Source organism: Phaseolus vulgaris, chromosome 9 (assembly GCF_000499845.2).
Source record: "Phaseolus vulgaris cultivar G19833 chromosome 9, P. vulgaris v2.0, whole genome shotgun sequence".
In the NCBI taxonomy this organism is placed as follows: domain Eukaryota; kingdom Viridiplantae; phylum Streptophyta; class Magnoliopsida; order Fabales; family Fabaceae; genus Phaseolus; species Phaseolus vulgaris.
The window spans coordinates 15,740,749-15,804,341 of NC_023751.2; the positions used below are offsets into that span (position 1 = coordinate 15,740,749).

The 63,593-nt window shown below is 27.8% G+C and overlaps 5 protein-coding genes, 1 non-coding gene and 1 pseudogene across 7 annotated transcripts; 4 read left to right on the forward strand and 3 right to left on the reverse strand.

Annotated features, from left to right (window-relative positions):
• Positions 1-7,725: 7,725 nt before the first annotated feature.
• Positions 7,726-22,793, reverse strand: LOC137822254 (uncharacterized protein At2g24330-like; annotated as a pseudogene).
• A 10,330-nt stretch (positions 22,794-33,123) lies between these two features.
• LOC137822256 (uncharacterized) lies at positions 33,124-33,525 on the forward strand. The gene has a single exon (XM_068627147.1). The coding sequence runs from the start codon at positions 33,124-33,126 to the stop codon at positions 33,523-33,525; it is 402 nt and encodes a 133-aa protein (XP_068483248.1).
• Positions 33,526-34,213: 688 nt separating this feature from the next.
• On the forward strand, positions 34,214-34,297 carry TRNAL-CAA (transfer RNA leucine (anticodon CAA)). The gene has a single exon. It is a non-coding gene; the product is annotated as a tRNA-Leu (tRNA).
• A 2,568-nt stretch (positions 34,298-36,865) lies between these two features.
• On the reverse strand, positions 36,866-40,778 carry LOC137820285 (uncharacterized protein At2g24330-like). Its single transcript, XM_068624271.1, has 6 exons — positions 40,330-40,778; positions 39,934-40,197; positions 39,382-39,526; positions 38,509-38,618; positions 37,643-38,066; positions 36,866-37,554 (listed from the first exon to the last, which is right to left on the reverse strand). The coding sequence occupies exons 2-6, from the start codon at positions 40,192-40,194 to the stop codon at positions 37,280-37,282; spliced, it is 1,215 nt and encodes a 404-aa protein (XP_068480372.1). The 5' UTR covers positions 40,195-40,197; positions 40,330-40,778; the 3' UTR covers positions 36,866-37,279.
• Positions 40,779-46,142: 5,364 nt separating this feature from the next.
• Positions 46,143-50,246, reverse strand: LOC137821988 (cryptochrome DASH, chloroplastic/mitochondrial). The gene is made up of 13 exons (XM_068626828.1): positions 49,689-50,246; positions 49,203-49,342; positions 48,893-49,114; positions 48,697-48,822; positions 48,522-48,596; positions 48,257-48,373; positions 48,117-48,163; positions 47,773-47,849; positions 47,501-47,576; positions 47,233-47,302; positions 46,981-47,104; positions 46,744-46,793; positions 46,143-46,543 (listed from the first exon to the last, which is right to left on the reverse strand). The coding sequence occupies exons 1-13, from the start codon at positions 50,122-50,124 to the stop codon at positions 46,328-46,330; spliced, it is 1,776 nt and encodes a 591-aa protein (XP_068482929.1). The 5' UTR covers positions 50,125-50,246; the 3' UTR covers positions 46,143-46,327.
• A 1,121-nt stretch (positions 50,247-51,367) lies between these two features.
• Positions 51,368-53,258, forward strand: LOC137822932 (uncharacterized). Of its 2 annotated transcripts, none has more exons than XM_068627959.1 (2): positions 51,368-51,712; positions 52,861-53,258. In XM_068627959.1, the coding sequence occupies exons 1-2, from the start codon at positions 51,580-51,582 to the stop codon at positions 53,085-53,087; spliced, it is 360 nt and encodes a 119-aa protein (XP_068484060.1). In that variant the 5' UTR covers positions 51,368-51,579; the 3' UTR covers positions 53,088-53,258. The 2 variants fall into 2 exon arrangements, with proteins under 2 accessions (XP_068484060.1, XP_068484058.1); XM_068627957.1 differs by having other exon boundaries at positions 51,369-51,712; positions 52,852-53,258.
• A 1,730-nt stretch (positions 53,259-54,988) lies between these two features.
• LOC137822933 (fasciclin-like arabinogalactan protein 3) lies at positions 54,989-56,065 on the forward strand. The gene has a single exon (XM_068627960.1). It carries the CDS (start codon positions 55,199-55,201, stop codon positions 55,889-55,891), a length of 693 nt encoding a protein of 230 aa, XP_068484061.1. The 5' UTR covers positions 54,989-55,198; the 3' UTR covers positions 55,892-56,065.
• Positions 56,066-63,593: the final 7,528 nt, after the last annotated feature.

Sequence of the window (63,593 nt, forward strand, 5' to 3'; positions counted from 1 at the left end):
CTGTTAAGTCAGCGTACTCTATGTTGGATAATCACTAATGCTCAACTGCAAGAGAAGGTGTGTTTAGTCTCCTATGGCAAGCTAAAGCCATGCCCAAGGTACTTACGACAGCCTGGAGAATTCTCATTGATAGAATTCCTAATAGAGTTAATTTGTTGAGAAGAGGTGTGCAGGTGACATCAACTCATTGTGTTCTTTGTAATCTGTCGGAGGAATCCTCTCAACACCTTTTTCTAGAATGCGGTTTTGCTCAACAAGTGTGGTCTCAGTGTTATAGGTGGATTGGTATTCTAGGTGTCCAAAATAAAGATCTCATGAACCACTTTATGAATTTTCATCTAACCCATTTGTCCAGTCAACAGAATCAAGTATGGCTAGGTTTTTGGGCGGCCGTTGTTAGCTGTATTTGGGAGCACAGGAACATAGTGGCGTTTAGACAAGGGGTGCCTGACCCGATGAGATTTTCCAGAACGCTCAGCTGCAGTCCTGGTTGTGGTTAAAGCACAAAACATCAGATTTCTCGTACGCTTTCTCGGACTGGCTTTTGTATCCGAACCAGTGCCTCCTTTTGGTTCGCTGAGTGGTTGAAGCAAGGGCTGGAACAGGTATGGCGTAGTAAGGAAGTGAGGGTGGTTTTTTAGCAGGTTTAAGGTGTTCGCGCCTTTGCTGTTGGCAGTAGCCGGTTTCGGGAGTTTATCCCTGAAAGTGGACTTGGTACTCCCCTGGGACAGGCCTCTGCTGTTCCTGTTATTTCTAGATGGATCTTTTTGCTGTGTTTGTTACTGCGGTAGCGTAAATCTGAGGGATAGATGGGGGTGTAGAAGGAGTGTGTGTTTTATTCTTCTGAATTCTGCAGCCTTTAGTGGGGATCCATAGTTTTCTGGTGCTCCTTGGAAGAAATATGTCAGAAACAGAGCTTGTTTAGTATCAGGGCGGTACAAAATGAGGTAGTCTTATAGCGTTGACAAAATTCCATGTTCAAAAACCACTGAAGGCAAAAACCCCATAATCTTTGGTGGACCATGCTCAAAAACTCCATGGCTTAGTTGGAAATGCAATCACTGAAGTTAATGCATGGCTGAAGTGGGAGAGAGCAGAAGACAAGAATTGCTATGCAGCCTTTGAAGCAGCGGGCACCGATTATGCGTGCGTAGTCGGTGGTCGCCGAAGGTATGCAAAGGTCAACATGATCGCCGGTTGATAAAGCGGCGTTCTCCATAGGTCAACATGATCGCCGATCGATGAAGCGGCGTTCTCCATATGTGTATAGTCGGTGGTCGTCGAAGTTATGCAAAGGTCAACATGATTGCTGGTCGATGAAACGGCGAACTTTATGTGTGCGTAGTCGGTGGTCGCCGAACGTATGCAAAGGTCAACATGATCGCCAGTTGATAAAGCGGCGTTCTCCATAGGTCAACATGATCGCCGGTCGATGAAACGGCGATCTCCATGCGTGCGTAGTCGGTGCTCGTCGAAGTTATGCAAAGGTCAACAAGATCGTCCGTCGAGGAAGCGGCGCTCTCCATCTGTGTGTAGTCAGTGGTCGCCGAAGTTATGCAATGTGCATGGGTAACTCGTCGCGTGGCGAGGTGAATGATGAATGCCAACACCGGGAAGCCGCTTTTGGCCACACTTTTGCAATGGCGAGTCAATACAGATGAATAGCAAAAACAAGAGATTGGCTGGTGGACATTGCTCAAACAACACAAATCTCTGACTTATGCAGATTTGACCTATGTTTTCTGTTGCTAGACTATATAGAATGAGAGGAGGAAGGAGGTGCTGTGGCATGTGGGGATGCCTAATGACGTTGTTGCTTCTGTGTGTTCTTGTTTTCTTAGTGTAATTAGAGGTATGGTGTTGTTTTAATGCTAGCTTTTGCAGCGTTTTATTGCAAACAGTTCAACCTCTTTTTTCTATGAGGGTGTTTTATGTAAAAGGGTTGAGATACCCCTTTGTATCTCCTCTAATTTTAATTCCATTCTTTGCTGATAAAAAAAAAACAACCCCCTTACTTGGATTAACTGTTTGAAGGTCTTTGGAAGGTTCTGTTCTTGTGACCATTAATGATGAATCACCATTATGTCCTTATCTCACAAATTTGCATGCCTAATGACCGTTGAATTTAGGTTTTTTCTGTGCTAAGAAATAAAAAAACCAGATATTTGTGAGTTCCAAAATTCCAAAATTCTATATGAACGATTAGGTCTGGATACATAATCAATTCTGGTTAAGATGGTTAAAATGATTAAGGTGTACACCTACTGATGTGGGTTTTTTTTATATGAGAAAAACAATAATTATGAACAAATTAATTAATATATTATTAAAAAATAAATATGAGAATTTGATAGAATAAATAAATAATTGTAATATTAAATGATATAGTATATTTTTTCTAATTTATTGCAATTAATTTCATAATTTAATTTATGTTGTGGATGGAAAAGAAAGAATGAAGTGTTGAATTCTATCAGATTTTGTTTAGCATGCAATCAAATATTTTATCTTATTTAAAATTCTACATATTTCTTAGATAAGTGAATGGTTATTTTCTGTTTTTTTTACATATTTACAAGTGATAATGGATTTTGGAATTGTTCTTTTAGTGATGTTAAAAAGATTACAAACAATTATTTGACATTCTAATAACATTAAATAAACTTTATTATTTTAGTTTATATATATATATATATATATATTTGTAATTTTCACCTAATATATATGTTCATGTTATATATATATATATATATATATTGTTTGAATTATAGAAGAGCGAATATGATAATTTAAATAATTTATATCTCTTACCCACTTAATGATAGTGAACATTAAAAGAATTTTACTTAACTTTGTTTTGTTTTATGTTTTTAACAACATACATTGAATTTACAATAATTCTTGTAGGAATACACAATCTTATTACAATAATAAAACCATGTACTATTTTGCATAAGATAAAGAACATACAAAAAATAAGAATTCATCTTTTCTTATAATCTTTCTACAAGAGTTTATCGTTCCTTTATGCATAAAAGAATATAAAATAAAAAAAAGTGCATGCATTATTTATTTAGTTTTCATTATTTATATTTTTATATATTTAACTATTTTTTTTAATATTTAAAATATTTTTATTAAGTTTAGCATAAAAAAAACATAATTAAATAAATGATATTTTTATTATTATATGAATTTTTTTTATCTTAAATTATATTAAATTTTTATCTTATTTTAAGAAAAAAAAATAATAATTTAATAATGATTCAAAGGACAACGCAACAAGAAATAAACTATAAATTGTGTTATTAAAGAATATTTAAATAAATAATACTTGCACACGTGTACATCATCATGTGTTTCAACTTACTTATTTATATTTAAAATATTGATTATTAATGGTTACATTTTTATTATAATAAAATAATATAAATTATTAGTTGTAAATAAATAAATTTTATTTTCTATTCATTCATCATTTTCTATTTCAAACAATCTTCATTTTCGCTTATTTTTTTTTTAATTTCTCATAATTCTGTCCAAAGAAAATGAGAGATAATATATTAATTGTATTAAAATATATTGTATAAAAAAATATAATTAGTTAAATAGAAATCATGATATTAAAAAGCTAATGATACTAAACAATTAAATACTTAATTTCTATTTTTTACATATTGACAAAGACGTAAAATATATCTAAAATTAACAAAAATTTTATTTTATTTTCTTTCTTCCAAAACAATTTTTGCTTAAATTTGTGACCACAAAAATTTAAAAGTTTTGATATGTCAAAATTATTTTTTTATCAAATAAAAAATATTATTATTTGCCGATTCTTCTAACAAACACACTACACCAACATGTTAACTATATAGGTAATAAATGAAGGGATACAATATAAATTTTGGATAAACAAAATTATAATAAATATTAAAAAATACATGAAACAATTATTAAAAACTAGTTGTAAATTATTAAAAGTCGCTAAAAAATTAAGAAAGGAAAACAGTTGATCCCATTAATTTAGCACAGTGTAAATATAAATTAACTAAGAATATTAAGCTCTCATTTAATAAAATATAAGGACTCCATTCTCTAGTGTAAATAGAAATGTATACTATAACCTCCATGAGAAAAGTAATTGAAGGAAAAGTGAACTTAAAGTTGTTTTTGATTGAAAAGTGAAAATAAATAAAAAATTGAGAAAGTGAAAATGGGAAAATTTGAAAGAAAAATGTAAAGAAAATGAATGTATTTGGATTGAGATATGTTAAAGTTTGTTTGTGAAACTTTTTTATTGAAATTTATAATTAATGTGATGTGAACAAACCCTACAAATCTTTGCTATGAGAAGTACATCCATAAAGAGAAACAAACTCTACAAATAAAAACAAAGCCTAAAAATAAACACCTTTGTAAGAAAAAAATGATTAGTCAACAAAAATTGTGAAGGTGACGTATCATCTCTCAATAAAACCTTCATCACAGAACTTGTAACTTTTTTTGTCCTTTCATAAATCATGCACACAAGACTACACCCTTTTAAACTATCTTTGACTCATCCGGCCAATAAATTACAGTATCAGGTTGCTGATAGCTTATGGAATGAATAAATGAATGACCATGGTGGGAAGTAGGGGATGGAAAAGAAATTAGGTTCTGGAAGGATAAATGGGTGGACAATGTTTCCTTAAAACATAAATTCCCTAGACTTTTCTCGTTATCTTTGGATACTGGTCGCACCATATCACAAGTTGGGATTTGGAACAATAATAATTGGTTGTGGAAGTTGAGCTGGAGAAAAAATCTTTTTGTGTGGGAATCTAGTCTGACTGATCTTTTATTGCAGGAATTGGAGAACAAGAGGTTAACAAGAGAAGGTGAAAGTACAATTGATAAATGGCTTTGGAGGGATACAGGTTGTATGAAATTTTCTGTGAAGGTTGCCTATAATATTCTCTTGGGGGAGGAGTCTATCCTGGTTGGGGACCCATTTGTGGAGTTTTGGAAGTTAAAGATTTTACCATCATCACAAGTTACGGCTTGGAAGGTGTTATGTAATGTGATAGCTACTGAGGACAATCTCTTGAGACGTGGTATACCTATGGTGTGTGCTCGATGTCCCTTATGTGGTGTGGAGGAAGAGACCGTTAGGCATATATTTTTTGAGTGTAGGGTCTCTTGGAGAATTTGGGGAATGTGTCTCGAGTGGTTGGGGTATTCTTCGGTCCTACATTGTGATGCACAATTGCACTTTAAGATGTTTAAACCTATAGGTGCGAAACATGCTATTGGTAGGTGGGGGGTATTTGGGTAGGCATAGTAAGTGAAATTTGGAACCATACGAATAGGGTTGTTTTTTATAACGGGCGTGTAGATATAGTGGAGGTTTTCTCTTTGACACAAAGGAAGACTTGGTCCTACGTCACGACAAAGGAAAATGTGGTTAATTTTTCCTACTCAGACTGGTGCTTGGAACCTCAATGTTATATGAGGTATTTGAAAGATTAATATTTGGTGTTTCTTGTGTATTCTTATCCAGGTTTGGAAGGTATTGTGTGTTTGTGCAGGTTGTCTGGGTCATTTCTATTTGGCAAGGTCGGACTGATGGTTTTGTTCTGGACTGCGGTAAAGGAAGTGTTTTTTATGTATGCTTATCAGTTTGGTGTTGGAATCTTTAGGGTGTTTGAGCTGTGGCAAATGTATATGTGTCGTTTTTTGTTACTGTTGTGTCCAGTTTGAGAAGCTGCTATGTGCCTTTTGCAGGTCATCTTTGGTTTATGTACTCTTCTCGTAGGATCGGTTTGTTGATGTTAGCACTTGGTTATTTGGTACAATTCAGCTTGCTACAAATGGCTTAGTTGTTGGATGTTGTGTCTTGTATTGGTTTGTCGAGTTTGACACTTGATTATGGTACTTCATGATGGCAAAAACCTTGTTTAGTTGTTGGATGTATGTCCTTGATTGAGGGTGTGACCTCTTTGAGGGGTTGATGTAACTGTATTTGTTGAGTTTATATATCTTGTACTGGGATTTTATCTTGATCTGTAGTGCAATGTTTGTTGGATCCTTAGTTGGTAGGGTGCTAGAAAACTTGTTTTTTGAGTTTTGTATAAGGGTTGGGACACCCTGAAGTGTCTCATTTTATTTTATTTATTCTTTATCGATAAAAAAAAATGTAAACAGTGTAAACAGTTCCAAAATTCTATATGACCGATTAGGTCTAGATACATAATCAATCCTGGTTAAGATGATTAAGGTGTATACCTACTCATGTGATTTTTTTTTATGAAAAAAACAGTAATTATGAACAAATTAATTAATATATTATTAAAAAAGAAATATGAGATTTTGATAGAATAAATGAATAATTATAATATTAATTTATATAGTATGTTTTTTCTAACTTATTCCAATTAATTTCATAATTTAATTTATGTTGTGGATGGAAGGAAGAATGAATTGAATTCTTTCTCATTTTGTTTAGCATGCAATCAAATATCTTATCTTCTTTAAAATTCTACATATTTTTTACTGAACGGTTATTTTCTGTTTTTTACATATTTACAAGTGATGATGGATTTTAGAAAAGTTATTTTTAGAAATGTTAAAAACATTACAAACAATTATTTGACATTCTAATAACATTAAATAAAGTTTATTATTTTAGTTGATATATATATTTTTTGTAACTTTCACCTAATATTTTTTTGAATTATAGAATAGTTTAGTTAATACGATAATTTAAAGTAAATTTATATCTCTTACCCATGATAGTGAACATTCAAAAGAATTTTACTTAACTTTGTTTTGTTTTATATTTTTAACAACAATTTTACAATAATTATTGTAGGAATACACATCCTTATTATAATAATAACATCATCCACTATTTTGCACAAGATAAAGAAAAAAAAAATAAAAATTCATCTTTTCTTATAATCTTTCTATAAGAGTTTATCATTCTTTTATGTATAAAAGAAAATAAAAAAAAACAGTAAATGCATTATTTATATTTTTTATATATTTAACTATTTTTTTAATATTTAAAATATTTTCATTACGTTTAACATAAAAGGACATAATTAAATAAATGATATTTTATTATTATATGAAATTTTTTATCTTCAATTATATTAAATTTTTATCTTATTTTAAGAGAATAAAATAATAATTTACTAATGATTCAAAGGAGAAGGCAACAAGAAATAAAGAAATAAACTATAAATTGTGTTGTTAAAAATTATTAAAAAACATTTAAATAAATAATAGTTGCACACGCGCATGTATTTTAACTTACTTATTTATATTTAAAGTACTTATTATTAATGGTTACATTTTTATTATAATAAAATAAATAATATAAATAATTATTTGTAAATAAATAAATTTTATTTTGTACTTATTTATGATTTTTTATTTCCAACAATCTTATTTTCTGTTATTCTTGTTTTAAAATAAATAAGAGTATCACGCTTGGTGGAATGAATAACCATGTAAAGAGTGCTGCAAAGACCATCAAAGTATCCACGCTGGAATCAATGAATAACCATGTAAAAAGTGCCGTGCACAGACCACGAGCAGTATCAAAGCATTTGAGCAGTTTTCCTTTGGCAAAGCAAACCAAGAAAACCAACGGCTAGTTTGTGTGGAGACATGTGATCCCTAGTTTGTGTGGAGACATGTGATCCCAACAGCTGGATCATAAAAAGAGCCGTTGTTTTAATAAACTTTCTCATCCATATTTGCCCCTTCTGTTACTTCCCCAATCTCAGAGCTAGAAGCACTTCCAGGACTACAGCCTGTGATTACACTCTCGGCTGCAGAAACCCTAATATTCTTAAATGCATCACTGACACTATTGTCTGTTTTTTGAGAGTCCCGTGTTTGGAGAAGTAAGACCACCAGAGATAGGCTCATCCACTTGCTTAGGTTTGTTTAGGGCATGACAGTGTGATAAATGGGAAATCCTCCTTCCGAGATAGACCTCAAAGAAAATAATAATAGATAAAAATACACATCAACATGATCTAATGCAAAAGGGCATCAGACTGTGCTGGATCCTCACCCACAAGCAAAGCTGCAATTCTTGCAATCCATCCACCATCTTGTGTGTTTGAACTTTGAGGTTGGTGGTGTTCAACAACAACAGGTTCATCACCAGGATTTGGTGTGCCTGCATGCCCTTGGACTAGTGCATCTAGATTGAACTTGCCTCCCATTTCCAAGTCCAGAGGACTGCATAAGTTCAACATCATTGCTCTTCTCTATTGGAACACGGCAATTGAGTTCATCTACCAGATACACTCTCAAATCAGAATCTGCACCCACCTTAGATGCTAAAACAGTTGCAGCAGCTGCTTTTGCAGCTGGGTCTGGATCATATCTCTGAATAGATCACAAGCATAACACACAATAGTATTAACATACATACAAATGAATACCATCAAGGGCTGCTCTTCACTAATGCACTATAGAGTTACACATTGACACAACAGCTTAAAATCAATTAAATAAATGAACCTTTACAGCACTCAGTCACATGACTTTATTCACATGCTGACATTATTGATTCTTCAGGAAAATAGAAACATGGGTGTTGAATGTCATGGAAACTAATTATTACCAGTGAGAAATTACTTATTAGTATCAAATGCTGCTCCATCATGCATCTGTATTTAGACAAGTTTCATTAGAAACGTTTCAACATTATGATTACATGAACTGCAGGAACTTCTAATGAACTTTAAATACTACTGTGATCAGTATTTGCATGGAGCTATGAATACGACAGCATGAAGAATATAAGGCATTATTTCATAAAAAAGCATTCACTTAGGAAGTACTAAACTACACACTTTTACACTGGCTCTATCAATTATTGAAGGCATTGACACAGAAGTGTATCAACAAGTTTTACTTAAACTCACTTTGAAACTTGTCATCCTATTTTAATTGAAAATATTCTCATGTTATTTTATTGGACAAAATTCTAATGGCAGAGATGAATTAGATCAATGAGTACCACCCAATTACATCAATCCTGGACTTATAACAAAAACTTTAAAATCCCATAAACATAAATGACACTTCATACTCAATTACTGTTGACCACACAAAACTTTGATTATTAAATATAGATAAAAATGTGATGCATGTTAACTATAAAGCTTAAAATATTTACACATCCTTGTGAAGCTTATAAATGCTGGCAGCAGATGCCAGTGCAGACACAAGAAACATTGGCAAAACACGAAGTGTCCTCATTTTCCAATCCATATCAATTGATCTTGTAGTCATAACAGCATAAACTACAGCAATATCCTGAAAGTTTATACTATATTAAGCCAAATTGCATCTTGTAGTCACTCTGATTGATCATATAGGTTTAAATATAGGTTTAATTATTCATTTGATTCCTATATTTACAAAAACATTATCTTTTAGTATGTATACTTAAATCACCCATTTTAACTTCTTTAGATACATTTTTAATTTCAATAAAGATTAAAACTATGCATGTAAATACTAAAAAATTAGAGATGACATGTAATAGGACTATAAAGAAAGTTTATATATAATTATAAAGAACAAATGAGAAATTAAACTATAATATAATATCATAACTTTAATATAATATATAACTTTCATCTAATATATATTCATGTTATATATATTTGTTTGAATTATAGAAGAGTTCAGTAAATATGATAATTTAAAGTAAATTTATATCTTTTAGGAAAACACATCCTCATTACAATAATGATATCATGACAATAATAAGAGTTTGTCTTTTCTTATAATCTTTCTATAAGAGTTTATCACTATATAAAAGAAAAGAAAAAAAAATAGTGCATGCATTATTTATTAGTTTTCATTATATTTTTTTTTATGTATTCAAGTATTTTTTTAAGTTTAACATAAAAAAAAAGACATAATTAAATAAATGATATTTTTATTATTATATGGATTTCTTTATCTTAAATTATATTAAATTTTTATCTTATTTTAAGAGAATAAAATAAAATTTAATAATGATTCAAAGGACAACGCAACAAGAAATAAACTATAATTTTTTTTTGTTTGAAAATATTAAAAAACATTCAAATAAATAACACTTGTTTTAAATCTTTCTATAAGTAAATTTATATCTCTTATCCACTCAATGAATAGTAAATATTCAAAAAAAAAAAATTACTTAACTTTGTTTTATTTTATATTTTTAACAACATACATTGAATTTACAATAATTCTTATAGGAAAACACGTCCTCATTACAATAATAACATCATGTACTATTTTGCACAAGAGAAAAAACATAAAAAAAAGTTCATCTTTACTTATATAATCTTTCTATAAGAGTTTATCATTCCTTCATGCATGCATTATTTATTAGTTTTCATAATTTTTATTTTTATATATTTAAATATTTTTTAATATTTAAAATATTTTCGTTAAGTTTAGTATAAAACATGGTTAGATTTTTATTCTAATAAATAAATAGTATAAATTATTATTTGTAAATAAATAAAATTTATTTTGTACTCATTCATCCTTTCCAATTTCAAACCATCTTCATCTCCCTTTCTGTTAATTTTTTTTTATTTCTCATATTTCTGTCCAAATAAAATACGTAAGCAAATATATTAATTGTATTAAAATATATTGTATAAAAAAATATAGTTAGTTAAATTGAAATCATGATATTAAAAAACTAATGATACTAAACAATTAAATATTTAATTTTTATTTTTCACACAATTTTCTTTATCAACTTATTTCTTTTTTACTTTTTCTCCTTTCAAAATCAATAAAGACAAAAACATAAACATACTTAATAAATTTGATTGATTATGAATGAAATTTTTAAGACTTTTAAAATATTAATGATTTTTCTTCATTCAAATTTTAATATTGTAATTTATATTTAACTAATAATTTTTATTATGTAATATATTTTAAGACACTTAATATATTACACTTAAAGATGTGAGAAATTAAAAAAAAAAACGAATATATAATAAATTCTCAAGTTAATAGGTTTTTTCATGTTAAAAAATATTTAAAAAAGTTTTTTTGTCACGAAAGACTTAATCCTGAAAATCATGTCCTTGGGAAGGTGATCAAAGATTATTTCAAAAAATTGATATGAATGTCACAATAGAAATACATTGAGAAAGTTCTCAAGAGATTTAATGTGGATAAGAAAAAACGTGTTAGTGTTCCACTTGCTGAACACAATGCAATGTCTGACCAGTGAAGAATAAAATAAAGAATGAGAAGAGTGTCTTATTCTTTTGTGGTATGCAGTCGGTGTTGTGAGTCAGTTATTGTCATATCCTGACCAAAAACACTGAAATTGAGTGAAGTAGATATTAAGATATTTGAAGAGAACTATCAAAAGATCCATATAGATTTCATAATATCCACATTACAATCAAATTTGTTATTACATACAACACAAGTTCTTTGAGGAACAAAAAAGCTTAACCACAAACAAGTTCTTTTATAATATTATCATTTTTATTATTATTATTAATAATATAGATATTATTATAAATAATATAAATATTAAAATTAATAATATAGATATTATTAGTATTAATAATAATATAGATATTAGTAGTATTATTAATAATATAAATATTATTAGTATTATTGGTTATTATTGGTATAAACATTATTAGTATTATTATAAATATTATTGGTAATATTGGTAATATAAATATTAGTAATATTATTAATATCATATATGATATTAATAGTATTTATAATATAAATATTTTTAATATTATTTATATCATTAATATTATAAATATTGTTAACATTATTAATATTATTAAATATTGTTAATATTGTTAATATTATTAATATTATTAAATATTGTTAATATTATTAATATTATTAAATATTGTTAATATTATTAAATATTGTTAATATTATTAAATATTGTTAATATTATTAAATATTATTAAATATTATTAATATTAATAAATATTATTAATATTAAAACTATGCATGTAAAGACTATGTATGTAAAGACTATACATGTAAAGACTATATAATTAAAAATGACATGTATTAGAACTATAAATAAAGTTTATATATAATTATAAAGATCAAAAATGAGAAATTAAACTTTAATATAATATCAACTTTAACATATTATATACCTTTCACCTAATAGGTTCATGTATATTGTGTTGTTTGAAAATATTAAAAATTATTTAAATAAATAATACTTGTTTTAAATCTTTCCAACAAATAAGTTGATATTTACACATATACATGGACATCTCTTTCAACTTATTTATTTATATTTAAAACATTTTATTATTAATAATTATATTTTTATAATAATAAAATAAGTAAATAATATAAATTCTTAATTGTAAATAAATAAATTTTATTTTGTATTCATTCGTTCGTTTCTATTTCAAACCATCTTTATAATTATTTCCTTTCGGTTATTTTTTTTTTTTTAATTTCTCATATTTCTGTCTAAAGAAAACTTGAGATAATATATTAAATATCCTAAAATATATTGTATAAAGAATATAATTAATTAAATATAAATCAAAATATTAAAAAATTAATAATATTAAACAATTAAATAATTAATTTATGTTTTCCATATGATTTTCTTTATCAACATATTTATTTTTTTACTTTTTCTCCTTTCAAAATCAATTAAGACACAAATATAAACATATACTTAATAAAATTATTATAAATATTATAAATATTATAAACATTATAAATATTATAAATTATCATATTTACTAAACTCTTATATAATTCAAACAATATATATAACATCAAATTTATATATAAACTTTCTTTATATTCCAATTACATGTCATTTTTAAGTCTTTAGTCTTTACATGCATAATTTTAATCTTTCTTGGAATAAAAAATTGTATGAAAAGGAGTTAAAAGGGATGATTTAAGTATATGTACTAAAAAATAATGTTTACATGGTTATTGATTCCAGTATCAGCATGGATATTTTGGTCTGTGTAGCACTCTTTACATGGTCATTTATTTATTTATTCCATAAGCTATCACGTGATACTGTGATTTATTTTTTAAAAAATAACAGAAAATGAAGATGGTTTGAAATAGAAAATGATGAAGAGTACAAAATAAAATTTATTTATTTACAAATAATAATTTATATTATTTATTTATTAATTATTTATTTTATTATAATAAAAATGTAACCATTAATAATAAGTATTTTAAATATAAATAAGTAAGTTAAAATACATGATTATGTACACGTGTGCAAGTATTATTTATTTAAATGTTTTTTAATAACACAATTTATAGTTTATTTCACAAACAAACTTTAACATATCTCAATCCAAATATAATTCACTTTCTTTACATTTTTCTTTCAAATTTTCCAACTTTCACTTTCTCAAATTTTTTTATTTCCATTTTTCAATCAAAAACAACTTTAAGTTCACATTTGTTAGTTTCAGATATAAATATTATAAATATTACAAATATTACAAATATTATAAATATATTATAAATATTATAAATATTATAAACATATATAAATATATTATAAATATGATAAATATTATAAATATATTATAAATATTATAAACATATTATAAATATTACTAAACTCTTATATAATTCAAACAATATATATAACATCATATTTATATATAAACTTTCTTTATAGTTCTATTACATCTCATTTTTAAGTCTTAAGTTTTTACCTGCATAATTTTAATCTTTCTTGAGATAAAAAATGTATGAAAAGGAGTTAAAAGGGGTGATTTAAGTATACGTACTGAAAAATAATGTTTACATGGTTATTGATTGATTTATTGATTCCAGTATCAGCATGAATATTTTTGTCTCTGTACCATTGTTTACATGGTCATTCATTTATTCATTCCATAAGCTATCACCAAGTGTAAAATAACAGAAAATGAAGATTGTTTGAAACAAAAAAATGATGAATGAGTACAAAATAAAATTTATTTATTTATAAATAATAATTTATATTATTTATTTATTTATTATTTATTTTATTATAATAAAAATGTAACTATTAATAATAAGTATTTTAAATATAAATAAGTAAGTTAAAATACATTATCATTTACACGTGTGCAAGTATTATTTATTTAAATGTTTTTTAATATTTTTTAATAACACAATTTATAGTTTATTTCACAAACAAACTTTAACATATCTAAAATATAATTCACTTTCTTTACATTTTCCTTTCAAATTTTCCAACTTTCACTTTCTCAAATTTTTTTATTTTCATTTTTCAATAAAAAAACAACTTTAAGTTCACATTTGTTAGTTTCAGATATAAATATTGTAAATAGTAAATGTTGTAAACATTGTAAACATTATAAACAAAGTATCCACGTTGATACTGGAATCAATAAATCAATCAATAACCATGTAAACATTATCTTTGAGTACGTATACTTAAATCACCCCTTTTGACTCCTTTGTATACATTTTTAATCTCAATAAAGATTAAAATTATTCATGCAAATACTAAAGACTTAAAAAGAACATGTAATTGGACTATAAATTTGTACTCATTCATCATTTTCTGTTGCAAACAATCTTCATTTTCTGTTACTTTTTTTAAATAAATCACAGTATCACGCTTGGTGATAGCTTATAGAATGAATAAATGGATGACAATGTAAACAGTGCTACACAAAACAAAGTAACAAAGTATCCACGTTGATACTGGAATCAATAAATCAATCAATAACTATGTAAACATTATCTTTTAGTACGTATACTTAAATCACCCCTTTTGACTCCTTTGTATACATTTTTAATCTCAATAAAGATTAAAATTATTCATGTAAAGACTAAAGACTTAAAAAGGACATGTAATTGAACTATAAAGAAAGTTATATATAAATATGATGTTATATATATTGTTTGAATTATAGAAGACTTTAGTAAATATTATAATGTTTACAATATTTACAATGTCAATTTTACAATGGTAACAATATTTACCATGTTTTACAATATTTACTTACAATATTAACAATATTTGTTTACAATATTTACAATATTTGTTTACAATATTTACAATATTTGTTTACAATATTTACAATATTTACTTACAATATTAACAATATTTATTTACAATATTTACAATATTTGTTTACAATATTTATATCTGAAACTAACAAATGTGAACTTAAAGTCGTTTTTGATTAAAAAATGAAAATAAAAAATTTGAGAAAGTGAAAGTTGGAAAATTTGAAAGAAAAATGTAAAGAAAGTGAATTATATTTGGATTGAGATAGGTTAAAGTTTGTTTGTGAAATAAACTATAAATTGTGTTATTAAAAAATATTAAAATAAATAATACTTGCACACGTGTACATGATATGTATTTTAACTTACTTATTTATATTTAAAATACTTATTATTAGTGATTACATTTTTATTATAATAAAATAAATAAATAATATAAATTATTATTTGTAAATAAATAAATTTTATTTTGTACTCATTCATCATTCTCTGTTTCAAACCATCTTCATTTTCTGTTATTTTGTTAAAATAAATCACAGTATCACGCTTAGTGATAGCTTATGGAATAAATAAATGAATGACCATGTAAATAGTGCTACAGAGACACCAAAATATCCACGCTGATACTAGAATCAATAAATCAATCAATAATCATATAAACATTATTTTTAGTACGTAAACTTAAATCACCCTTTTTAACTCTTTTTCATACAATTTTTTATTCCAAAAAAGATTAAAATTATGCATGTAAAGACTAAAGACTTAAAAATGACATGTAATTTGACTATAAAGAAAGTTTATATATAAATATGATGTTATATATATTGTTTGAATTATATAAGAGTTTAGTAAATATGATAATTTATAATATTTATGATATTTATAATGTTTATAATATTTATAATAATTTTATTAAGTATATGTTTATATTTGTGTCTTAATTGATTTTGAAAGGAGAAAAAGTAAGAAAATAAATCTGTTGATAAAGAAAATATTGTGGAAAATATAAATTAATTATTTACTTGTTTAATATTATTAATTTTTTAATATTGTGATTTCTATTTGATTAATTATATTTTTTATACAATATATTTTAGGATATTTAATATATTATCTCAAGTTTTCTTTAGACAGAAATATGAAAAAAAATAACCGAAAGAAAATGATTATAAAGATGGTTTGAAATAGAAACGGATGAATAAATACAAAATAAAATTTATTTATTTACAATTAAGAATTTATATTATTTACTTATTTTATTATAATAAAAATGTAATCATTAATAATAAAATATTTTAAATATAAATAAATAAATTGAAAGAGATGTTCATGTATATGTGCAAATATCAACTTATTTGTTGGAAAGATTAAAAACAAAATATTATTTATTCAAATGATTTTTAATATTTTCAAACAACACAATATATATAACATGAACATATATTAGATGAAAAATATATAATATGTTAAAGTTGATATTATATTAAAGTTTAATTTCTCATTTGATCTTTATAATTATATATAAACTTTATTTACAGTTCTAATACATGTCATTTTTAATTATATAGTCTTTACATGCATGTTTAATTTCTCATAGTCTTTACATGCATAGTTTTAATTTTTCTTGAGATTAAAAAGGTATGTAAAGGAGTTAATATTAATAATAACAATATTAATATTACGAATAATAATAATAATATTAATTATTATTAGTATAATATTTTATTAATATTAATATTAGGAGTAATTATGTTAATATTAATAATAATAATTAAAATATTTTTATTGATATTAATAATATTATTATAATTTATAATATTCATAATATTTATAATATTTATAATATTTATAATATTTATAATATTCATAATATTTATAATATTTATAATATTCATAATATTCATAATATTCATAATATACATAATATTCATAATATTCATAATATTTATAATATTCATAATATTCATAATATTCATAATATTCATAATATTCATAATATTTATAATATTCATAATATTTATAATATTCATAATATTTATAATATTCATAATATTCATAATATTCATAATATTCATAATATTTATAATATTTATAATATTTATAATATTTACAATATTCATAATATTTATAATATTTATAATATTCATAATATTCATAATATTTATAATATTCATAATATTTATAATATTCATAATATTCATAATATTTATAATATTTATAATATTCATAATATTCATAATATTTATAATATTCATAATATTTATAATATTTATAATATTTATTATATTTATAATATTTATAATATTAATAATATTTAATAATATTATAAATACTTCTTAAAACAGTATTTAATAATATTATTAATATTAATAATTTTTATAATATTTATAATATTAATAATGTTTATAATATTAATATTTTTTTAATATTAATAATATTTATTAATATTAATAATATTTAATAATATTAATAATGTTAACAATATTTATAATATTAATGATATTAATAATATTAATATCATATATGATATTAATAATATTACTAATATTTATATTACCAATAATACTAATAATATTTATATTATTATTAATACTACTAATATCTATATTATTAATAATAATATCTATATTATTATTAATAATAATAAAAATGATAATATTATTCAATGTATGTTGTTAAAAACATAAAACAAAACAAAGTTAAGTAAAATTCTTTTAATGTTCAGTATCATTAAGTGGGTAAGAGATATAAATTATTTAAATTATCGTATTCGCTAAACTCTTCTATAATTCAAACAATATAAAGGGAAGAACTTCGCCATTGGTTTTCTTGGTTGGCTTTGCGACAGGAAAACTGCTCAAATGCTTTGATACGGCGCTCGTGGTCTGTGCGCGACACTCTTTACATGGTTATTGATTGATTCCAATATCAGCGTGATACTTTGGTGGTCTTTGCAGCACTCTTTACATGGTTATTCATTTATTCATTCCACCAAACGTGATACTCTTATTTATTTAAAAAAAAAATAACAGAAAATGAAGATGGTTGGAAACAGAAAATCATAAATAAATACAAAATAAAATTTATTTATTTATAAATAATTATTTATATTATTTATTTTATTATAATAAAAATGTAACCATTAATAATAAATATTTTAAATATAAATAAGTAAGTTAAAATACATGCACACGTGTGCAACTATTATTTATTTAAATGTTTTTTAATATTTTTTAACAACACAATTTATAGTTTATTTCTTGATTTCTTGTTGGGTTGTCCTTTGAATCATTAGTAAATTATTATTTTATTCTCTTAAAATAAGATAAAAATTCAATATAATTGAAGATAAAGAATTTCATATAATAATAAAATATCATTTATTTAATTATGTCCTTTTTATGTTAAACGTAATGAAAATATTTTAAATATTAAAAAAATAGTTAAATATATAAAAATATAAATAATGCATTTATTGTTTTTTATTTTCTTTTATACATAAAGGAATGATAAACTCTTATAAAAAAATTATAAGAAAAGATGAATTTTTATTTTTTTTATTTTCTTTATCTTGTGCAAAATAGTGGATGATGTTATTATTGTAATAAGGATGTGTATTCCTACAAGAATTATTGTAAAATCGTTGTTAAAAATATAAAACAAAACAAAGTTAAGTAAAATTCTTTTGAATGTTAACTCTCATGGGTAAGAGATATAAATTCACTTTAAATTATCGTATTAACTAAACTCTTCTATAATTCAAAAAAATATTAGGTTAAAAGTTAAATAAATAAATAAATAAATAAATAAATATATATATATATATATCAACTAAAATAATAAACTTTATTTAATGTTAAATAATTGTTTGTAATGTTTTTAACATTCCTAAAAAGAACTTTTCTAAAATTCATTATCACTTGTAAATATGTAAAAAACAAAAAATAACCATTCAGTAAGAAATATGTAGAATTTTAAATAAGATAAGATAAGATATTTGAAAGGAGAAAAAGTAAAAACGAAATAAGTTGATAAAGAAAATTGTGTGAAAAATAAAAACTAAATATTTAATTGTTTAGTATCATTATTTTTTTAATATCATGATTTCTATTTAACTAACTATGTTTTTTTATACAATATATTTTAATACAATTAATATATTTGCTTACATATTTTATTTGGACAGAAATATGAGAAATAAAAAAAAAATAACAGAAAGGGAGATGAAGATGGTTTGAAATTGGAAAAGATGAATAGTATAAATAAAATTTATTTATTTACAAATAATAATTTATACTATTTATTTATTAGAATAAAAATCTAACTATTAATAATAAATATTTAAAATATAAATAAGTAAATTCAATGTATGTTGTTAAAAACATAAAACAAAACAAAGTTAAGTAAAATTCTGTTAATGTTCACTATCATTAAGTAGGTAAGAGATATAAATTATTTAAATTATTGTATTCGCTAAACTCTTCTATAATTCAAACAATATAAAGGGAAGAACTTCGCCATTGGTTTTCTTGGTTGGCTTTGCGACAGGAAAACTGCTCAAATGCTTTGATACGGCGCTCGTGGTCTGTGCGCGACACTCTTTACATGGTTATTGATTGATTCCAATATCAGCGTGATACTTTGGTGGTCTTTGCAGCACTCTTTACATGGTTATTCATTTATTCATTCCACCAAACGTGATACTCTTATTTATTTAAAAAAAAAAATAACAGAAAATGAAGATTGTTGGAAACAGAAAATCATAAATAAATACAAAATAAAATTTATTTATTTATAAATAATTATTTATATTATTTATTTTATTATAATAAAAATGTAACCATTAATAATAAGTACTTTAAATATAAATAAGTAAGTTACACGTGTGCAACTATTATTTATTTAAATGTTTTTTAATATTTTTTAATAACATAAATAAAAATTTAATATAATTGAAGATAAAGAATTCCATATAATAATAAAATATCATTTATTTAATTATATTCTTTTTATGCTAAACTAAATGAAAAAATATTTTAAATATTAAAAATTAGTTAAATATATAAAAATATAAATAATGTATGTACTCTTTTTTTTTATTTTCTTTTATACATAAAAGAATGATAAACTCTTATAGAAATATTATAAGAAAAGATGAATTCTTATTTTTTTTTTATTTTCTTTATCCTGTGCAACATAGTGCATGATGTTATTATTATAATAAGGATGTGTATTCCTACCATAATTATTGTAAAATCATTGTTAAAAATATAAAAACAAAACAAAGTTAAGTAAAATTCTTTTGAATGTTTACTCTCATGGGTAAGAGACATAAATTCACTTTAAATTATCATATTAACTAAACTCTTCTATAATTCAGAAAAATATTAGGTGAAAGTTAAATATATATATATATATATATATCAACTAAAATAATAAACTTTATTTAATGTTATTAGAATGTCAAATAATTGTTTGTAATGTTTTTAACATCCCTAAAAGAACATTTTTAAAATCCATTATCACTTGTAAATATGTAAAAAACAGAAAATAACCATTCAGTAAGAAATATGTAGAATTTTAAATAAGATAAGATATTTGACTGCTTGCTAAATAAAATGAGATAGAATTCAATTAATTCTTTCTTCCATCCACAACATAAATTAAATTATGAAATTAATTGCAATAAATTAGAAAAAAACATACTATATCATTTAATATTACAATTATTCATTTATTCTATCAAATTCTCATATTTCTTTTTTAATAATATATTAATTAATTTGTTCATAATTATTGTTTTTCTCGTATAAAAAAAACACATGAGTAGGTGTAACCTTAATCATCTTAACTAGGATTGATTATGTATCCAGACCTAATCGGTCATATAGAATTTTGGAACTCACAAATCTTTGGTCTGTGCAACACTGTTTACATGGTCATTCATTTATTCATTCCATAAGCTATCAGTAGCGTGATACTGTGATTTATTGGCCGGATGAGTCAAAGATAGTTTAAAATGGTGTAGTCATGTGTGCATGATTTATGAAAGGACAAAAAAAAGTTACAAGTTGTGTGATGAAGGTTTTATTGAGAGATGATACGTCACCTTCTCAATTTTTGTTGACTAATCAATTTTTTCTTACAAAGGTGTTTATTTGTAGGGTTTGTTTTTATTTGTAGAGTTTGTTTCTCTTTATGGATGTACTCCTCATACCAAAAATCTGTTTTTTTTATCAGCAAGAAAGAATGAATAAATAGAACCACTTCAGGAGTGATTCAACCCTTATACAAAACAGTAGACAAAAGCAAACCAAACCTTACAGACCACTCCCAACAGGAAGAGCGAAACCACCACCTATCATAAAATAACAAACACCTAACTCTACTTAAATCAACTACACTAGGAACCCAACCTGGCAAAGCAAAACAACATCAACATCACCAACCACCATACACCACCCCACGTAAACATCCGACCAAAGACTATCAAAGTAAAATAAATTACATCATATTTAGACAAGGTAAAGGAGCAAGGCACCATTCAGAGAAAGAAAATTGAGCAATGTGATTCTTAGAAGTAACCCAAGACCAAACCTTTAATTGAGCCAAAGAGAATATTTCTAAATGATCCACCACTCCACCACTGAAGATGACCTTATTCCTGTGGCTCCAAATCTCTCTTACCACAACAATCCATACACCCTAAAACAGAGTTAACAAATGTAGATGCATTATAAATAGAGAACTGAATGAAATGTGAGAAGGAATCAAGAGGGGTAACCGACACCAAACCTAACCATGTAAAGCATTGATTCCAGACTAGCCAAGCTATTCTACAACCAAAAAACAGATGATTGGTAGATTCCTCATGTGCACCACATAGACAACAGAGAATACTTTGAACCGCAACTCCACGCCTAACCAAATTAACTTTAGTAGCAATCTTGTTTTCCAACACCCTCCATGCCAACACCTGGGCCGCGGGCAAGGCCTTTAAACTCCAAAAAAGTTTGTAAGAAAACGGTTACTCCCCTATTCTTTTCCCCCTGACAATACCATAAGGAGAATTAACCGAAAAATTTAAAGACGTACCATTTTTCCAAGACCAAGAGTCAGCAGAACCCAAAATAAGGCTAAACCCATTTATCTCCTTGAGCAGATGACGCACCTGAACCATCTCCCAGTCAAACAAACTTCTTCGCCACACTAAATTCCACCTCCAAACAACATCGACTTAATTCCCACAACCCTCCAAAAAAATATCTTTATCACCACACAATGAGAAAAATCTCGGGAATTTTCCTTTCAAGGCGACATTCCCTACACATCTATCTTCCCAGAACTTAATACCCTTCCCATTACCGAGTTCCCACTTAAAGCAATCTTCGAAACTATCACCCCATTCCTTCATCCCCCACACTTCCTTGTTTGTGTTGGACACTTCCAGGCTTCTCCAGCCTCCATACTTGGAATCTAACACCTCCTTCCACAAACCACCTTTGGAAGAACCCAACCTCCAAATCCATTTCCCCAACAAGGACACAAACCTTTAAAGGTTCACAAACCTTTTCCCAGGACATCCATGCAATCTTTCGCCCATCAAACCTCCATCCCAACAAAAAGTTCCTCTGCAGTTTCACGATCTTCTTCGCCACAACCGAAGGTATTTTGAACATAGAAAAATAAAACAAAGGGATAGGTGAAAGAACCGACTTGATTAGACAAATCCTCCCGGTCATCGAGATAATCCTACCTTTCCATCTTCCCAATCTACTCTTTATTCTTTCCACCACCCCATCCCAAAACACTTCCTTCCTATGACATCCCCGACCGGTATCCCAAGGTATTTGAAAGGAATATTCATCACATCACAATTTAGAATAGCCGCAAAGCGTTGAATCGTATAATGGTCGACCCCCACCCTCCAATACTAGTCTGTTTCTATTTGTAGGGTTTGTTCACATCACATTAATTATAAATTTCAATAAAAAAAGTTTCACAAACAAACTTTAACATATCTCAATCCAAATACATTAATTTTCTTTACATTTTTCTATCAAAATTTCCCATTTTCACTTTCTCAAATTTTTTTATTTTCACTTTTCAATAAAAAACAACTTTAAGTTCACTTTTCCTTCACTTACTTTTCTCATGGAGGTTATAGTATACCTTGCTATTTACACTAGAGAATGGAGTCCTTATATTTTATTAAATGAGAGCTTAATTTTCTTAGTTAATTTATATTTACACTGTGCTAAATTAATGGGATCAACTATTTTTCTTTCTTAATTTTTTAGCGACTTTTAATAATTTACAACTGGTTTTTAATAATTGTTTCATGTGTTTTTTAATATTTATTATAATTTTGTTTATCCAAAATTTCTATTGTATCCCTTCATTTATTACGTATATAGTTAACATGTTGGTTGGTGTAGTCTGTTTGTTAGAAGAATCGAAAAATAATAATATTTTTTATTTGATAAAATAATAATTTTGACATATCAAAACTTTGACAATTTTTGTGGTGACAAATTTAAACAAAAATTGTTTTGGAAGGAATAAAAGAAAATAAACTTTTGTTAATTTCAGATATATTTTACCTCTTTATCAATTTCACATACACGATTATGTGAAAAATAGAAATTAAGTATTTAATTGTTTAGTATCATTAGTTTTTTAATATCATCATTTCTATTTAACTAATTATATTCTTTTATACAATATATTTTAATACAATTAATATATTATCTCTCATGTTTTCTTTGGACAAAAGTATGAGAAATTAAAAAAAAATAACAAAAAAATGAAGATTGTTTGAAATAGAAAATGACGAATGAATACAAAATAAAATTTATTTATTTACAAATAATAATTTATATTATTTATTTATTATTTTAATTATTTATTTATTATAATAAAAATCTAACCATTAATTATAAATATTTAAAATATAAATAAGTAAGTTAAAAGATATGATATGTGAACGTGTGCAAATATCATCTTATCTGCGGGGAAGATTTAAAATTACTGTTATTTATTTGAATGTTTTTTAATATTTTCAAACAACAAAATTTATAGTTTATTTCTTGTTGCGTTGTACTTTGAATAATTATTAAATTGAATAATTATTAAATTTTGTTTATCCAAAATTTTGTATTGTATCCCTTCATTTATTACGTATATAGTTAACATGGTGGTTTAGTGTGTTTGTTAGAAGAATCGGCAAATAATAATTTATTTTTTTATAAAAAAATAATTTTGACATATCAAAACTTTTACAATTTGTGTGGTCAGAAATTTAAGCAAAAATTGTTTTTGGAAGAAAGAAAAGAAAATAAACTTTTGTTAATTTCAGATATATTTTACCTCTTTATCAATATGTAAAAAATAAAAATTAAGTATTTAATTGTTTAGTATCATTATAGCTTTTTAATATCATGATTTTTATTTAACTAATTATATTCTTTTATATAATATATTTTAATACAATTAATATATTATCTCTCATTTTCTTTGGACAGAAGTATGAGAAATTAAAAAAAAATAACAGAAAATGAAGATTGTTTGAAATAGAAAATGATGAATGAATACAAAATAAAATTTATTTATTTAAAAATAATAATTTATATTATTTATTTATTATTTTATTATAATAAAAATGTAACCATTAATAATAAATAGTATTATTTATTTAAATATTTTTTAATAACACAATTTATAGTTTATTTCTTGTTGTGTTGTCCTTTGAATCATTATTAAATTATTATTTTGTTCTCTTAAAATAAGATAAAAATTTAATATAATTTAAGATAAAGAAATCCATATAATAATAAAAATATCATTTATTTAATTATGTTCTTTTTATGCTAAACTTAATGAAAATATTTTAAATATTAAAAAAAATAGTTAAATATATAAAAATATAAATAATGAAAAATAAATAAATAATGCATGCACTCTTTTTCATTTTATATTCTTTTATACATAAAGGAATGATAAACTCTTATAGAAAGATTATAAGAAAAGATGAATTCTAATTTTTTTTGTATGTTCTTTATCTTGTGCAAAATAGTACATGATTTTATTATTGTAATAAAATTGTGTATTCCTACAAGATATGTTGTTAAAAACATAAAACAAAACCAAAAGTAAAATTCTTTTAATTCACTCTCATTAAGTGGGTAAGAGATATAAATTATTTAAATTATCGTATTCGTTAAACTCTTCTATAATTCAAAGATATATATAACATAAATATATATATATATATATATTAGGTGAAAATTAAAAAAAAAAAATATATATATATATATATATATATAAACTAAAATAATAAACTTTATTTAATGTTATTAGAATGTCAAATAATTGTTTGTAATGTTTAACAATTCTAAAATCCATTATCACTTGTAAATATGTAAAAAACAGAAAATAACCATTCACTTATCTAGTATGTAAGAAATATGTAGAATTTTAAATAAGATAAGATATTTGATTGCATGCTAAACAAAATGAGATAAAATTCAACACTTAATTTTTTATTCCATCCACAACATAAATTAAATTATGAAATTAATTGCAATAAATTAGAAAAAATATACTATATCATTTAATATTACAATTATTCATTTATTCTACCATATTCTCATATTTTTTTTTAATAATATATTAATTAATTTGTTCATAATTATTGTTTTTCTCATATAAAAAAAAACCACATCAGTATGTGTACATCTTAACCATCTTAACCAGAATTGATTATGTATTCAGACCTAATCCATCATATAGAATTTTGGAACTCACAAATATCTGGTTTTTTTTATTTCTTAGCACAGAAACAACCTAAATTCAACGTTCATTACGCATGCAGATTCAAAATTAATTTGTCAAATAAGGACATAATGGTGATTCACCATTAATGGTCACAAGAACAGAACCTGCCAAAGACCTTCAAACAGTTAATTCAAGCAAGGGGGTAAGGGGGTTGTGATAGCAGTGTTCTCCACCATGTTTATCATTACACTTATCTTAATTACTTTTATATGTGAAGTTGTGCAGAGTCAACCCTCATCAGCTTAATTCGGCGCCTACTTCATTCGCAGCTCTTCTGTTCCACGCATGCTCCTTTCGCACCTCCTCGGTTACCCGATAAGCAAAGTATACAGGTATACTATAAATATTATAAATATTATAAATATTATTACTATTAATATTATTAACATTATTAATATTATTATTACTAATAATATTATTAATATGAATAACAATATTATAATAATAGTTATTAATAATATTAATATTTTTGTTATTAATATTAACTCCTTTATATAATTTTTAATTTAAAGATTAAAACTATGCATGTAAAGACTAAAGAATTAAAAATAGTATGTAATAGAACTATAAGGAAAGTTTGTATATAATTATAAAAAAAAAATGAGAAATTAAACTTTAATATAATATCAACTTCAATATAATATATAACTTTAACCTAATATATGTTGATGTTATATATTTTGTTTGAATTATAGAAGAGTTTAGTGAATTTATATCTTTTACCCACCTAATGAGATTGAATATTCAAAATAATTTTATTTAATTTTTTAACTTTTGTTTTATATTTTTAACAACATATATTCTTTTTACAATAATTTTTGTATTAATATACATCCTTATTCAAATTTCAATGATTTTTCTTCATTCAAATTTTCATATTTTAATTTATATTTAACTAATAATATTATTATACAATATAGTTTAAGACACTTAATGTATTACTGTTAAGATAGAAAGTGATAATTTTTTTAAAAAATGAATATATTAATTAATTCATAAGTTGAGAAGGTTTTTCCATGTTAAAAAATTTCAATGTCATTATTTTATTTTACTCTCTTTTTTCTGTTTAATGCTTCTACAAGTGTGCATTTTCTATCTGGGTAAAGATGTACTAATCTCATGATCAAGCACAGTTTCAAGGAGAAGACAATTGAATACCATTGTGTGTTCATCAAGAGGTATGAAGATGAAAACTTTATTATACAACTATTATATGTCGATGATCTGTTAATCATTACAAGATAAAATCAAGATTGATGGTTTGAAGAAAGCAAGTCTTTTGCACAAAAGACAAAAGACTTAGGTCTTGCAAAGCATATCCTTCGATTTAGGGGTTAGGGTTTAAGATTTACGATGTGATTGGAAGAATGTTGAATGTTGTTCGTTTTTAAGGAATAATTGAAAAGATTAAAGCAGGATTTAAAAATCTGAAATTGAGATATCTTTGGGAATGTCAATAGTCTTGGGGAGGACTTAAAAAATAAGATTCAGATTTTGGATGCTCAGGACGTTGAATGCGCTCTTGATGAGACAGATAGGGAGGAGAGAAGGATTCTGTTAGCAGAACAAAACAAGAATCCGTTCAAGAGAAGGATTTTGTTAGCAGAACAAAACAATAATCCGTTCAAGAGAAAAGTTGTGTATTTATTAGAAAGCTTGTCACAAGTGGCTAAAACAAGGCAATCTAAATACTAAATATTTTCATCGCCCGGAAAAGTGTAAGGAATAACTTTAATGGTATGTTCATTAATGACTGCTAGTCCGAGGATAAGGATGAGGTTAGGGATAAAGTCAGAGATTTTTTCAAGAATAGATTTGAAGGAGTTATTGGGCCTCAGGTTAGGTTAGACAATGTAATTTTGGTAATTTCTTCCTGCATCCCTACATTTTTCTTCCTGCACCCCCACAATGTTATGTAAAGACCAACTTGTCCCTATTATTTTTTAAAAACCCTAAAATGCACTTGAACTGTATTTATCTTTTTGTATTATGGATTATGGAATCTAGAAAAATTTTGGATTGACACTTCTGGTCAAATTTCGGATCCACCAATCCGTAATTCAAAATATGCATTTCACATTCAAAAATCCATCATTAAAAAAAAGGCATTCTAGATCCACCAATCCGTAACAGAAATATGCATTCCGGATTCAAAAATCCATAATTACAAAAAAAAACATTCTGGATCCACCAATCCGTAAGGCTTTTGGATTCAACAATCCGATAATCAATAATCTATGCAAAAATTGCTTCTGGAACACCCTCTCATTCGAGAAAAAAAAATGATTCAGTTCTGGATTGATGAATCCTTAACAAACTCCCATATCCTTATTTCCGGTAACCATGGTGCTTTTTCTCAAATAAAAGGTCAATGCCAGTTTCAATATTTAGAAAATTGTGTGGGTGCGGGAAGAAAAATGTAGGGGTGCAGGAAGAAGAAGTCTGTAATTTTTAACTCTATTTCTGAATCTGATAACGAGATGTTGGTTACCTCCTTTTCTGAAGAGGAAGATAACAATGCGGTTTTGAACTGTGATACTTTGAAGAGCCCATATTCAAATGGTTTCAATTTTAGTTTTATTAAACATAGTTGGAATTTGGTTAAACAGAATTATTTTTTTTGTGGTAAAGGATTTTGCTATCTCATATTTCTGTCCAAAGAAAACACTTGAGAAAATATATTAATTGTATTAAAATATATTGTATAAAAGAATATAGTTAGTTAAATAGAAATCATGATTAAAAAACTAATGATATTAAACAATTAAATATTCAATTTCTATTTTTCACACATTTATCAACTTATTTCTTTTTTACTTTTTCTCCATTCAAAATCAATCAAGACACAAACATAGACATACTTAATAAATTTGATTGATTAGAAATGAAATTTTTAAGACTTTTAAAATATTAATGATTTTTCTTCATTCCAATTTTAATATTGTAATTTATATTTAACTAATAATTTTTATTATGTAATATATTTTAAGACACTTAATATATTACTCTTAAGATGTGAGAAATTAAAAAAAAAACGAATATATTAATTAATTCTCAAGTTAATAGGTTTTTTCATGTTAAAAATTATTTAAGCAAGTCTTTTGTCACGAAAGACTTAATATTGAAAAGCATGTCCTTGGGATGAAGGTGGTCAAATATTATTCCAAAAAGTTGATATCAATGTCACAATAGAAATACACCGAGAAAGTTCTCAAGAAATTTAATGTGGATAAGAAAAAACGTGTTAGTGTTCCACTTGCTGAACATTCAAGCTAAGATAATGCAATGTCCGACCAGTGAAGAATAAAATAAAGAATGAGAAGAATATCTTATTCTTTTGTACTATGCAGAAAAAATTATTTAAATGAAATGAAGTAGCTATTAAGATATTTGAAGGTAACTATCAAAAGATTCATGTAGATTCCATAAAATACACACTATAATAAAATTTGGTATTACATACAATACAAAATCCTTGAATAACAAAAGAAGTTTTAACCACTACACCAGACAAATTTATTATTTATTATTTAGTAAATATGATCATTTAAAGGAAATTTATATCTTTTACCTACTTAATGAGATTGAACATTCAAAAGAATTTTATTTAACTTTTGTTTTATATTTTTAACAACATACATTCTTTTTAGAATAATTTTTGTAGTAATATACATCTGTATTATAATAATAACATCATGCACTATTTTTGCACAAGAGAAAGAACATAAAAAAAAATTAGAATTCATCTCTTTTCTTATAATCTTTCAATAAGAGTTTATCATTCCTTTATGTATAAAAGAAAAGAAAAAACAGTGCATGCATTATTTATTTAGTTTTAATTATTTATATTTTTATATATTCAACTATTTTTTAATATTTAAAATATTTTCATTAAGTTTAACATAAAAAAGGACATAATTAAATAAATGATATTTTTATTATTATATTAATTTCTTTATCTTAAATTATATTAAAATTTTATCTTATTTTAAAAGAATAAAATAATAATTTAATAATTATTCAAAGGACAACACAATAAAAAATAAAAAAATAAACTATAAATTGTGTTGTTTGAAAATATTAAAAAACATTCAAATAAATAATACTTATTTTAAATCTTTCCCACAAATAAGTTGATATTTGCACATATACATGATGATGTCTTTCAACTTATATATTTATATTTTAAATATTTTATTATTAATGATTATATTTTTATTATAATAAAATAAGTAAATAATATAAATTTTTATTTTTAAATAAATAAATTTTATTATGTACTCATTCATCTTTTTCTATTTTAAACAATCTTCATGTTTCTTTTCGTTCTTTTTTTCTTTTTTTTTTAATTTCTCATATTTCTGTCTAAAGAAAACATGACAGATAATATATTAAATGTCTTAAAATATATCGTATAAAGAATATAATTAGTTAAATAAAAATCATAAAATTAAAAAATTAATGATATTAAACAAGTAAATAATTAATTTCTATTTTTCCCATATTTTTCTTTATCAACCTATTTATTTTCTTATTTTTTCTCCTTTCAAAGTCAATTAAGACACAAATGTAAACGTACTTAATAAATTTGATTAAATAGTAATGAAATTTTCAAGACTTTTAAAATATTAATGATTTTTCTTCATTCAAATTTTAATATTGTAATTTATATTTAACTAATAAAGTTTATTATGCAATATATTTTAAGACACTTAATGTATTACTCTTTAGATAGAAAGTAGAAATTAAAAAAAATATATATTAATTAATTCTCAAATTAATAAGATTTTCCCATGTTAATTTTTTTTAATATCACTATTCTATTTTACTCTATTTGTTTCTGTTTATTGCTTCTACAAGTGTCCATTGTGTATCTATCTTAAAGGTGTACTAATCTCATTATCAAACACAGTTTCAAGAAAAAGACAATTGAATACCATTTCGTGTTCATCAAGAGGTATGAAGATGAAAACTTTATTATACTACTATTATATGTCGATATGTTGATCATTACAAGTTAAATCAAGATTGATGGTTTGAAGAAAGCAAGTGTCTTTTGCCACGAAAGAATTAGGTCTTGCAAAGCATATCCTTGGGTTTAGGGGTTAGGTTTTAGGGTTTACTATGTGATTTGGGAAGAATGTTGTTCGTTTTTAATGAAAAATTGAAAAGATTAAAGCAGGATTTAAAAATATGGAATTGAGATATATTTGGGAATGTCAATAGTCTTGGGAAGGACTTAAAAAGGAAGATTCAGATTTTGGATGCTCGGGACGATGAAGGCGCTCTTGATGAGGCAGATAGGGAGGAAAGAAGGATTCTGTTAGCATAACAAAACAAGAATTCATTCAAGAGAGGAGTTGTGTATTTCTTAGAAAGCTCGTCACAAGTGGCCACAACAAGACAATCTAAATACTAAATATTTTCATCGTCTGGAGAAGTGTAAGGAATAACTTTAATGGTATGTTCATTAATGGCTGCTAATGCAAGGATAAGTATGAGGTTAAGGATAAAGTCAGATTTTTTCAAGAATAGATTTGAAGGAGTTATTGGGCCTCAAGTTAGGTTAGACAATGTAATTTTTAACTCTATTTCTGAATCTGATAACGAGATGTTGGTTGGCTCCTTTTCTAAAGAGGAAGGAAACAATGCGGTTTGGAGCTGTGATAGTTCAAAGAGCCCGGGTCCGGATGATTTTAATTTTAGTTTAACTAACCATAGTTGGGATTTGGTTAAGCAGGACATTTTTTTGCGGTAAATTATTTTGCTATCTCTGGTTCTCTGCCTAGGGGGTCAATTTGTTTGGTTCCCAAGTCTGAGAACCCCGGAGACGCTTGGTGATTTCAAATCCATCTCTCTGGTTGGATGTATGTACAAGATTATATCTAAGTTTCTTTCCCTTAGGTTGAAAAAGGTGTTATGTAAGGTCATTGATTCTAGACAATCGACCTTTCTTGAAGGAAGGGGTCGAATGGATAGTGTTCTCGTCGCCAATGAGGTGTTTGAGGCAGCTAAGAGGACGAAGAAGAACTGTGTTTTCTTCAAGGTTGATTACGAGAAGGCCTACGACTATGTGAGCTGGGATTTTATCTATTACATGCTAGGAAGACTTGGATTCTGCGATAAATAAATCATTTGGATTAAATCTCTTCTAGAATCTGCTTCAGTATCTGCTCTTGTAAACCGAAGTCCGACCAAGGAATTTTACCCGCTGAAGGGATTGAGACAAGGTGATTCCCTCGCTCCTTTTTTATTTCTTATTGTGGCTGAAGGTCTGACAGGAGTATCTAGTAATGTTGACGAGCTTGGGTTTGTTGATAGTCTGGAGATCGGGAGTAAGAAGGTTAGAGTTAATATGCTTCAATAAGCAAATGATACTTTGTTTTTCTACCATGCGAATTCTAAAAGTGTGTTAAATATCAAGGCAATGTTAAATTGTTTTGAGCTGGCTTTGGGTCTGAAGGTGAATTTTTTTATAAGTAGTATTGTTGAAGTGGGGGTTGATGCGTTCTCTATCCAAGGTTTCACGACTATTCCTAACTGTGAGGTAATGAAAGTTCCTTTCAAATATTTGGGGTTGCCAATCCGGGATTGCCACAAGAGGGAAGTGTTTTGGGATGGTGTGGTGGCTAGAATCAAATATAGATTGGGAAGATGAAAAGGTAGAAATTTGTCTATGGCTAGAAGGATTTATCTCATCAAGTCAATTCTTTCATCTATTCCGTTGTTTTACATGTCAATGTTTATGATGCCTGTTGTAGTGGTAAAATAGATTATGAGTATTTAGAGGAATTTTCTTTAGGGGTGGGGTTCTGAAGGAAGGAAGATCGCTTGGGTTTCATGGGAAAAGGTTTGCGAGTCTCGGGAAAGGGGAGGACTTGGAATTGTTAATATTAAAGACTTCAATCTGGCTTTGTTGGGTAAGTGGATTTGGCGTTTGAGGTCTTCTAAGGGAGATTTGGGGAATGAGGTTTTAGAGTCTAAATATAGAGGTTGGAGATATTTGAGGGAGAATAGGTGTATCTACAATGCTTCCCTTTGGTGGAAAGATTTGAAGATGATATGGAAGTTGGAGAAATGGGGTAGTAACTTCGGTGACTGTTTAAATTGACAAATTGGCAATGGGAAGGCTATCAAGTTCTGGGAAGGCTACCAAGTTACGGAAAGACCGGTGGGTTGGTAATGAACCCTTGAAGACTGTTCCCATGGCTTTTTTCTTTGAGTGTTGAGAAAGATATGTCGTTAACTCGCAATGCGATTTCGGCAAACAATGGTTGGGATGTATCTCTGACGTGGAGAAGAAGCCTATTTGATTGGAAGAAGGTCCAGGTTAGACAACTTCTTGAGGTAGTGCACGACTTGTGTGTTGTCTTGGAGAAAGTTGATAGGTGGGTTTGGAAAGTCGATATGTTTAAAGAGTTCTCAATTAATTTGGCTTATGGGATTCTGAGAGGTGTTCTTGAGGGGGACGAGTCGAGGATAGTTAATTTGTTTTGGAGGATTAAGGTTTTGCCCTCAGCTCAGGTTACTGCTTGGAGGATGCTGGAAAATTTGATACTAAGGTTAATTTACATAAACACGGGATTGCGATTGGAAATGTTTTGTGCTGCTTCTTTGTGGTTAAAGAAGAGGAGTTAAACCATTTGTTTTTTTACTGTAGAATAATCTGACTAGTGTGGAATCTTTGTTTTTGTCGGTTGCCCCCATTCATGCTCACTCCCTTTTTTTTGCAGTTCATCTTGTGTAATGCTCTGGAGTCTATCTATTAAGGGATGGGGAATATTTGGATTGCGGTGGTTAGTGAGATTTGGAGTCATAGGAATAAAATTATTTTTAAAGGTGAAGTTTTGGATTATTTTGAGATAGATCTCTTCTCTGTGAACAATGCATCTATAGAAAGAAATAGATCTCTGCTCTGTGAACAATGCATTCATAGAAAGAAACAGATCTTTGCTTTGTGAATAGCTTTGTGAACATTGCATCCATAAAAAAAAAACAGATCTTTGCTTTGTGAAAAGTACATCCATATAGAAAGAAACAAACCCTAAAAATAGACACCTATAGTTTGTAAGAAAAAAAATCTAACATCTCACGAAAATATAATTGATTAGTCAAAAAAATTGAGCAAGTGACATATCATCTCCCAATAAAACATTCACCACAATTTGTAGCTTTTTTTGGTCCTTTCATAAATCATGCACACATGACAACACAATTTTAAACATCTTTGTCTCATCCGACCAATAAATAAGAGTATCCACGAATAATAAATGTTTTAAACAAATGAACAATAATTATGACTTATATAGTCTATATACAAAAATAAGTCAGGATGGCCGAGTGGTCTAAGGCGCCAGACTCAAGTTCTGGTCCTCGTCTGAGGGCGTGGGTTCAAATCCCACTTCTGACATTTTTTGTATCTTTTTTTCTCTTTTCATAAACCATGCACATGATGACACAATTTTAAACATCTTTAACTCATGCGGCCAATAAATCATAGCTGATACATGACCATAATGAGGTTTCCCCATGTTAAAAATTCTTTAAGCAAGTCTTTTGCCACGAAAGACTTAGTCTTGCAAAGCATATCCTTGGGATGAAGGTGAATAAAGATTATTCCAAAAAGTTGATATCAATGTCACAAGAAAAATACATTGAGAAAGTTCTCAAGAGATTCAATGTGAATAAGAAAAAACCTGTTAGTGTTCCACTTGCTGAACATTCAAGCTAAGAGAATGCAATGTTTGACCAATGAAGAAGAAAATAAAGAATGAGAAGAATATCTTATTCTTTTGTGGTAGAAAGCCTAATGTACGACAAGATTCACACAATACCAAATATTGTCCAATCCTGACAAAAATAATTGAAATGCAATGAAGTGGATATTGAAATATTTGAGGAGAACTACCAAAGGATCCTATGTTGGTAGGCGGATGAAAACATGGTTGGAGATGTAGATTACATAAAATCTATATAAAGGTATCTAACTACTTGTATAGGGAAGTTGTATCTTGACAATCCAAGTTACAAAGATGTGTTGCTTTGTCATCAACTGAAGCATAGTACATCGTCACATCTGAAGTTGACAAAGAGATACAATTATGAAAAATCTCTTGCATGAACCGGATCATGTTCAAGAAAGTTATGTTCTTCACTGTGACAACCAAAGTGCAATCCACCTAGCTAACAATCATACATTTCATTCTTAGACAAAACAAATTAAGTATCACTAGATATGAAATGCTTGGGAGATTAATGAGTTGCAACTAGAGAAGGTTCATACAAATGACAAGTAGTCTAACATGTTAACCAAGACAATTTCAATTAAAAAAACTAACAGTTATAAGGGAGCTGACTTATTCATACCCTTCAATTAAGTCGAAAATGGGGAAATTTCTTGTGAATGTCTCTTTAAATAATGAGAGATCATGACCAATGAATCTTCGTAATTAATCTATTTAATATATTTAATAATGGTCATTCCAAAGTCTTGGAATTATACATCTCTTAGTACTATGAAGTTCAACCTGAAAAATTAAAAATAATATTTATTCAATATCTTGAAAATGTCAAAAACATTAATTATCCACTATTTCTTTTTAAAAAAATCTTTCTTCATTCTAACAAAAGTTTATTTTCTTTCCTTCTTTCCAAAACAATTTTGCTTAAATTTGTGACCACAAAAATTGTCACAGTTTTGATATATCAAAATTATATTTTTATTAAATAAAAAATATTATCATTTGTCGATTCTTCTAACTAACACACTACACCAACATGTTAACTAAATACATAATAAACGAAGAGATACAATGATAGAAATTTTGGATAAACAAAATTATAATAAATATTAAAAGAACATGAAACAATTATTAAAAACCCAGTTGAAAAAACAAGATTGTTGGAGACTTCAAAGTCACTACAAAAATTAAGAAAGAAAAACAGTTGATCCCAGCACAGTGTAAATATTAATTAAGCTCATTTAATAAAATAGAAATAGAAGGACTCCATTCTCTAGTGTAAATAACAAGGTATTATAACTTCCATAAGAAAAGTAATCGAAGGAAACAATAATGATTGCATCACATCAACTGGATTGAAAATTAGTCCAAAAAGCACTTGCAAAAGCACGATAATGAGCCAAAATCAATATAGCAAGTACAAGTTAGAACTTAAAGTTGTTTTTGAATTGAAAAGTCAAAATAAAAGGATTTGAGAGAGTTGAAGTGGAAAAATTTGAAAGGAAAATATAAAGAAAGTGAATGTGTTTTGATTGAGATATCTTAAAGTTTGTTTGTAACAAAAAAATATTGAAATTTGTGATTAATGTGATGTGAACAATGCATCTATATAAAGAAACAAATCTTTACTTGTGAACAATGCATTCATAGAAAGAAACAAATCTCTATTTTGTGAACAATGCATCCATAAAAAGAAATAATTCTTTACTTTGTGAAGAGTACAACCATGTAGAAAGAAACAAACCCTAAAAATACACCTATAGTTTGTAAAAAAAAAATTGACTTCTCAAGAGAATACAATTGATTAGTCAAAAAAATTGAGCAGTGGCATATCATCTCCCAATAAAACATTCATCAAAATTTGTAGCTTTTTTTGTATCATTCACACATGACCACGCAATTTTAAACATCACATGACCACACAATTTTAAATATCTTTGACTCATCCGGCCAATAAATCACAGTATCCTCATTGATATCTTATGGAATCAATAAATCAATCACAATGTAAACAGTGTCGTATAGACCGAATAATAAATGTTTTAAACAAATGAACAATAATTATGGCTTATATTAGTCTATACACAAAAATTAGTCAAGATGACCGAGTGGTCTAAGGCACCAGACTCAAGGTCCTCGTTTGAGGGAGTGGATTCAAATCCCACTTCTGACATTTTTTCCAACCACACCATGTTCGAACGCTGATAAATGAGAAAAGAACAGTCTATATACAAAAATACCAGAAACAAAACATTTGACTAGAGTTGCAATTTGCAATACTTCAGTCCTTATCAAGAATGAAATTATAGCTCATGGATGAATACAATTTAAATCCATTAAACAGAATGGATAGAAATCAAGATCCCTAAATTTCTGAGGTACAATCCAAGTTTTAAAACTAGAACACTGTCACCAATACAATGTCACAAAAAAGGAAAAATAAAACCAAAATTGCCTTTACCCAAACAATACGTGTATTCTATATCACACACCACAAGCCGTATCAAAGTATTTCAGCACTCTTCCTGTCGGAAAGCCAACCAAGAAACCAATGGCGAAGTTGTTCCCTTTATATGTATAGCCAGTTTGTGTCCAGAACAAGGGGCGAAACATGTCATCCCAACACCTGAATCATAAAAAAGACCATTCTTTCAATCAACTTTCTCATCCATACTTGCCCTCTCTGTTACTTCCCCAATCTCAGAGCTAGAAGCACTTCCAGGACTACTGCCTGTGATTATACTCTCGGCTGCAGAAGCCCTAATATTCTTTAATGCATCACTGGCACTATTGTCTGTTTTTGGAGTCCCCGTGTTTGGAGAAGTAAGACTAGAGATACGCTCATCCAATTGCTTCGGTTTGTTTAGGGCATGACAGTGTGGGCAGTAATATGTGATAAATGGGAAATCCTCCTTCCGAGCTAGACCTGAAAGAAAATAAGTAGATAAAAATACACATCAACATGATCTAATGCAAAAGGACATGAGCAAAAATATCAAATATATCTCCCTTACCATTATGCATATAGCAGTTACCACATACGAGAGCATAAGACTGTGCTGGATCCTCACCCACAAGCAAAGCTGCAATTCTTGCAATCCATCCACTATCTAGTGTGTTTGAACTTTGAGGTTGGTGGTGTTCAACAACAACAGGCTGATTGTCGTCAGAAGTCTGAGTTTGATAACTTCCCCCAAGACCAACTTGTTCATCACCAGGATTTGGTGTGCCTGCCCTTGGACTAGTGCATCTAGATTGAACTTGCCTCCGATTTCGAAGTCCAGAGGACTGAATAAGTTCAACATCATTGCTCTTCCCTATTGGAGCACGAGAATTGAGTTCATCTTCCAGATACACTCTCAAACCAGAATCTGCACCCAACTTAGATGCTAAAACAGTTGCAGCAGCTGCTTTCGCAGCTGGGTCTGGATCATATCTCTGAATATCACAAGCATAAGACACAATAAGATTAACATACATACAAATGGATACCATCAAGAGCTGCTCTTCAGTAATGCACTTTAGAGTATACACATTGGCACAGCAGCTTAAAATCAATTAAATAAATGAACCTTTACAGCAGTCACATGACTTTATGCACATGCTGACATTATTGATTCTTTATGAAAATAGAAGCATGGGTGTTGAATGTCATGGATAAAAAAAATATTCATTGTCACTGATAATTAGGAGCTATGTTGTCAAATTTGATAGGGTTCTGAAATTTGAAATATTGTGCCGTGCTTTTCAAGTTAAGATTCAATAATATTAATGACCCCCACCAGACTACAAACCCAAAGTTATTTTGTCCACTCCCGATTCATGAAATGAAACAAAGGTGATATTGAACCATGTAACAAGCCTTGCGTCAAACAATCACCTGAATGAGCTGTTGTGTAGTGTAATAATTTGTCTTTTCTTTGAGCTCATCAATTTTTTCTTGCCTTTCAGCACGAAGGCTTTCAAGAATTTTCTGGTCCCTGCGATCACCTATAAAATCACACGTTATAAATTAAAAATTCAAACAATAAGAAAATGTTATTTTCAGTTGGCATATGAATTATAAAATTTTGAGCAGTTGTGCGTGAAAAACTGCACTTTTTAAATTGGAATCCAATGATAAAATCATTAGATTTGTGAAGAATAGCTCTCATAATTAATTATTACCAGTGAGAAATTACTTATTAGTATCAAATGCTGCACCATCACGCATCTGTCTTTAGACAAGTTTCATTAGAACCGTTTGAACATTATGATACATTATGATTACATGAACAGCAGGAACTTCTAATGAACTTTAAATACTACTGTGATCAGTATTTGCATGGAGCTATGAATACGACAGGATGAAGAATATAAGGCATTATTTCATAAAAAGCATTCACGTAGGAAGTACTAAAATACAGACTTTTAGACTGATTCTATCAGTTATTGAAGGCATATTGACACAGAAGTGAATCAATAATTTTGACTTAAACTCACTTTGAAACTTGTAATTCTATTTTATTGGACAAAATTCTAATGGCAGAGATGAATTAAATCTCCTTACAGTAGTAAGTTGTACCGTAATGCTGACCACCTAACTACATCAATCTGGGACTTATAACAAAAACATTAAAGTCCCATAAACATAGATCACACTTCGCACTCAATTTCGGTTGAACAACACACAACTTTGATTGTTAAATATAGATAAAAATGTGACCAGCTTCTGCAAGATATGCATGTTAACTGTAAAGCTTAAAATACTTACACATTCTTGTGAAGCTTATAAATGCTGTATAGGCAGCAGATGCCAGTGCAGGCACAAGAAACATTGGCAAAACACGAATTGCCCTCATTTTCCAATCCATATCAATTGATCTTGTTGTCATAACAGCATAAACTACAGCAACAACCTGAAAGTTTAAACTATTTTAAGCAAAATTGCATCTGTTTAATTACCATATAAAGAAAGAAATGAAGTAACAGGATAGGACCTAAAGAACAACTTATTTAGAAAAGAGAGACTAAGTGTAAGTAAAAATGAATAACCACTCTAATTAATCATTCCCTCCCTATCTCTGTAAAAGTGTAAGTAGCTACCGCTGGTTCCTGTATTTAGGAAAACATTATCTTTTAGTATATATACTTAAATCACCCCTTTTAACTTCTTTACATACCATTCTTAATCTCAAGAAGAAAATACCATAAACTGAAAAACACATATCAATCAATCATCTCACAATTAAAGGTAGAGAAACAACCAGGATCGACACCAAATAATGCTGAATGCGAAGAAAAACATAATCAACAATTACCACACCTCAAATATGACAGAAAACACGATAAGATGGCGGGAAATTCTCCTCCAGGATCGTGATCTCTTGGCTATCCTAGACATAACCTGAGCCTCCTCTTTAGAAATGTATTGGAGCCTTTTCTCAAAATCATCACCGTGTAACCTAAATATCCTGTTCCAAATTCGCGATAAAAAGCCTCTGCGCTTCTTCTTCCCACTTCCAGAGGGGCTCGTACCACCGTTCTCTTTCTTCTCACCTTCATCAACCACTTTATCATTCGTCATCCCCTGCCAAAAAAAAAAAACATGATTCAAATTCGCTCCAACAATTCAGGAAGTAACCGTCTCAACGAATTGATCGATGATGTCTTTGCAGAATCTGATCAACGAAGGAGGAATCTGAATTGGAGAGACACATACCTGCTTCACTTGATGATGTTAATCACGTTATTGGTTGGGATCTGGCTACCGTGTATTGCGATTGGGGAGAATTTGAGGAGGGCGTGAAGACGAAGATGGTTGCAATCTATTGGAACGGAACGGAAACGAATACTTGGAGGCTACTCAATCATTCAATTAACGTATCGACTTTTTGAATTCCCTGTGTGTAAGAATTGGGAACCGACAGAGGTGAGGTTTCTGAATTGGTAGGAATGAAAAGAGAGGAAACGAAAGCTTAATGATTGGGGTAACCTGAAAATGGTTTAATGAAAATGGTGTTAATAATGATTTCACATTTGGGGGCTCGCTCAATGCCGACCAAGGACGCAAACTTTGACGCAAACTTTAACAAATATAATTTGTTAAAAAAAAATAAAAAATACCATGCCTTTCTTACATTTTTAATTTGAGAAGCTTCATGTTAATCTGACATAGTCTAAGACAGTTTTCTAATAAAATACTTTTTAGAGTTCAAATATTTTATCAAAAAATTAATAAAGATTTTTAAGCTAATGTTTTGATATACTGATCAAGAACTATTAATTAGTAAAATATAATTGAAAAGATATATTCTTTTTAAACAAATCTATGTATAAAATTTTGCACATGTATGATCAGGGTTGTAATTGAACACGGTGGAAAACAATTAACATTGTGATTACCTAGTTTTTTTTCATTAATTCATTAATTGAAATTTATTAAAAAATTATTAGCTATTTTTATCAAATAAGAGGTAAAGTGTATAGTTTTACTATTTATATTTGTAATGTTCAAAAAATAATTATAAATTAGATAAAAAAACAGTCGGAAATAACTTAAATCTAACATAAGTATGCATGCATAAAGTTCATTCACAAAATAAGTTTAATTTATCCTATTTTCCACACAATTTCAAAATTTGCATATATATATATATATATAATTTATGTATATAATATATTTGTAGCAAAATATCACATAAGTCACATTACAAGAGTAAATTAGGAAAATGAATTATTGGGATTTAAGTTAATACAAACTTAATACTAAAATTTATAATTAAATATAATTTATCATCTCTATTACTCATACTTATAAACACACATTCATATCACACATATATCCACATGTCCAATATATTCTATTAATGTTTTATTAAACATTTGTATTAAGTATTCTCCACCAAAGATTTAACATCCATCCATTTTAGTGCACACCCTGAATACAAGGATAAGAGTAAGTTTATGGTATATCATTATCCAAACTCAAAAACACATGTATTACGATTCACCAAACTCAATTTATGGTATGATCATACATAAATCTCTTATGTTTCTCATTACCTGATGTATTTGTTTACATGCTTAGACCATTATTGAAATTAAGAATTTTCTATAACAATATGGATTTTTGCTTAATATTCACATTCAGACATGACTCACATATATACAATTCAATATTTGTGACCTCAAAAATCACACACACACACACACACACACATATATATATATATATATATATATATATATATATTAATTGGATACTATGGTTTAAACATATAAAGAGAAATTCTAATTTTACAGGTAAAAGTAAGGATTATACATTCAACGTGATCACAAGGAACGTTAAGCGCTCACACAATTGATCTTATTACTTGATTCTACATGCCACTAGAGAACGTCATATACACAAGTAAAAGATGTTCTTCAATTTTGTATGCAACTAGATAACAAGATGCAAATGAAACCAATGTTTTTCAGTTTTAGTTTCAACATGCAACTTTGTTGAATGTGACATCAATTGTCCTATGGTAAAGACAAAGTAAACTAAGTTATAATCAAATTAGAAACAAATGTGGTATGACTATACATAAATTTCCTATGTTTCTCACTACCTGATGTATTTGTTTACATGACTTTGACTATCAGTGAAATTAAGAATTTTCTATAACATGGATTTTTTCTTAATACTCACAATTAAACATGACTCACATATATACAATTCAATATTTGTGACCTTAAAATCATATATATATATATATATATATATATATTAATTGGATACTATGGTTTAAACATATAAAGAGAATCTGTAATTTTACAATTTAAAGTAAGGATTACGGATTCAACATGATCACAATGAGCATTAAACGCTCACACAATTGATCTTATTACTTGATTCTACATGCCACTGGAGAACGTCATATAGACATGTAAAAGATATTCTTCAATTTTGCATGCAACTAGATATCGAGACGCAAATGCAACTAATGAACTAATGTTCTTTAGTTTTAGTTTAGGGTTTAGGGTTTAGGGTTTAGGGTTTAGGGTTTAGGGTTTTAATTTATGACTATACATAAATTTGTTATGTTTCTCACTACCTGATGTATTTGTTTACATGACTTAGACTATAAGTGAAATTAAGAATTTTCTATAACAACATGAATTTTTGCTTAATACTCACAATCAAACATGAATATATATATATATATATATATATATATATATATTGGATACTATGGTTTAAACACATAAAGAGAAATTCTAATTTTACACGTAAAAGTAATGATTATTTATTCAACATTATGACAAGGTGCATTAAACACTCACACAATTGATCTTATTATTTGATTCTACATGCCACTAGAGTACAACCTGATAACGAGACGCAAATGTAACCAATGTTCTTTAGTTTTACTTACAACATGCAACTTTGTTACATGTGACATCAATTGCCTTATGGTAAAGACCAAGAAAACTAAGTTATAATCAAATTAGAAACAGATGTGGTATGACTATACATAAATCTCTTATGTTTCTCACTATCTTATGTATTTGGTTACATGATTTAAACCATCAGTAAAATTAAGAATTTTCTATAACAACATGGATTTTTGCTTAATACTCACAATTAAACATGACTCACATATATATAATTCCATATTTGTGACCTCAAAATCATTTATATATATATATATATATTAATTGGATATTATGGTTTAAATATATAAAGAGAAATTCTAATTTTACAGGTAAAAGTAAGGATTATGGATTCAACATGATCACAATGCTCACACAATTGATCTTATTACTTGATTCTATATGTCATTGGAGGAGAACGTTATATACACATGTAAAAGATGTTCTTCACTTTTACATGCAACCAATGTTTTTTAGTTTTACTTTCAACATGCAACTTTGTTACATGTGACTTGTCTTATGATAAAGCCAATGGAAAGACCAAGTAAACTAAGTTACAAGCAAATTAGAATCTAAAGTAATGACAGATTGTCAACACTAAATAAATGATACTATAAATAAGGTTAGTTAACCCTAAGTAATTTATCAACGAACCTAATAGTAATTCAATCAATAAATATTTGAAATAATTGTAAAGATTAAAGGGGTTTAAGGATGTTTAGCAAAAAAATATATTTCAAACTTCAAACAAAACCAAACTTACCAATGTCAATCAAATCAATGGAATCTAATTAATGAAACATAAATTAATTAATTCATTTAATATGTTATTAGTTTTCATGTATATATACTCATAAAATATTTAATCTTTTACCTCTCAAAAATCATGTATAGAAAAGACTATTTAAAACAATACAAACTAAACAATAACTCAATTCAAACTAAAAAATAAAATTAAACCACTAAATGGTTTAGCACCTTTAGGTGTCTAAGATAATAATAAACTTTTAATATCATATTATATTTAGTAAATCTTCTTTTTTTCTTCGTTTTAGATAAACTCAAATTTAAAATAAAAAATAATTATTAATTTATTTTCTAATATTTTTGGTGGGCAGAAGGGACCATAAGGAGTCCACGATTTTCTTTCTTTACATTTCTGTCCCTCCAACACAAAACAGCGTTGTCAGGCACACACACGTTAAACGACGTGCAACGGATACATAAGGATACATAGTTGCCTTTGTGCACTAATTCTTTTTATTGCGTCCTGTTATAAATTTTCTCTCTCACTGTATATAACTAACTTATTTGATTTTATTTATTTTATACTGTACTGAAATTATATAAAAATAAGAATTTTCATTGCATAAAATATTTAAAATTCTTATAATTTAATTTTAATTTAAAAATGAATAATTATTTTTTTTAATCTACATTTTTTTTTCTATTATATTTTAATTTGTCTTTTTTAAATCGATTTTCTTATCGTGAATTATAAATTATAAGTTAAAAATATTATAATATTATAATAATAAAATAGGAAAATAATTTATATACAAAGAGAGTGTGTGTGTGATGTATATTCTAATCCAAAACAGCTTTTTTAAAAATAAAAAAGTTAAAAGAAGTTTTCATCTAACCCTTTCAACATAGTACAAATATATCCGCTGACTGAAGTAATTAGACTAATCAAATAATAGATCATGACCATGCATATGAAACTAAAAATTCGTTGAAATTTTCTAATTGGTCAAAATCTGTGTATACAGAATAATAGTTACTACTCAAAATGCAGAATGAATAGCCTAAAATTGGAGTTTTTTTAACAGTTTTTATTATTTTTTAAATTATTTTTTTTATAAGATGATTAAAGAAAAACTAATTTTATATTAAAATCATGGAACTGATAGTGGGATTTTGACCATGATGAGGTTATTCTTTTTGCTTTTTATCAAAATGGGGTCCGTTTTAAAAAAATTACAAATTTAGACAAGTCGTGCCAATTCGGCACGACTTCATATGCATAAATCATTCCAATTAGACACGACTCTGCCATGTCATACTTCTGTCATGTCATACTGAAGTCATGCCAACTTGGCACGACTTCTGTCATGTCATACTTTCATTTTTTTTTTAATTTTATTGTTTATATATTGGGTAGTAAGTTATGTAATATTACAAATTAATTTGATACATAATTTTTTAAGAGGGTTAGTTTTAAGGAACAAAAAATTGGTTAATCGTGTATGGATCATGTTTGGATAATCAGCTTATTCAAACTTTGAGCCATTAACTCCTGAGGACATTGCCGCCGGATATGGTTTCCCACCAGCCAAAAAGTATATTTTGATATTTAATGTCTCATGTATGCAATTTTTTATATATTTAATGACGCTGGACATGATCCATACACGATTATCCAAAAAAAAATTTCTTTAAAACTAACACTCTTATAAAGTTATGTATCAAATTAATTTTTAACATTACATAACTTACTACCCAATATATAAACAATAAAATTAAAAAAATATATATACGGCGTGGCAAAAGTCGTGCCAAGTTGGCACGACTTCAGTATGATATGGTAAAGTCGTGTCAAATTGGAACGATTTGTGCATATGAAGTCGTGCCGAATTGGCAGAACTTGCCTAAATTTGTAATTTTTTTTAAACAGACCCCATTTTGGTAAAAAAAAAAAAAAAACCCAATCATGATCAAGATCCCACAAATAGTTTGATTTTTTTTTCTAATTAGTAAATGTACTTAACTGAGAAATATTTAATTACCATGCATTATTTTTGTTTTTTTTAGTTCATCACTAAAATTACATATGAAATACTTAATCATGATAGTCAAATATGATTTGAATGCTTTATTCGATAATACATTGATACAATTTTTCGTATTATGATTCAAATTAATTAATAAAACTAATATATTTTTTTATTTAAATTTATATCACAATATTTTTTCTATTTTTAATTCATAAAGAATGCATAAATATATTTTTCATAATTTAAACACTAAAATCGATAACATAAAGTTACTACAATTTAAATTAATAAAATAACATGTATTCATATTCAAATGTTTTGGAGAAGATTTGCAGGGTCAGCCAAAAAAACAAGTATTATTTATTTCTCTTTATATCATAAGTTGATGTTTCATTACAGCAAGTATCGAAATATAAGCTGATTCACACTTCCTTCTTAGTCTTATAGTGAGGAATAAGAAATTAGACATAACAGAGCAAGTATAAAAAAATGAATTAGTTGCCATATTTCTTCTCTTCAAATTTATCTTCTGTTCCATTTTCTTTCATTTCCTCTGTGATTGCTTCTTCTTGCACCAGGGGAACTGTCCTTGTTGCTTCCACTAGCTGTTCCAAACTTGAGAGGCACAACTTGAGGAATGTACATATTTCCAGGGAAGTTCCTTTTCTCCTTTTGGATTTTTCGCAACTGTGGCAACCAGTAAGCAACATACTCACCTTCAGGGTCATATGTTTGTGCCTGAAAAAAATGTATGATAGCATCATATCAGTTCAAAATTTTCAGATCACTAGTTTCCCAGCCACTTTAGTTCAAAAGCATCTTCACATCTACAATATTGTTAAACACACACACACACACACACATATATATATATATATATATATATAAGGTAAGGATCACTCTCTTAAATCATGTTATTGTGAAACATTGAAACTTACTTGTTTTGGGATGCTGAAATACCGATCTTCTCTCGGATCATTCCCAACTCCTGAATAAGAACAGATGGAGTATGGGTTGAAATATTTGTTCTTTAAAAATTATGAACAGAACAGTAATATGGGCATGGCATGTTTTGAATTTGAGTAGGATTAATATACAGGAATACAAACAACCTAATCTCAAACTAGCAAAAGAATCTGAGTAGTTAGCATAGTTATCCAAATTTAGTAATTTACCTGATCCGTAAGTCCAGTTTCCATAATTAGAACATGGATCATAATCCAAAAGACATGTCTCAAACCATTCTGCTCCCATGCGCCAGTCTATGCCCATATCACGAACAAGAAAGGAACACACTATCTGTCAAGAAGGTAATCAAGTTTCATGTTTCAGTTCTAAAGGTGTTAGCGAAATCCAAAAGTCAGTATTGTATAAATTTCTAGAATTTATTATACTTCACAAACACAATAATAGACTCAGATTGATACCTGCCGTCCTCGATTAGACATAAACCCTGTAGTCGATAGTTCTTTCATGTTGGCATCTATGAGAGGATACCTACAGGTTTATGAAAACAAGGTGAGGAAGAGAGCAGATTTACTTTCAAGCAAGAGGCAGAAGATTATAAGACAACATTAGAGGGACAACTTTTAGGTGGAAATTTTGAGACAATAAACATAGTATCAAGCGACAGTAACTGTGTCAAAACAAACAAGAAAATTCAGCAACACTCTGAATCTAGTATAGAAATTGTACCCCGTACAACCATCTCTCCAGGATTCAAACAAACTCTTGTCTTGGCTCCAGTTGCGTTGAACTTTCCTAGGGCCACCTGAAAAAGAAAAACAGATTTTACCTAAGTAATCTGAACAAAGTTTTTTACAAAAAAGTGTTCTAGGAAGATGCATTATCTCACTTGCACATCATAATTGCTACCTAAGGATGAAACTCTGGTTCAAAACCAGAAGAATTTATAAACCATAACTCTTTAAACACGAGAGGCATCAAATACCTCAATCTGTCAATACCTAGATGGAAAAGCGAATTCCCATATTTCACTGACAAAAACCTAAAGTAATCCCTCCATATCAACTCGAACAAAACCCTGCAAAAGTAAAGATAGGTTCAAAAGAAGAAAACAGAATGAGAAGGGGGAAGAAGTCAAACTAGCCAATGAATTCAATAGAATAATAATTGAAAGGAAAAAAAAAAAAAAAACTGCTCTGATGGAGTTGAAGTAGCTTCCCAAAATCCAACTAATCATAAAAGTTATATTCTAGGGATAAATAAGAATCTGGCAGTACGAGAATGAAAACTATTTTGAAATATGAGATAGATATATTAGTAAGAAAGATGCAATGTTACCACTTACCAGTAGGTGGAACTATTTGCTAGTCTTTCGTTCTCATATCTCTTCACCTGTAAAGAACAGACTGAAGTTTGTCAACTCATACACTCTCATTTCTTAGCTGTTATACAATGCACAAAACAAAGATCATTGCGAGGTTTAACCTCTTCATATAGGAAACGAGGAGACAAACTTCCTGAGGCAAGCCATGGTGAGAATTTGGTAGAATAATCAGGCCCTAACATCCCATTCCTGGTCTCTTTATATACCTTCAGCAAATCCTACATAAGAACCATCTTAATAATGCATTAGATAACGAAACAATGGCTATGTTCCCAACGTCATATTTAAGGTCACTATTTACAGAATAGCCATATGCAGCAACAACAATGACATAATTACCTAAATTGTAAATTTGAGATAACCAACCTTCTTCCAGAAGTATTCATATACTCTGCTCAATCCCGCAGTTTCACCCCCCACAAACTTCATTCCCTTGATAACCTAAATCATGAGGATGAAAATAAAGGAAAGACAAAATTCGTTAAATTCGTTATCTCATCATTCTTGAAAGGTGTCCACAAATAGTTATAGAAAAACCTACATTCTGTGAGCAAAGTCCAAGCTGCTCTAATGAAGGAAGGCACCCCCAATCCTCAATTAAGGGAGGTGGTCCAAGAGATGGTGGTAGTTTGATGCATGGGCGTATGGTACATTTGGCTTCAATAATCTGCAAATTTAGAATCTCATTATTATGCATGAGTAGCAGTGAAAACAAACCTAGATTGAGAATATCTTGCCTTGCGAAATTGAGTATACATATCTGGCAAAGAAGAGGCATCAAAAGGGAGGTCATCAAGATGGTACATGGTGGTACCCCAAACTAATTGCAATTTAGTGATCTTGTTTGAAACTGTGACACCACTGGATTCTTCTGGTGATGTCACAGCTTGCTTAAGACCTCCCATGACTAACCTTTCAACATTCAGCTCCTCACTGCACGTTTCTTTCTGCGCATACACCTGACAACTTTATACTCATTAATGAGCCCTATAGCTTAAACCATGAAATTCCATCAATTAAATCATGCTTGAAATTCAAAAGACTTACTGTATGAGCTTGAAATGCTTTGGCAAGAGAAGGAAGAATCTCCTCAGGCTTCCCATGTTGTACAAGCAAATTAAGTCCCTTTTTCATCAAATTCTTCCTCAAGTCAACCAAGCATTCAAGGAGAAATTGCGCTCTCAATGCTGCACCAAAGTTACGTGAGTGATACCATGCTTTCTTATTTTCTTTCCAAGTAGAAATTTAATGAAAACAAATCATAAATCCATTAACAACAAAGCAAGAAGCAAACTTAGACGCAGTTCCTTAAGTGTTTCTGAGATTGTTTCTGGTGAGAATTGGAAATGTGAACTTATTTAAGCGAACCAACTAGGTGAATCTCTAATTTTGATTGAAAAGAAACACTAATTAAAATCACCTAAGAAGTTAGATTGAAAAAACAACACCAAAAACACACAAGATATTGCATTTGACTTTGTACTGAAAGAACTGCATCTAAATTTGGTGCAGATGAGTATGAAATAACTATACCGCCGGTTTTGGGAAAGCCGAAATGATAAGTAGTGGCAAAGAGTCTCGGGTCAACGCAGTAGACAGGTAACACGGTTTCAGAGGAAAGCCATGCTTTGTAGAGAGCCTCATTATCCAATACTCTGAGATCATTCCTGAACCACACAATGGCCGTTCCTTTGCCACTCCTTTTGGTGCTCCCCGTGTACCTTCCAAACGTGTTGTCTGATATGCGGTCCATGTCGTTAGCAGCTAACTCCGGCACCTCGTACGTTGATGAAGAAGAGGCCGAAGACGACACGGGTTCGGATTTCGAAAACGTGTTCATCGCCACAAACAACAGATTTCTTGTTCTTGTTGTTGAGTTTGTGAATGTTGAGGTTAATGAGGACTTGGAGGAATAGAGGGTGGTTCTGAGGGAAAGAAATGGAAGTGGGGTGCAGTGGAGAATGGCCATGTATAACGTTAGTTTCGCTTTTGCAGAGGATGGGAGTAATCAAGCAGTTGAAAGTTTGACACGTGGCGTCCCGGGTTTGGTGTGACGTGGCTAGTTGTTAGCCTATGGATCTACTGACTCCTACTCTTTTTTTTTTGGATGAAAAATATCTAAGCTTGGACTAAGGGTGGAAAGAGTGAAAAGGGGTAGGAATAGCAAATCCCTTTAATGGAGTTTCTTTCTACATCTCCATAATTCTTTCACTGATTCTCCTGCACCATTAGACCTGCATCCAATACACTAATGTAAAATGTCCATTTTGTTCTTAATGATTTAAATTTTTTTTCTTCTGGATATTTCGTAACTCAAATTACAAAGTTCCGGATATACAAATTTGAAACTAATATGTTACTTCATCATCCAGAAGTTTACCTAGACAACATAAATGACTTCTTGGATGTCAAGATCCATAAGCAAATATAAATGAGTTATGGATCTCAATTCTCAACACCATTTACAACATACCATTTCAAATATGAAAATCTGAAACTCATAAGTCTCTTCCGGATATTACCATCCAGAAACTTAAAAAAAATACAAAAATAACCTTCCATATTTTAAAATCTAAAATATATAAAACTCACTTTTGGATTTGTGCATTCATAAGAAAAATAAAATCAAAGAGAATGTTAAATTTTAAATTTTATGTTGGGTGCACGTGGAAGAAATTGCCTAATTCTTTTCCAAAACTACCATTCCAGTTTTGAACTATATAATTATCACTTTTTAATTTTACAATTCAAAATATTACGAATTATTAAATTTAAAAAATATTTTTTACGGTTTTAAATACTTTTAAAAATCTACAATTTAACATTTTATTTTTTTTAAATACATTTAAAATTCTATAATTTAAAATATAAAATTATATTTTGAATTATTTAAGATTTTAAAATTATATTTTAAATTATATAGTTCATAATATTTTCAAATCGAAAAAAACTTTCATAACTCTACAATTCAACAAAAAGGTATTTGAAAATTTAAAAAATATCTTACAACTGCTAGGATTCAAAAAGTATATTTTGTATTCCAAATATAAAATTTAAAAATATTTAAAAATTCAAAAAATTAATTCTACAATTTAAAATATAAAATTATTTTTCAAAAATATTTGTTAAATTTTCGAAAATACTACTTTTTGATAAAAAGGTATGAAGGTGTAAGATGAAATTAAATAAGAAAGACTAACCCAAACAAAAAGGAGGAACTTTCACCTTGTTTCTAGAAAATTCGCCAACGTTCCCTGTTATTACTTTTTTCATTTCAATTATTTATACCAGTGACAACTTTCTTGATCACGTATTTCTAATTATTGCATTAAATACGCAATGTTCGTTGATTTTTCATTGTAAAAGAAGTGCTACTGGGAAGATTCTGAAAAGCTTGATTTGGGTTGTGAATGTGGTGGTGAAGATGTCAGCGTACGACAGCGTTGTGGGTGGGAAATTGAAGCTGAAGGGAAAAGCATTGGATGTAAAAGCTTGTGGGATTAAAAAGATGATGAAACGAGACAAGAGATACCATAATTTCTCCCAAACTATTTCAGGTGAGCTTAATGTTCTTTCCCTTCTATTGCGCATTAGCTAAGAGTGGCTTTCTTTTGGGCTTGATAAACTCTGCGATTATCATTATTGGGCAAAAGAAATTATTTTGTTTTACCTCCAAAGGAAGTGTGTTAATCTACAACACTTGTGTCTGTTTCAAGAGTCTTAAATTATTTATAGATGTAGAGGAGTTGTATAAGTTGTTAGAAAACATTCAGGAAACAATTAGAGTTACAGGGGAGCTGAGAGATGCATGATGTGTGAGAAGCATCGTTGCAGTGTGGCTTCAAAATATTTACTTTTGCAAGTCACTTGATATTGCCATCTTATTTGATCAAAAGTTGATCTCAAAGGGCAAAGAAACATTGAAATATGGTCAAAATTTGAATCTGTGTCTAACACTTTTCCTTTAGGTTTATATTGGTTATGTTTCAATCTTTTTGCTTAGTTGATAAAAATCTGTGTGCATATATATTTTTTTGGGCTTCTTTGTGTGTGTGAAGTTTAGAAATTCTGTGACTCCTGATTTAGCAGTTGGGTTTAGAATTGGGTGTTCTTTTACCTCTGCGGCTGTACTGTATCATTTGACAAATTGTAATCGAGTTAGTACCCAATTCAATAATGATTCCACTAATTACTGTAATGATTAAACTGTAAAGAAATTCCTTAATCATTCATTTGTCTTTCAGCTTTCAGTCTCTTTTAAAAGACAAAATATTGTTATGAACAACTATTCAGTATTCACTGTTGGTCTATGCTCTCCTTAAAATAAGTGGTCTCATTGTATCAGTTTCAATCTTTCTGCTAGTTCCTTAGTGCATGCAACATGTTACATGTCTTAATATATGCGATCTATTTGATCATGTTCTGATTGTTGTGCCTCTTACATTAAGTTTTGAATTAAGGAATGCCTGATTCCTGCCAAGCTTGTTTGGATTTCTTTAAATTGTCATGCAGCAATTTTTTCCATGTATGTGAATTGATTTATGATGATAGATGGAGCAAATAGTATTTGGAAAGAGAAGGATTGAGCTGATTTCATGGTGATACTGAATTCGTCTATGCATGTTTAAGTATTTGCTCTCTTTTATAATTTATGTTGTTAATGGTACATATATTTATATTTAATTTTTCATTCAAGATATGTTAGGTAGAAACATGTCAATGGATCACCATGAAGACACCACAGATGGTGTATCATATAGTGATCATCTTACTCCAGCTGAAAGGCGATTTCTCCATCAGACACAGAAACTTGAGCTTCAAAGACTAGCAAAGATGGCGAGCAAGTCTCATCGAGATAGAATTCATGAGTTCAATCAATATTTGGCTAACCTCAGTGAGCATTATGATATTCCCAAAGTAGGGCCTGGTTAAGGAAACTCTGTGGTTTTAATCTTCATTCTGATAAATGTTTTGTACTGTTAAATTTGATTAACCTTTTCCAATTTAAGAAATTAAGAATGACCCTGTACATTAGTTTGAACCAACGTTTATTATTTGTAGTTTGAGGTTGAAAATATAGTTTGTTTCTATTTTGTGACAGTATTTTCATGGTGTGCTATCTAAATAGAAATTAACATAAAATATTAAATATTATGACAGCTATAACAGTAATTATCATGTATAAGCTAAAACATATAATATTTTATGTAAACGCTGATCCTAAACCTTCCTACAAAATCAATTTCCTTTTATATAAGAATTTTTTTATCCTAGCTTTAGATAAGGATCCAACTAAAAGAAGTATAATACATATATATTGTCTCCTTTTTAATATTTACTTAGTTGTCATTTTATTTTAAATAAATCACACTCTCTTTCCTTCAAATATTCGAATAATACATTTATCTATTTATCTTATTGTTACTAATTATTGTTACGATTTATATACATTATACTATTATACTACCGGTATGTCATCAAAAAGTTTGTCAATCACACCTATTAATTAGATAGAATTTATGAAAATGGAAAAAAATCACACCTATTAATTAGATAGAATTTATGAAAATGGAAAAAAGTGAATTTGTGAGGAATATCGAGAATATACCAGGATCTTTGGATTGGGATTGAGAGATAATAAAGTAGATTTACAATGATATATTTATTGAAATTTGTGAAATTTATTAAAATTTGTGATTGATGTAATAGTTTGAAAGAGATTTGAAAATTATTCTAAAAGTATAAATTGTAAGTTTACAAATTTTTTATTATTAAAAGTATTTTAATAATAAATTATGATATATGTTTTGTTCTAAGTTTAAATTAATTAAAATTTTCTAATATATAATATCTATAATTATTTATATTTTTTAATAAAAAATTAAAAATATAATAAAAAATAATTTTGTGTTAAATTGAAATAAATATATTAAAATTTATAAAAATAATGTTTATTATTATATAATTTGTTATTTTATATAACTATATTTTTTTTATATTATAATTTTATTTTATTATTTATAATTATATGTTATTAATAGTATAATTAGATATTTTTAAAATTGTTAAATAAATTTATGTATCTAATATTTAGTTTGTATATATAAAACATGTTTTGAAATTTTATATACAAACGTATTTTATCTAATAATTCTACATGTAATAAGTGTAATTTCTTTGTGTGAATAATCAAAAAATGCTTTCCCTCTCTTCTATCAATTCTCCTACTCTCACAAACAAAACAAGAACTCTCTCCTCTCTCATTAAATGTTCTATCTAATTTGTTCTCATTTTCTAAAATTCTTTTCGAGTTATACTAAAAAAAAACTGTTTTGAAATGTATTATATATATATATATATATATTATGTAAAGTTAATTTGGGAATTTCTGTTCCAACGTTTTCCACAAATTCTAATGAATATTTTTAGAAATACTTTTTATGAATCTAAGATAAAGTATATTATGGAAAAATTTTCAAAAAAAATCTTGAAATTTAAAAAAAGGGTAAAATGGTCTTTTTGAAATTTGTATGATAGTAAGTATTTTCTTATTAAAATTCTGTTAACGTCATATTAAAACTATCTCTTTACCAATTATTATTTATAATATTCATAATTTAAATAAATTGCATTGTATATTTTTAGCTATTTAAGTAAAATTCGTTGAGGAGACTATGGGTTGGTAGTTAGTTTTCTATATATATTAAAAATATATTTAATCAAGTTTTGGTGAATTAATTAATATATCTAAATGAATGAATTTTAAAAGTATTAATTTTCCAATTTAAAAAAATTATTATGTAATAATATTATTTATAGTTTAGTAAATAGTTGAGAAGGTGGAATGGTGTCTATAAATAAGCACAGGTGTTTAGCCCTCCGCGATTATGGACGGAAAGCATGGATGACCGGAGAAATATAACGGAAAAGAGAGGACAGAGATGTTATAAATACCCTTGAGAAGGTCATTTAGTATCAACCAGAATTGGCTTCTGCAACAATAAAGAATAAAGAAGAAGAGAAAAGAAAGAAGAGAAGAAAAAATGGGTTTCGGAAGCTCTTCTCTTCTCTCCATGGCTCTTCTTCTCGTCCTCTGCTCAACCATCCAAGCGATGGACGTGCTGAAGGTGCTCAGCGGACCCGAGTACGCGCTCTTCAGCAAAGCCCTAACAGAAGCCAATCTGGTTGACAAAATTAACTCCCTTAACGTCGTCACCGTCTTCCCCCTCTCCAACCCCGCCATGGGTAGCCTCGCCGGAAAGTCACCCGAAGCACTCAAGGCCACCCTCATGACGCACGTTCTTCCCGGCTACTACGACGAGAAGAAGCTTGTGGAATGCATAGGAAGCCAAACTTCAATCGAGACTCTCTACCAATCCTCCGGCCTTGCCCAGGGCAACCAGGGATTCATCAAAGTCCAGCTCATCAACGAAGGCGAGGTCGTCATAGGATCCGCCGCCCAAGCTCCCGGCACAGTCTACGATGCCGGCATGGTGCAGTTCATCGTCAAAGAACCCGAAGTGATTTCGGCTATTGAGCTCACCAAGCCCATTGTCGTACCTGGAATTGATAATTTGTACGACAACGTTAAGCTTCCTCTTGCCGCGTTGACCGATGCAATGTCTCCTTCGGCTTTGGCTCCCGCTCCCGCTCCCGCCAGCAGCGACGCTTCACGCCTCTGCATGGGGCTTCTCGCTGCAGCTTCCGCTTCCGCAGCTCTCATCCTTGTCCTCTAATAAACGACGACGTTTTGGGATTTTATTTTGCTAAACAGACAAAAAAAAAGCGTTGATGTTGTGTATCAACGATCACGAGATACAGTATCGATTTTTTGTTTTTGATTGACGAAATTAGTCTGTTAGCTCGTGTTCTGTGGAATTCCGATTCAATTCCAACAACATCATTCCTTATTTCTTCTCTTTATACTTCTGCTCCTGTGCTTCCTCTTTAAATTATCATTGCATTTCTTTACTAAATATTTTCGTTTATCTCAACAAGATTAACAACGGAAGGAACTTAAACCACTAAGAAGTTTTCATATTCTATAATTAAGAATCTATTTTTCAAAAATTAAATATATTTTGGATTCTACAACTTAAAATAATATTTCCATATTTAAAATTATATTTTAGATTATAAAATTTATTTATTTTTCTTTAAAATTAATACATTCCAAGTTGTATAAATTAATGCAGCTTAAAGAAATATAATTTTATACATAATCACGAAGGTTATAGGAAAAATTGGATGTGAGAGATTACCTAATTAGACTTCAATATTAAATCATGACAATGAGTTTAATAGTTGAATCAATGGAACAAATGAATTTGCATATATACCTTAACTAATTTAATTGAAAATGAGTACCACATGAATATAAATTAATTCAATTAATCATCTCAAGAGTGAATGTATTTTACTTTGTGTTAATTAGACGCAAATAGTTTATCCCTTAAGTTAAGTTAATTAATGATAACTACACAACCTAACATATTATCTTTATAAATTCTATATTATTCTTTCTTGTTGTTTTCACGTGTAAACTTATAACTAACTTAAATCCATTTTTTATTAATCTAGACTCAAAATTCAAAAAAAAAAAACTAATCTCGTAATCATCCATAGCCTTATTATCTGAAACTTAAGAAATTGATTAAAGTGAAATAATAAAAATAGTTAAATATGTTTTTCGTCCTAATACTTGTAAAATTGATTTTTGTTTCTAGTTCAAACTTTATATTAGATACTTATTATAATAAGAAAATTATTAAAATAACTCTTAACTATATTTTTACATGGCCAATGAATTTTCAGTTTCACCTAAGATGTTAAAATATTTCATGTGAACGTATGAGTGACATGAATGTTATAATATTATATAATATAGTCTATACTGAAAATTCGTTTGTTACGTTTAAAAAGGAAACTAGTAAAGATCAATTTCAATAGTTTTCTATTACAAGTATTCAAGAGGTCTAAAGTTTGGACTATTTTTTTATATTTATAAAAAAAATATGAATCACGTTAGGGATGGTCTAACCCTTGTACAAAACTAAATAGAAACGTACAACACTCCCCCAGAAGTTTACCACAAATATCCTATTTGAAGAACTAAAATACAAGTCAAGAAATTGAAATAAAGACACATCAACAACAACCTAAAACCTCATCTCAACCTTCTAAAGAACAAAAGGTCTAGAGTTTCAAAGTCTCTTGATCAAATACATCTAAAACATAAGATCAAACACCGATCAAAATAAGAAAAGCATACAGAGACGAATTTAGAAGTAACTCAAGATCATACCCTTAGTTGAACCAAGGAAAAAATTTCAGAGTGATCCCACTTTTAAAAATGTGTTTATTCCTATGTGTCTAAATCTCACAAACAATTGTAATGCAGACACTTTCTCATACATAATTGACATAAACAGGTACATTAACAAGTTAGAAATACTGGACAAAAATCAATTTCGTGTTACGATACATTGATGATGAACATATATTTATTCCCACTTAATAACTTTAATCATAGATTATTGGACTATAATAATAAATAAATTCATTGTTTTAATTAATATTCATATAATTGGGTTTATTTGGGCCTTAACTATTATTTTTGTTAATTTGTATTTTTAGAGTAAATGATCCGAAGGAAGTGTCTACCTTTGTGAATGAGCCAAATATGCAAAAGTCTAATTTGTTCCTTTGAATCAAAACAGAAAACAAATTCCGAGTAGAAAAAATAAAAGCTACAATATTTTCTCAAGATCCTTTGAGCAAAAAAGCCTATAAAAGGACACAAGTATCAAGGAGAAATGGGGGCTTCAGAGAGTTTTCTTAGTTTCTTTTCTTCCTTGTAATTCTTTTTCCTCCGCATAGAAAACTAAACTTTTTTTTGTTGATTCTTTTGAGTTACGAAGTTTTGATCAATAAAAGTTTTATTTTTCAATTCTTTATAACAATTGTTTTTATTGTCTAATCTCCTAGAAGGCTAATTTTTGTAAGAGGTTGTACTTGAACGCATGATTGAGAGTCTTCCTTATCTTAAACTCTGGTTTCTTAGTTAGTTCACATTTTTTTAATTAATTTATTGGACGCATGATTCAAGAGAGATGAGATAAACATTCCGATAGAGTATATGCATGAAATAAAGTGAGTACTGATTAAATTAGTAGAGAGACACATGTTTGTTTGAATGAATGTTTTGGTTTTAGTATTATAAATTGTGAAATTTGAAAAGTTTAGAACCACCATTGAAGTAATAAAGCCTGGCTATCGCAATCGAGCATTTACATTAATGGAAATCATATGTGGATAACCCAACAATATCACCTTCATTGACAGGGCCATATTTCATATATAAACTATTTTATATTTTGTATTAAGAAATTAATATTATATATAAAATATTAAAATTAATTTGGAAACAAAGATGAAAATAGAAACTTGTGAAAAAGATATGCAGTCTATATTTAAATATACTATAGTAAAAAACAACTTCTAAAATCAATGTTAGAAACTCCAAAAAAAAAAAAAATGTAAAATAATTATTCTTGTTTAAGCAGAAGTAGAAACATTAAGTTCTTACATATATGTATGATTATCCACACTTCAATTTGGAATAAGAAAAGTTATTAGTGAACTTTTGAGATAAAGAGTTTTTTTTTTTTGTCAATTGGAGTCGGTAGTAGAAAACAAATAAATATAAGAATAGATGGTTGAATTATATTTTAATATATTTTAAATTGTTTAAATATCGTTTGAATATGATTACTCAAATGATGGTTTTATATTATAATCAATCTATTATAGTATTTTTATCATCTATTTGTTTTTGATAAAATGTGATAGACGTAACTTTATAAATAAACAAATTTACTTGGTTTAAATTATTTTTCAGTCATTCTTTCTTTTAAATTAGCATAAACGATAATAACATGCAAAGTAAAAAATATTAAGAGAAAAGAAAAACTCTCAATATTTTTATACTAGTTTGTCTGTCATTGAAGACTACGTTTAGTTTCACTCAATAGATTGAGTTTTACTAAGCAAATTAATGTTGGAAAGTACAAATCAGTATTGTTTGGACTCGTACTCACTCTTGTAACTCCTTGAGTATTATTTTTTGGGCTCGTGACTACTTATAACTAACCCCTTAAGTATTGTTTTGCATCATAAAAACTCTAACCCATTGATTATTGTTTGAAATGTAAACACTCTTAGCTAAAATGAGTATTCTTTGAATGTAGTCACTCTTAGCTAAACACGAGTATTCTTTAGACTCAACCAGTTTTAGCTAAAATTGAGTATTCTTTTGACTAGTCATTCCTGACTAAAATTGAGGATTCTTTGAACAACAATCACTCTTGGCTAATCACTGAGTATTTTTTTGTAGGGATGACAATGCAGGGTGGGTCACGCTACCAAAAAGCACGGGGCAGACTCACTTATCTAGCCCACTGACCCTCTTAGGCTCGCCCCGCATAACCCACAACCCGCGCGGGACAAGGTGGGTTGACCCGCTGACCCATATAAATAAAAAAATAATTATTTTATTTTTTCTGCAAAAAAAAGTCATACCTCACTCATCCATTATTGGAATGTGACCTTTATTTTATTTTATTTTTAAAAAATTGAATTTAATGTACTAGAAAAAGAAATGTTTTATTTTAATCATATAAAGGAGATAATATTAAGAGCGACGGTGGATTTAGTTTTAAGTAAAATCTTATATTTAAATTTTTTTAATAAAAAATAATATAATGAAGATATTTCAATAAGATAGTTAAAAAATTAGTCATCTTCATTAAAATATTTTGTAGCAAAACTTTGATAAGATACTCTTATACATTTACATACATATAAAGGAAAAATAGATGCAAAAAAAACTTTAATTATTTTTAATCAAGCTTTCTAACAACCCTTATACTTGAATTCATATTTGTACCTTAATTGAATGAATTGAAACAGGGATACAATTTTATTTTTTCAACAACAAAAATATTTTTTTTTATAATTAATAAAATTTTAGTTTTTGAAAAAAAAATTCTTATGCGGGCTAGCCTGCAGTTCCGTGGGTTACCTTTTATACGAGACATGTTAGTGAAATGAGTCTGCACTCCTTATGTGGCATGGAGCGGGCTAACCCGCATTGTCACCCCTAATTTTTTGTCAAACAACAACTCTTGGATAAGATAAGTGATCCATAAGTCACATGGTTGTTGGCTAGAGAGTGATGTCGTCTTTAACGTATATAAGGTTATAATTTTTTTTCTAGTTTTCTAAGTGAACATAAATAGTGTTCTTCTATGAAGCTTTTAAGAGTGTGAAAATTTGAGTAGTGTTTTAGTACTTTGCAATGACTTCTCTCTCATTTCTTTATGATAAATGACTTCTAAACAAGTGTTGAGGAATATAACCATTGCAAATCCATTTATGGTCGTTGAGCAAGTCCAACTCACTTGAATGATATTCTTACGTATGATAAGCTTAACATGTGAAGGATGCATTAAATGCAATTCCTGAAGCATTAATTGCTCTTTTCTTCTTTACATAATATGACAATATATGGATATACTTGTCTCTTCTCAAACAAAGTGTCTTTGCTTGAGTTTATCTAAAGGGTCTAATTGTAATAAATATAGTCGTTTCAGAGTTGATAGTAGTAGTGTACTGTCCAGACCCGAAAGGTCAACCGAAAGATTTAACCAAAAGGTTGGACCAAAAGGCTGAATGAAAGGTAAAAATTAAGTAAATAATATCAAATTAACTAATGTAGCAAAGCCCACAAAATAGGCCCAAAGGTGCAGGTGTGTGTTTAATAAATATTAGCTACAAAAAGGAAAAGCCCAAATAGGTTCTGAGCCCAATAATATAGCATTATAAATAGATGACCAACCCAAGAGGTAAGTAGAATTAATTTATCTGATAATTAACTAAAATCAATTATGACTTTGGCATCAGAGCACCTTGCAGGTACATACACCCACTCGTGAGAGGAGACCGAGACCGAGAACCGAGAGATCCCGTTGACCTAGCCTAGAAGAAGCGAGAGTCCTCAAATCATATCCAAGCCCAAACCCAAAATAGAAGAGTATCAAACCTAAAGTCGAAAGCGTAGACCGAGAGTTCACATCGAGAAGGAAGACCGAGAAGTCAACCAATCAAGGAAAGAAGGAGTTTGCTTCTAGGCCTTGCAATAACAAATAGTATCAAGAGTTGTTGAAGAAAATCAATTTTAGCTCTTCATCCAAGAAATAATTGATGTGACTTGTGAGCATATATATATTTGTGTAGTATGAGGTTAACTTTTATATATATATATATATATATATATATATATATATATATATGTGTGTGTGTGTGTCATTTAAGCATATACATGCTTTGTCAAACATAAAAATAAAACAACATAGTGGTGTATCGTTTGATAGACCAAACACTTGCGTCTTACGTAACTTATTTGGTGAACTAAAGTTGTCGTCTTAAATACGAAATATAACCATGTTTCACACTTAATTGTTTTCAACACTTAATCAAAATTATGAGAGTATAAATTTTCTCCATACCTCTTCTATCTTCACATAAATCTCTTCTTCCACTTTCTTCTCGTAATTTATTTTATTACTTGTTTAGTCTTTCATCTATCTTAATTTCCATCATTAACACGTCTTTAGTGTATGTTTTATTTCCTTTCTCCTGTTGAAGCAATCTCTCACATTAAATTTCAAATTAAATTCGTATTTAATGACAAGTTTCATCAAGTTCCATTTCTCTCGAACTTAGATTCCGAAATTAACTTCAAATAGTTATAAGCTCATGTAAGTATAAGCTCAAATATCATTTTATCCTTATTTTTGTAGATTTATGTTGTGAGAAATCTATTTTGTGGATCATAACTAAAATGCACAAATTGATTTTTTTGGTTATAAGTCAATGAACAAAATCAATTTTGTATAAATTTGTTGTGGCTATAGATTGTGTTTATTAATACATAGGGAAAGAAATTGATTTTGTCATATTTATAAAATTAGTGTTTTATACATGATTTAGTTTATTATTATCTGTCATAAATTTATATAGGAATTTTAATTACTGCAAAGAATTATTAATCTATTATTATATTTTTTTTAACAGTACTATTTTTTATTTCCCGCCGCAAAGAATTATAATAAATCAAAATACTTTGTTTTGGGATTCCTGTTATTAATATTGAATTTGTTTATAATTTTGTTGTATATGTTTAATATTTTAAAAAAAATCATGTTGTTATGTTTGTATTTAATTTGTTGTTATGTTTATATAAATTTTTTTATAACTATTATAATCTGTTATAGATTTATTTTTTGTATTTTAATTAATTATGATGGTTCAATATTTATTTGAAGTTTGTATACGTGAATTACTTACTGCAATGTTTTTTATTTTTAAAAATTATTTTACAAACAATAATATTATTGATTTTGAATACAAATTAATTTAATAATTTCATTTTATATAAATTGTAAATAATCAATTTATTTATTTGAATTTCACTATTTAATACAAGTATATAAATCTTTCATATTTCATTATTTATAAAAAAATTATTATAAGAGGGAAGATTGTAAACTTAGATTTAGCACATTTAAAAAAAATTATATATCTTATCAAATCACATCATTCACAAATTTCAATAAATTTTTCTCACACATCCACTCTAACATATCACAATCTAAACACATGAGTGTGTTTAGAGTTTATGTGTGTGTTTGGATGGGAGAATCTTATAATGAATTTGTTAGGAAAATTTATTGAAATTTGTGAGTGATATGATGTTTGTGAGGGGTTTTTAATTTTTTTTAAAAGTGTAAAATATAAGTTTACAAATTTATCCTTACATTTAAAAATATTTAAATAATAAAAATATGAAGTATTTTTTGTGTAAATTTGAATTAATTAAAATATTATAAATTATTTTCGGTATTGTTGAATAATTTATTTTGTTACCATTTAATCATTATTTTTCTGAAAAAATACGAGTTACTTAATATTGTCAAAACATGAAAATAATCATAAAAATAATATTATCTAAACATATACAAATTTACCGTTATGTTTATTTATACATTTTGAAAGTTTTTTCTATTTATTGAATTAGATTATATATAGATACATAACCATGTAAATATTTTAAAGGATATTTTATAATAAAAAAATGTTATATATAAAATGAATCGTACAATAAAGAAGAAAAATATATAACAAAGTATGAAATATCACATGATGAAAAAAATAATAGAAATAAAACGTATTATTACATTAATGACAAAAATAAAAATAAGGGCAAAATGGGAAAACAACACATCCTATATCCTACTTAGCTTTCCTTTCTAATATTTGGGTAAGGAGAAAAAAATCATTTTTTCAGAGGAATTCCTCTTTCCCCTTCCTTTTGCA

What these genes read in the sequence shown, in the direction of transcription:
- LOC137820285 (XM_068624271.1), bottom strand. Translation starts at nt 40,194, where the DNA reads ATGACGAATGATAAAGTGGTTGATGAAGGTGAGAAGAAAGAGAACGGT. An exon ending in CTACACAACAGCTCATTCAG is followed by an intron (nt 38,067 to 38,508) that starts GTGATTGTTTGA and finishes TGTGATATTCAG; the next exon opens with AGATATGATCCAGACCCAGC. An exon ending in TAACTGCTATATGCATAATG is followed by an intron (nt 37,555 to 37,642) that starts GTAAGGGAGATA and finishes ATTTTCTTTCAG; the next exon opens with GTCTAGCTCGGAAGGAGGAT.
- LOC137822932 (XM_068627957.1), top strand. Translation starts at nt 51,580, where the DNA reads ATGTCAGCGTACGACAGCGTTGTGGGTGGGAAATTGAAGCTGAAGGGA. An exon ending in TTTCTCCCAAACTATTTCAG is followed by an intron (nt 51,713 to 52,851) that starts GTGAGCTTAATG and finishes TTTTCATTCAAG; the next exon opens with ATATGTTAGGTAGAAACATG.
- LOC137822256 (XM_068627147.1), top strand. Translation starts at nt 33,124, where the DNA reads ATGTCGTTAACTCGCAATGCGATTTCGGCAAACAATGGTTGGGATGTA.
- LOC137821988 (XM_068626828.1), bottom strand. Translation starts at nt 50,124, where the DNA reads ATGGCCATTCTCCACTGCACCCCACTTCCATTTCTTTCCCTCAGAACC. An exon ending in GCAAATAGTTCCACCTACTG is followed by an intron (nt 47,850 to 48,116) that starts GTAAGTGGTAAC and finishes TTACTTTTGCAG; the next exon opens with GGTTTTGTTCGAGTTGATAT. An exon ending in ATTTCAGCATCCCAAAACAA is followed by an intron (nt 46,544 to 46,743) that starts GTAAGTTTCAAT and finishes CATTTTTTTCAG; the next exon opens with GCACAAACATATGACCCTGA.
- LOC137822933 (XM_068627960.1), top strand. Translation starts at nt 55,199, where the DNA reads ATGGGTTTCGGAAGCTCTTCTCTTCTCTCCATGGCTCTTCTTCTCGTC.